This window comes from Pyrgilauda ruficollis, unplaced genomic scaffold (assembly GCF_017590135.1).
Source record: "Pyrgilauda ruficollis isolate IOZ18807 unplaced genomic scaffold, ASM1759013v1 scaffold42, whole genome shotgun sequence".
NCBI lineage: Eukaryota > Metazoa > Chordata > Aves > Passeriformes > Passeridae > Pyrgilauda > Pyrgilauda ruficollis.
This window is the reverse complement of record NW_024525712.1, coordinates 5,567,468-5,632,783: the sequence shown is the minus strand read 5'-3', so window position 1 is coordinate 5,632,783 and position 65,316 is coordinate 5,567,468. Positions and strand designations below refer to the sequence as shown.

Below are 65,316 nucleotides of genomic sequence, written 5' to 3'. Positions count from 1 at the left end.
ATCAGGAGTGCCTGGTACTATCCTATCACACAGTGAAGAAGCTGTCTTCCATAGTGACCACATTCAATCACCTTGAAAAATTGATTAGAGAGCACCCTTTTTAAACCAAGCTGTTTCTCTAGTGAAGACCCTTTCATTGCTCCCATACAAGTAAATTAAACTACATTAGGAAATGGTTGGGACTTGGGTTATGATTGCCCCTAAGGTAAATTTGTGAAAATTCTCTCTGATGTATTTTTGCCCCAGGCCAGTCAACAGTGTGCTGAAATGCCCCCAGGCATGGCTGAAGAATTAGCACAGGCCAGATGCTGTTTGCTACTGGCTATGCAAGTACACTCATCCGGATTTGGAGATCTCTCGTACTATGGATGAAATCTGTAGTGTTTCATGCACCTTTAATTCACTGCAGAAGCAGCTTCCTATTTCAGGGACTCCAGTACTCATATACAAGTTCCACCATATGGCATTGTTACCTTGTACCAGAGAAAGGCATCCATGTCTTCCATTCATGCCTTGTGAATAAGAAGTTCTTTAATTTGTGATGACTGTTGAAAAAGGAACTGGGTATCAAAATCCTGCAAAATTTCACAGTATAATCATGGTATGGACTTACAGCCCTTAATATTACAGTAACATAGATTTGTGTTTTGAGGGCATTAAGCAGTATAATGAAATAAGAACTCTTTTTGGGAGACATGTTGCCAGGGTGCTACAGATACAAAAGCCACTTCCCATGAAATGACATTTCGCTCAAGTGTTTATTACTCATTAACACAACTTTTATCATTTCTCAAGGGAGCTGTGATCCTCTCAGAAGGCAAACAATTCTGCTGTCAAATACCATTAATCTGAATTGTGCATAAATTTGTTTTTTTCTGTTGTTGAAGAAAGGGCTACCTTGTTCACCAGGGATCAACTGCATACCTGAAGAAACGAGGGGTACATTGTCAGAGAAAACTGACATAGATGGTTCTCTAACTGTGGTGCCTACAACTATATGCAAAAGCATCCTGCTGGTTTAGAGCAATGAGCTGATCTTCCAGACAAGATTACCCATCCCAGACTACCCGTACTTAAATGCCACCTACCATTACATACCCTGCAATAAGCGGCTGTGCAGAAAAGAAGCCAGGGGGGTGGTCATGGGTGGGGGATGCCCAGGCAGAGCTCGCCACTGCCTGCAGGAGAGCAGGGCTGGGAAGCTGGGCAGGAGCACAGGAAGGGCAACAGGTGGGGTAAGTGCTGCCGACAAGTCTGCAGGAGGAGTAATGAGAAGAGGGGAAGATGGGGTGGGGGGGGGGGGGGGGGGGGGGGGGGGGGGGGGGGGGGGGGGGGGGTGGTGTTTGGGAGCGGGGAAGGGGAAAAATATTGTTGTTCTTTCTGTAAATTCTTGGGTTTGTTCTGCTTCTCACAAAGAGCTGGTGTGACAGGGACTGGGACCCAAGGGTATTGTATGCAGGAGCCCTGAACTAAGTCAGGCCTAGGGGGTCAGGACCTTGTGGGGAAGGCTTTCTTTCTTCTTTCTTCTTCACTGCACACCCTTGTAAGTACTTTCAATTTTTAATTGCATTTTTTTGCTATGTTTTATTTCATTGCCAGGGTTGTTCAATTCCAGTACAGTTCATCTTCTTATGCCTTTTTCTGCAGAAATGAAAACTTGCTCCCTACAGTTTGGTTTTTTTAAAGTGTTTTTTTAAATGCTCAAGCACTTACAATACCAAACTCCAGTGCTCTCACACCAAACCAAGAACCTTCACTCCTTTATGCCTCACATTGTAAAAGCTTGCTCACAGTCTGCAGATCTCAAAAGTGGGTATGATGAACTTGTAGCAGAGTTACCAATTCCACATATTGGCAAAAAGTTTTTGTTTGTTTGTTTGTTTGGGTTTTTGTTATTATTTTCTCTTTATATCTCAGGGACACACATTATTTTGTCTTTCGAGAGGACTAACCTGAAAAGTCTGCTGAGAATCAGTGATAAATTATTCCTTTATATATTTTTCTTTCTCCTGAGTCTCAACTTCTCCAGATTCTCTTATCACACGTTTATTATCTATACAATTTATTTCCAAAGATACCACTTTATATTTGACTATATTAAAAAAGGGTTTTTTTTTTTTATTTGTTACTCTACAATGTTATCTATTATTAATTTTGCCTCAGTTTAGGTATGAAGACTTCAGTAAAAAATATAGTCTTTTGTTGTGTCTATCTGTGTGTGTGTGCGTGTGCGTGTGCGTGTGTGTGTGTGTGTGAGTATGTATATATATTTTTATGTGTGTTTACATACAAATACACATGTACTCTTCCCTGTGCCTTCACTTATTTGGTAACCTCAGCTTATTTTTCACAAAATATTGATTCTTATTAGTGCTCATTTAAATGTGATAGATTTCATGCATGCTATTAGCTACTATTTAATGCTGCAAGTTTATTAATTCTTATGTGCCTTTTGCATCTGGAGAAATAAGAAAGTTGTAGCATCTCCTGTTTGCTCAGTCTGAGAATTTTCTAAAATGTACTTCAGCTACAGAATACTTCAAACCCATCAGGGCGTTAAAAACAACAGTTCAAGATTTTTGGAAGCTTGACATGACGTCAAATAGCCAAGATGTTTTTATTACTCAGCCAGAAGACTCACTTGAACACTAAATATTCCAGAGAGTAGTGCTTTGTGACCTCTTAATATCAGTACTCATAAAGAATGTTTCATTTAACTTCTTCAGATCATTTACTTTCCTGATTTGTGACAGACTAATGGAAATTTGGAGATTAATTTGGAAGCATACTCATTTGCCTGAGTGAATATGAATTTGGATGAAACAGTTCAAGAGTAACTCATCAGGTTTAAAATGTGGTTTTCAATTAACAAAATGTGTTTATAATGTAGGATGTGTCTAGTGAACAGTCCATTTAATGAGCTGGTGGCCATCTTCGGATCATCAAACATCACTGGCTGTTTGTTTCCCTTTACTACCTCTTTTTCCAAACTTATAACTCCAACTCCAAATTTTTTTTTTACTGTGTTAATATCTGTCATTGCCTTTATCTTTGAATTGATAAAAACAAACAACTAAAAATTAAATAATAAAGTTGGAAAGTCAATGCCATGCCTGGGAAAATGCAGTGGCCGACCAGGCAGGTCACCAAAGCAGAACAGCAGAAAGCATTTAAGTGTGAGGAGGAATTCAAGCACTGCTCTCCAATTTATTGCAACATTTGAGTCCACAGAGGGGTTTCCACATCACAACCATCTGTAATGCCTCATTTTGGGCATGGTATACATCCTAAAAAAGCCCAGGCTTTTTGGTTTCAGACAGTGAAGAGAGAGAGTAGCACTCCTCAGAATGGGCTGTGCCGATACTGTCCTACTGAAATATCTGACACAGCTCATTAGAACAGCTGAGAACACACAACTACCATGAAATGCTCTTCATGATATAGCATTCACACTGATCTGCAGGGCAGATTCTCTCTCCATTATGACTCCCTACTCCTCTTCCTTCATAGATGTCACCACCTTTTCTTGAGCACTTTGGCTACATCGCCTTTTTTTCCTTTCAAATGATGGGTGCAAAATGCAAACATTGTCTCTGTCTGGATTTTCCCAGTAAGTTGGTTCTGAGAGGCAGGAGGTCAGAGTCATTGGTACAGATCCTAGTGCTATCAAAAGAACTTCTAAAGTGAGATATCCATTTGGCATAATTCCTACCATGGAAATATTTCACTACAAAAGCAGGACAGAAACATCTGCCATCCTTTGAGTATGGTAATGAATCACTGTCACTATTTGCACTTCCCAGTTTTCTCTCTAGAATTTTAAATTCTTTTGTGGATTTGTCACTAACCATGATAAGAGCCTCATTCACAGCAGGCTGAATACTCAAATTCATCTGTCATAATTTTATTAGGTGATCATTGTTTTTGTTTTGCTAAATACATTTCTGTTTTCTCCTAAATTACACAAGATCATGTCTGGTTAGTATTTGATCAGCTTTATGACTATATGACATATAGTGTATCTACTGATCATCCTTAAATTCAAGACATAGACTTCATAATACAAAATTTCAGTGGTCTCTGCAAGAGAGTGATGCATTGGAAGAAGGCAGAAAGTTCACCATTAAGCTTGCAATTAAAATTATCTGTCTGAAAGAGTCTGAGTTTGATCTGAAACTAGTGCTCTGTGAAGATGAAAGATTAATTTTGTCTCACTTTAAAAGGAAAAGCTTTTGTGATTCAAGCCACTGAATTTCAGACCTTCTATAGACATTAAAAATTGTTCATCTGCTCCACATCCTTTCACATAAATCATAATTTGTTCATTAGTTAAGGCAGAGTTTTCAAACAGTGAAATACAGGATTCACATGAATTCAGCCACAAGAAATTGAGTGGGCTTCTCTCTGCAGTTAAATTTGTCTTACATAGTTTGGTTCTGTAAGTTGGGTTACTCCAAAACAACAGAGCATCTCATGGATTCTACCTGTAATTAGATCTTAATGCTTGCTTGCATGTGATAAAACATCACTTTGGGTTTGAATCAACATTTTAACAAGACAATCTTACGTTCTATAGCTGTTACATGCCACCTACTTCTGAGAAAAATTGTTTATCTGAGAACATGATTTCAGCATCACTAAAATTAATATGTAATGATCAAATCCAACTCTGATCCAGCATGTCCAGATCCCTCTGCAGAGCCTTTCTATTCTCCAGCAGATCAACACTCCCACCCAAATTGGTTTGATCAGCAAACTGACTGAGGGCGCTTTCAATGCCCTTGTCAAATAATTGATAAAGGACTGGCCTCAACATTGAGCCCTGGGGAACCTCACTAGTGACTGGCCATCAGTTGGATGGGGCAGCATTCAGCACCATCCTCTGGGCCTGGTCACCCAGCCAGTCCTAAGAGCTATTTAGCATTATAATTTTTATTTGACAACAACAAACAAACAAAAACTCAAAAACTCAAAAAAAAAACAAAAACAAAAAACAAAAAAAAAACCCTCTCCACAAACAATAGTTAATGCTGGGAGAAGCCTTTAAAAAAAAGGATAAGAAAAATTCCAGCTATACTTAATTTGTGATTCAGGAGTCCCTGATGTAAATCTTGTACCTCATAGGCCTTAATATATTGTTTTTGAAAAATAAAATTTTGAAAACATTTAAATTAACTTATATGAATTTTTTTTACCATACACAAGCTGTTTCATGGTATAGCTTTGTGTTGTCTAAATAACAGTAGATTTTTGTTTGTTTTCAGCCTGTGTGAGCTTTAGTTCTCTGCTGGAATAGACAGTGAATGATTGTACCTATTCACCTTCTTCATCCCATTTCTGGCTTCAGACCTCTACAAGGTCTTCTTTATCTAAAGAGAGCAATAGAAAAACAAACCTTTCTAATAAAATTAAATTGATTCCAGAAAAAAAGTAAGTACTTAAAGTAAGTAGAAGTAATGGCATCATTGAAACCCAGCTAAATTGATCTTTCCCACTGAACTACTTTTCTTTCAATCTTTTCTTGCCTTTTTTGACTTGTGATATTTTGCTCAACATATTAAAAATGAGGCTTATGGCTGTTGCTTCTATGTTGTTAAGCTGGAACTTCAGCAAAATTCCTTCTCTTGAAGTATTGTGCAGTTATATGTACTTTCTGCCTCTTCTCTTGCAAGAGTGTTCTTCGAACTTTAAAAGCCAGAAGAGATTAGAAACTAATTTTTCTATTATAGATTAGACATCCATACTAACAGTGTCCTTCACGCTTTGCTAGACCCCAGGATTGTCACTAAATGCTACAAAATGGTGTAATCTGCTATCAAAAATAGCTCCTGCAGCAGCACAGATTTGTGCTGGAAATCTCTCATTCTAATCCAATGTTTGTAAGAACTGATGATGCCTCAGAGAGCCTGGCAGGGCTGCAGGCTGTTACAGTGCAAATGTAAGTTATTTGAGATTACAGAATTGTGTCTGTTTCCTGTATCAAACATCATCTGCAATTGCATAACATTTTGAGTATGAGTTAATTTTTCTAAATACCATAGTAGGTTTGCAGAAATTCATGTTTGTGACTAACCTGAAATTCTATTGCTTTGGGATATTTCATTGAACAGAATTTATCTTTTATTATCAACTCAGAGATTTATTTTATAGGTCTTTAACTTTTAAGAACATAGATACAGCATTGGTCTTCATGCACAGATTTAAATCTTGAGAATAGATCAAATTGAACAAGTCAATTTAAAAGTTAATAATATTAATATGGTTAACTAATAAGGTTCACTGCTGCTTTTCTCAAGAGTTTTGTTTAGCATAAAGACTGTTTTATACTTGTCTTGTACTCCATGTTTAGACCATCACTGACCTGTGCAGTTTCACTGCTGGGCATGAAGGATGAAACCCTTTCTGCAGGAAGGATGGCTTAAGACAGACAGAAAATCTGGAACAAAGGGGGCACATTCAGCAAGAGATTCACTGAAATTTTCTGCACCTACCTTGCCAATATGCAAATCTCAGATTAAAAAAAATTAAGGCTGTTCTTGAGCAGCTAATTTTTACCCTCTTAATTCTCTTTAATCAGATTTAGATAACAAGATTCTGAATGAGGTCCAGTAAGAATAGGAATTCAGCTGTGTCTGTCTGTGTGAGTCCAGTGTAATTAAGACTTTGCACAAGGTTTAGCTAAAACTGTATTTGTGCTCAGCGAGCAGTTAAATATTCATACTCAGAAAAACACAAAATAAATGTGGCCACTCCATTTCTTCATCATAGACCAATTTACTGTGTGTAAACATTTAAGGCCCACTGTTCACAAATGCTTTAACTGCAACCAATGAGCAAATGTTAAGAACTTCATTCAAGCAAATCTTGATGTAGGTATGCTCTTTTTGAACTAAATGGGGAAGCTTTGATTTTTGACTGTGAAACAGCAAAGAAAATTAAACCTTTTTTTCACTTTAAGGAGGTCTCTCATCTCTCAGAAATTAAACCTGTGGTACTTGTGAAGTATATGAAAAAATACAGTGTGAGCTTTTTATTCTATTAGGTGTTTGGAATGGATCTGCTTTTCTCAGTGCTTAGCTGTGCCTCAGAAGAAGCCAATCTCCCTTATACTTTCTTATGTAAGGAAACATAATCTTAAAAGATTTACAAATTGGAACAGGATAAAGAAGTATTGCAAGTTTGACTCCTTGCCTGCAATCTTAAACCCTCCAGCCCAGTAGCATAAGCCTACTTTTCCAATAGAGGTCTGTTCCCCTTTGCTCTGTGCTTACTTCTCAACCATGTCCACTCCTCTTTGCAGTGAACAGGTTATGGATGACATTCCCACACCGCTGTAACAGCATCCTGGAGTTAGTCCTCCAGTCAGTTCACGTGTTCCTAGGTTTCCTTTCACCACCATGTAGCACAGCCTCCAGCTCCAGGATGCTCCCTGCTCCCACTCCCTGCTCACCTTGTCCCCTCTGGCAGCGATCAAACTCTGATCTTTGGCTCCACCTTGTGACCTCCTGGCGTGACCAGCAAAGAGAGAGTGAGGGAATCCTCAATACTAATTCCAGGCCTGATCTTGACCTCCCTGCCTCTATAGAACAATGGAAAAAAACCCAGCCAAACAGATTCTTTAGGTCAAACTACTGACTTTAAAAGAAGCAGTAGGGCTGAAAAGCGTAACTAAAGAAAAATAGCAAGGCTCAGAGAAAAAGACTGCATAAAAAGTGCTGGAAGGAAGTTGGTGGGCAACCTGGGAATTAGCATCTGAATTCCATATAGTCATTTTGGTAAAGCGCAAACTATAGAATGCATAAACTGGACACAGAGTTGCTTTTTTGTCAAATAAATTTGGAAAAAAAAATAATGAAAAATACTTTTTTACTGCAACACATGGCAATTTTATATATATATATATATGTATGTGTGCATATATGAACTTATTATCCTTCTCATTTTCAGGAAAATAATTCTGGTGTAAGAACTGACGACACAATCATATTTTGGTTCCCAGCAGGAAAATATAAACAAGTCAAGTATTAACGTCAGTTTCTGCTTTGTGGGAATATAACTGTGGCCAAAAAGATTTTGAAATATTTTGCACTGCTAAAGCTTGAGTGAGTACCAGTGCATAAAGCTGATAGCATAAACTGGGCCCCTGGAAAGTACTTGGCTTTCATAATTCAGAACAGTTACTGCCATCGATAAAGTACAGAACTGTGGAAGATAATCTCCTCAGCAGACAAAAGGTCAGACAATAAAACTTTTGCTTGACATTTTCCAGAAGAAATTCATCATATTAACTCATGAAATGTAAAAGGAAGGGGTGTTTTCACATTGAATTTCTATGGGGAATATAGTTTCTCTGAATATTTAGACTTGATTTCTTTTTTAATTTTGATAGGATATGGAGCTAAAAATATTTCAAATCTTTCAATTTCCAGTCAATATAGTGCATGTGAAAAATGATACCTCTTGGAGAGTTTATATATTTGCAGTGCTGTAAGAACTGCCAGAGTACCAGTACTGAAATGGAGAATGCAGCTCACCTCAGCAGAGTGGGCATATTCACTGTGCTGCTTTGATACCACAGTTATCTGTGGATAGGAGCATAGGCTGGGGTCAGACTAATTGTTATTGGTTTGGCCACTTTATTATCTTATGTGCAATCACTAATTTACAATCAAATCAGTCTAGTGCACAGAGAAGTTCAAAATGAATGGGGGTAAAATGTTGATGAATTTCTAAAGTATAGGCTAAGTGTTGCTGATATTGTGATAATGTATTATGTTATAAAATAAAATTATGTGTATCATTGTGCTAGAAGCTTCTCAAAATGTAAAAGAATGTAAAACAAAATGTAAAAGAAAAGTAATAAATAAGGAAGAGAAAAGGAGAAAGTGAATTACTTTGAACTTCAAAAAAACAGTCAGAACATGGTTGGAAATCTAATTTTAAAGTAAAATTTGCCATATACAGAAAATTATTTATAGTCTGGTTTATAATTAGAAGATGAAGGTATATGTGTTTTCAACCGTTATCTCTTCTTTCTCGTAGATGAAAGTTTTCATTATTTTGGGATTTTCAGCAGTTATGGCCTTCACAGCTGTTTTCTTTTCTTTCCTTCAAATAGGGAAAGACACCATCTTCGGTAAGTAACAGTAAAAATACATGTTTTTTCTTATGTTGACTGTTAAGCTGAAAATACATGGACACTGCAGACAGTTTAGCAACAGCAGTATAGCTCAACCTCTTTTATGTGCAAAATACACTATCTATCCTCTCTCAGAATTATTCCATGGAGGTGTTCTTTTGAATTGTAGTTTCATAAACTCAGTAAGTAAAACTTTGTATGTGTAGCGTATCTCAATCACTGCTTTGACTAGGGGTGATTTTACTTTCTTAGTGGCATTCTTGTGTCAGAGGACACGTTGCCAAGCATGATTGCTGGATTTCTTTCCCCATCTGCTAATCATCCTGGGCTAGAGGCATAGGATGCCCAGGATGTCCCACCTGGCACCCTCCTACTGTCCCACAAAGGTGCTTCTCTCCTGTGGATCTGTTGGCTGCTGGCACCCTGAGGGTTTTAGAGCATCTCAGATTGCATTATTCCTTATGTCCAAATAATGTAATCTTGTATTTTTTACTAACATTTGCATCTGCTCGATTTAAATCAGTTAAATCTAATAAACTAGAAGAGTAGCAGATACCAGACTGAATTTTAAAAGATATCTGCAGAAACTGATTTTACATGAAATTAGGGCAGGGATAGTGTAGTACTGCATTTTATTTAAATTCTATGCTTTGTCTCACCCCTCCCAAATGTATGGTATGTTCTAAGCCTGTGGTCCTGCCCTGAACCATCCTGTACCTGTAATCCCATTGGCCCAAGTCTGATTCCGCGCCCACTTCAATTCCCCTCTTAAGCTGTGCTAGTGAGACCAGCCGACCTCTTATCCTTTCTCCTCTCTTAGCCTTTTCCCCCTCTCTTAGCCTTCCTTCCCTCTTGCCCCTTTGCTCCCCTAGGCTCCCCCTCCTTCCTCCCCCCCCCCAAAACGAACAACAACAAGATAGTAAAAAAACAGGATTTCAAGCCACCATCTCATATTATATAACTGTGTGCTTGATTCGTAAGTTTTGGTGATATGATTCCCTAGGAAAGTTTCCACCTGAAGTTAGTGCAGAATCACAAATAAAATAAAATTATATGCAAAAAACTTTAAATTAAAAACAAATTCCCAAGCCATTATTTCTTATGAGAAATCATTTTTTGTACCATCACTGCAAAACAGGAGATCAGGTTTTCTTTCCATACTGGATTCTTTACTTGGAGCTTCCACACAAACTGTTTGGAAAGAAGTGGTCTAAAGTGACCACATTATGTTATACGTTAGTTAATACAAAATAAATCCAAGAATAACAGAATGGTTTAGGTTGGAAAGGACCTTAAAGATCATCTAGGTCCACACCCTCTGCCATGTGTGGGGATGCCGTTCACTAGAACAGGCTGCTCAGGGCCTCATCCAATCTGGCCTTCATCACTTCCAGGAACGAGGGATCCACAACTTCTGCAGGCAACCACTTCCAGCGCCTCACCACACTCACAGTAAAGGATTTCTTCCTAACATCTAATCTAAACTTGCCCTCTGTCAGTTTAAAACCATTGGCTCTCATCCTATCATATGTGAAGACCCTGTCCCTCCTTTTTATATTCTTCCCTAAGGCACAGGAAAGCACCAATATATAAAATATATATGGACTAGGAATAAATATATGAAATGTTATAGTACAGTAAGTGTTCTTCTTTTTATAGTAAGTGTTCTTGATCTGATGAGACAGTACAAGATAATATTTATTACTCAAGAACCACATATTTGAACACACAGTATAGGTACCAAATTCATACTTCTTAGAAGAAAGAGAGACAATGGAATTTAAGTATAGCAAGTGGATATTCTCTTTTACATCAGAGTATGAATAAATATCACAGGATGAGAAATACTTCAAGCATGCTATATTTCTCAGAGCTAAGGCCCCTAAAAGTAATTTTAAAATATGCTATATTAAATTCTAAAAGATACTTATTGTATGGCTTGTAAAAATAAAACTTGTTTTTTAACATAGACACAAAAATGTTCTCAGAAGTAGTGGAAATCCAAATGATATCACCAAATGAATCATCTGAATATTTTATTATGCATAGGTGAAAAAGAGAAATAACTACTGCTATACTTAGATACTGAAAACTTTAGTAGAGTATAATTTAGCCTAGGAGAGATTACTCTTCATCACACATTTCTCTTCCTTGAGCTGAGTGCCCTATTCAAAAAATAGATTATAGAAATAGCACAGACTGTACTACAAATAAAACATGCTCCCCTAAGATTACACTGTACATAAATGATTAATGATTGTACACAAATGATTGTTATTATTTTTTATTATTTGTTTTCTAATAAAAAAATGGGCTATCTCACAAAATTCAGATCGAAATAAAGCAGTTGGACTTTAAACATGACTGGTTCTTTTATTATAAAGCAACATGTATACAAAACAGGGATAAGCTAAGCCTCATAATAGCATTATACAAAATAGCACAGCTGAAGTATTATTATGTTCACATGGATCTTTCCATCAAACATAGGTGAAGAAATGAGAATAGGGTTTTCATGAACTGGCCCAATCCCAGGTCTTACTTTTGCTTGAATATGGACTTGAATTTATGTGGCTCAGACCAGCTCATATTACCTGAGAGGGAGGGTCAGGTTTGTCCTATCAATCCAAGGACAGTTTGATGAAAAATACATATGAACCTAAGGAACACAGCTGCATACAGAGAACACAACCTGTTCCAGCTGGACCTATTATGTTTGGTCTTATATGACATGTTCATAACTGGATTTATACTTCAAGCAAGGAAATCTAAATCCCCAAGTCTTATAAATTATGGAAGGATTTATTTACCACATGTACCTTGCCTTTTAGAAAGCTCAGAAGCCACAACACAAATTTCAGGAATAAAATATGGAATGGCTTTAAAGGGCAAAAATTATACCTTAATATTAGAAACTTGTATATTTTCTAATTGTAAATATTTTAATAAATATGTTTTTTATTAACATATTTTTTTTTCTTTCTTTCTTTTTGTTTTTTTTCCCTGTTGAGAACAAATTGAAGATAACTGCATTACCAAGGCTATCCAGAAGGGTTCTAGTCTGGTGGATTATGCTGCACATTATGAAATTAAAAGGTAAAAAAAAGAAGTGAATAATGCATTCAGGAAAAAAGCTTTCATAACAAAAAAATTTGATGTTGAACTTTCTGTTTCTTTGAGAACCCGTATAATAAAAAAATCACTGCCCCCATTATCTTTGAGGGATCTGTCTAGAGGAAAGTTACCCTGCCCATGGCAGGGGGTTTGGAACTAGGGGATCTCTAAGGTTCCTTCCAATCCAAACCATTCTATGATTATGCCACTGATAACCTGATCCAATAGGACCTTGTGCATTATCACCATATAAGTTGCTCTTTTAAAATGTGGGACAAAATAAATTACACAAAAATAAATATGGATGTTTTTCTGAACTAAATAGCTCAAAAATCATACTTTTGTGGACCTATTTTTGAACACATTGATTATGTTTTTCCAGTGCACTGAGACAGGAACAACTCCTATGGCATCAGGAGCCAAAACCCTGTTGCCTTAAATTGGACTGTTAAAGTGGATTTCATATTTCCCCTTTCATCTACAACAGATGCAAAAAAAGATAAGGGAAAGGAAATAAAATATTTGTCTTGTACTGTGGATAGGCAACAAATGAGGGGAAAACTTGTTTGTGCTTGAGTTACCGTATGAGAATGAGTTCTTTCAATCATTTGGCTAAATTTCTGTGCAACAAAAAATTAAATTCTCTCCAAAATTTGGAACACATGCTCTGAGTTTTACAGGGTAAAATCCCCACACTCTTGCACAGACTTTCCCTAAAAACTTATCCCTGTGATTTGAAAATGAGTCATGATTTGCAGAGCTTTTTGAATGCTAACTGCTTATATGGACAGAACTTGTCAAGAACTGTTGCCCCTCTGCATGTAGAGACTGAGGTCACTCTCAGCTTTTAGTGATAGTATTTTGGTGGAAATCCTGAGGCATTTAAAATTTAAAAACTTAAGTTTCAAGCTTTCAGTGGCTCAACTGACTCATGTAATAGACGGAGATACTGATATTTATGTCTCACAAGATATTGTGGCAATTACTTGGTCAATATCTTAAACATGATAAAAGCTAAGAGATGCTAAAGATAAGTGCTTAACAATGATTATTTCAATTAGGAATTGAAATTTTATTAGGAATAAGACTGAGACCACTTACCCCAGACACCAGAATATTATGCTACCTTTGAAATACTATATATGTGGATATATAGACTTTAAAGAGAAATGGTGCTCAGAAGTCCTATTGATGATTAAGGAATGGTCTTGGGTAGTAAATGCTGCATGAAAGCAAAGCCTACACACAGCAGTGAGTTGGGAGACCTCTTTTGTGACTATCCAGCACAATGTCTTCCTCTTGGTGCTGCAGGCTCCGCTCACCCCAGAAGTTTCTTTCTCACAATAAAGACTTGCCACAAACTGAGCTCTTGTTGTATGTCCAACAGAAGAGCAGTTTCTCTTTTAGAATTTTCCTTGCAGAACAAGGTCACAAAACAGCCTTCTTCTTTGCTTTCCCAGTGTTCTCTTCAATCAAAATATACCTTAATACCTTAAATACCTTAAACTTACAACACATCCAGGACAGACAGTTTTATTGTTATGAATAACTTCCAAAAATGTATACATTGCAAAACCTTCTGTATTTATCTCAATTGTAGAAAGATCCATGGAAGTGGAATAGCAACGCCTACCTTACTGCTGGCTTTCTCAAAATTTCCTGAACAGGAGAGTCAAAAGATTTCCCAAGCAGCTGAACGAATGGAAATGACAATTCAGGTGCTGAAACAAAAAGTTTGCCAGAAGCACAAGCGTTCATTGCATCCAACTGGTAAATACAGTATATTGACATTGGCAAACCACCTTATTGATTTGTCGAATGCTGTCTTTTAGATTAAAGTTCAGTTAAGTTCACTTTTATTTTATTTTTCACTTTCTTTTGTTTTTGAAAACACCTCAGATAGGTTTAAATTTTTCTTTGCTGGAGTGTGGGTGGTGTTATTATAGTTGAGGAGAGCAGTATTGCAGTATTGGCACCCTGTGAACACATGATTGTGTATTTGTATTGCCTATAAATCAGCCTGCATATCCTCAGTGCTGCAAGCTTCTTGTTTGCAGTGAAATATCTATCTTCCCCAGCAGTTTGGGTTTAGTGCTTGATCTTGTATCACACTATGGCACTGGCATTGTCAAACACACTTCCTCTCAACATATGCATATCCCTCTTTTAAAAAAAATATGTTCTCATTTCCAAAACTAATTTTATAATGCACTGCTGTTGCACATTTATTTCCAATTTAACTGGGGTTTTTGATATCAGATGGGGAAAGGAAGAGAAAGTTCAATATTGTCTAAGTGAAATACTTGCTGTTAATTAGATATGAATTTCAAGATGTCTGTCTGGTGTCTGCAAGGCTCAAAATATCAGAACCATTGATTTTTTTCTCCCCACAATTTAATTCTGTCACTTACACAAAGTGTTCTGTCTTAGTATTAGAACATTTTTTTCCAAGATATAGAAGCATTAGAGTGCTGTAAACAAACATAAAGCACTCAGCACAGTTATTATTTTATTTCCTTGCAGAAATATTTGGCTTACTAAACTAATGGGGCATTTGTAAAACTAAAAATATACCTTTATCTATATGTCAGTGCATGTATTTATATACACACACATATATACAGATGCAATTATTTTTGTGCTGTGTGATTTCAAAAGAAGTTCAATTTCTAAACTGCAGAAGAAGTGCACAAAGTTCTTGTTAATTTTCAGAACTGAAACAACGTTAGCAGAATGTGAATAGATATTGTACAGTCTATGTGCCACAACAGAATAGTTTTACATGAGTTAAAGAACTAAATTGACTTTAAATAAAACATGTGAGACTCTACCCAGGTAGCTCATAACTGGGGAGCTGGACTCTGAATATAATTTTGAACCTGAATTAACATAGAAGTACAGCTCTATCCCCAAATTTGGCACGAGTTACTAGTACACAATGACAAGATTATGTAGCCAGTTTAACAACCTATTTTCCCTCTGCTCACCCTACTGCCTTGTACAGGTTCTAACTGCTCGGCAGAACATGTTTTGAGCTGATTTGGTTCTTGAACCTTTGCTCTTTGTTTTTGTGCCTTAATATTTTGGTTTGAACAATGGACTAAAGCAGCTTACTTCAGAGTTAAATGGGCAAAACAAATAGATATTGGGACTGGAGGGCATGCATTAGCCAGTGGGGAGACAAGGGCAAGAGTTATATGTTACTTCTACCCTCATCTTTCATCATGTGATGATTGTAGCTATTTTGAATGTCAAGGGTTCTCTGAGTTCAGGAAGGATATTCATAGAATCGTAGAAAAGTTTGAATTGGACAGAACCTTGGAGACCCTCGAATTCCAGACCCCTGCCATGGGCAGGGTCACCTTCCTCTAGACCAGGTTGCTCCTATTTCATGGGTACATCCACCTCCAACTGGCCACACATACTTCAATACCTGCAGAGGTGAGAATAGATGTAAGCTCCCTACAGCTTACGCAATAGTGTGGCTTTGTCCATCATCAGATGCTCACTGGGAGTCCCATCTTGGATTGTATCAGAAATATATTCATAACATGCTGTCTACTGGTATAAAGGGACTTGATTTTACCTAGCATTCAAATTCCAGCTAGTAATTCTGATTTTCTTCCACTCAACACTGAATTCTATAGTCAGCTGCAGGGTCTTTAAATTTCTGCATTTTTCCAGTCACACATTTTTCTTATTTGGCATATACTTTTGTCCTTGAATGGCATTTTTACACCTTTGTTTTAAACACAAAGACCAGGCAAGTAAAGGACTACAACACAGGAAAAGAAGGAAGCAGAAAACAGGTCAACCTCAGTTCTCAGCTATTGCTGGATCTCTTTCTTTTCATTATCTATGCATCAGCTAATAAAACCAGCTCTTCCTCTAAGTCCCTGACACAGCCTCTTGCAGCACTTCTCACTAAGTGCTCTTTCCAAGGAAGAGGGAGAAGTCTGTAGATGCAGCTGACAATAATGCCTTTTCTACTCTAGCAGCTAAATCCAATACAGAAAATTTCTTGTCTGGGTTCTTCCTTTCAGATCATTTATCAGCTGATCTGCTCACTATGATTGCTAATATTTCTGGATGCCTGCCTTATATGTTGCCACCAAAATGTCCAAATAATTGCTTAGCTAATAAATATCGACTCATCACTGGTGCCTGCAATAACAGGTATGTATGATAAAAATTGTGTCCTGAAAAATCCTTCCTTCTCATTCTTTAAACCCAAGAAGCTGTGTTTACTTTTTCCAAGGGGGACTGGTGTTAATCTGTTAATTTTGGCATCAGTGTGGCTGTAAATGAGGTGACTGTGAAAGTTCCCAGAGGAAGAACTCATCATTTAAACTTTGGTTCACTATTTCTTGTAAAGAGGCTTTCCCTCTGAAAACTTCTAGGATTATGTGAGGAACTTTATATTTTGGGAGAACTGATTTAGTAGATGCCTTCTTCTATATAAAATGAAAACTTAATTCTAACCCAGAATTTATTTTCGATTGAATTAGATAAAATTATAGAAAGCAGGAAAACAATATTACTTCCCAAGGAGAAATATTTTCGTATTTTCCCACAACTGTAAGAGTTAGCAAGCATGAATCTAAAAATTCTAGGTGTTATTTTTAATTTCGTATATTTGTTTGTACATGTTTAGTGGCTATTTTTTATAACTAGTATCTACTTTTTCCCTAATCTATTTGGCAATTTTTCTCCTGCAAAACCCCACATAATAGATGTGCCTATCTTTTCAGAACCCTCCAATGCAATGAGTGTAAAACTGAGAATGAGGGCCCTTTTAAGTACAAGGGTAAACAATATTTGTACTCTGCAGCCTCTGGATACACAGACCTAAGGTCACAAACTGAAAGGTAGACTGTAAGTTTACAGGTGAAGTGCTACAGAGATGAAAATAGAAGGCCATTATCATTGTACAGGTTAAGGTACTCTGCAATGTGGCGAATAAAAAGCAGTACAATTCTGCAGTTTTATTACTCACTGAGTCTGGTTTTATGAGATTAATCTGTTTTGCTACATCACAAGTCATTTGCAAGGAGCATGCCTGGTAGACTCTTTGCTGAAAGGACACAACTTGATATGCATCAGTGTTATAAATCTAACTATGTGGATATCCATAATTTCCCCCAGGCATGTTCAGAGTTGCTTTGAATCTGAGCTAGCAGCTAGTACAATATTTGCACTGACATCTCCATCAGAGCTTGAATACATTGGCCAAGATTTGTGCTGCTGAACACAGACACATGGATGAAGCTCTTAATTTACAGGAGTGGGTGTTTAGTCTTTCTCCCTAGAGATGGAGAGAGGCACTCTGCTATAGGTAAAGGTAAAAGACCTTTTTCTCTTCAGTGACTGATAATGCTAGGATGTGTACAGGCATTTCAGTCTGATATATCTAAAGCTGGGTAGGGTAAATATGATTCATTGAGTCTGGTCTGAAGTCACTCTGTTCTACTTTGTATATTTTTATGCTTGTACCACATCAGAACATAAACCCACCACTCATATTTGGTAGTATTTTAGACTCTTTGCTCTAAATGTCTGTAAAAGGTGTAAGGCAACAAAAAACCCTCCAAAACCAATGGCATTGAAACCAGTGAATCAGATCTTATCTGAGTCTAAAAATTTGTGAGCCTCATGAAATACCTCTAGTTCTACTGAAATACATCAGCCTAAAAATCCCGTAACACTATAATGTAAATAACATATTCTGTGATGTAAGCCAGCTTCAAGGATTCCAGACATTAAATGAAATACCAGCCTGTGCTTTTCTTTGCTTTACAGCTTCCACTTTCAGGCAGAAAATATGTCAAGACCTATGTTGCATTTGTACTTTGGTTCACTCTGTTTGAATATATAGATATACTGTAGATCACAAAATTCTGCATTTCATGAGTGAAATTTAGAAACAAAATTTTTAGTGGAATGAATTGTGTGTCCACAATAAAACTATTTTAAAATCTATTTAGAAGGGAGCAATGAAATGCTTTACAGATGTTCTGCTAAATCAGTTTGCACTTTTGGGAAAAATCAGATCAATTGCCAAGGATTTTTTCCTTAGCACTGAGATTGATTTGTTTTAGTTTGCACTTCCTAGAACAGAGGTGTAGTAGAATAGCATAAAGAGGAGCTTTTATGGAGAATATCAACATAATATCAGACATTCCCATCAGAGTTATTATTCACTTTTTCTGGTAAGAGATATTAAGAGATTTTAGTTTCCTTTCTGCCTAAACAAGCAAAATAAAATTGCATTATTTTAAAATTAAGAATAAGGAACAGAAGGAAAATCCATAGAGTTTTTTTTCCCATTTTTTAATCCCAACTAGATAGCATTGATTTGCGTATTTTTTAATGTCTTGTACAATGAGAAGAATTCAAGGGTGAAGGAATTACAGGAATTACTAAAGGAAGGGACTCTCACAGTGCAATTACCTTCACCTAATCTTAGCTTTCAGAGGTAGTTATGTGTCTACTGCAAGGCTGCATCTTTGGCTGCTCCTGGTAGTGAGAAATAGAATGGAATGACAGGATGGAATTACAGGAACTGTCTGTCCTTCTGGCTTGATGGACAAGTTGTTCCATGACTACCTTACTTTTGTACACCTAATATTTGGGGCAAATTTTATCTGGGAGGAATTTTATCTGCAGCATTTCATTGCTGTGTCATTAACCATTCTCTCAGGTAAGGACCTGAAGCTCAGTCTGGAGGTCCAGTACCAGCAGAGTTAGGAGTGTGTGTGGCTCACCTAGTGGAAAGAACGGGCAATCCTGACTGAGTCCATTGACTTCCAGAAGAAGGAATTGACATGAGATGAGATGAGATGAGATGAGATGTTTCCTTTAGATTAGCTGCTTCACCTCAATGCAAGCTAAGTGTATGACTAGCAGCAGGCTTATTTTCCAGAAGTGTCCCATGTTTCCAGAAGTTACACGCATGATAGCTCAGCACAACATAAAACATCACAAACTCCAATTATTAAGTTGCCATATGGCATTCCTTCCATCTACTTGAAACTAGGCAGAACATTCAAATAAGATTCAAAAGATAAAAATCTGGACAGTAAATGGCAGCTTAAGATTTCTGGTTGCTTCTCAGGCAGCCAAAACAAAATCCAATCAATCCAATACAATTCCAGTATTTCACAAGTAAATGAAAACTCCCACTTTCCATAAACTGAATATATAGTAATCAAATTTGACTACTTTATAAAGCTGTATGGTAGCAAAATCTCATTATTTCAGCTGCCTTTTTAACTCAAGCAAGATTCCAAGACATTAACATGTTTAATGCAATAATAAAAAGGCATGTGAGAGGGGTTTTACTAAAGTAGCATTCCAGTGATCTGCTAAAACACAAAAGCAATCAGGAGACAAATCACTGGTTAAGCAGTTACATTAACATTTCATTATTTTTAATTGAGTGAAATAGCACTACACTATGTGCAGTATTTTATGCAATTTCAATAAAGGCAAATCAACTGTAACTAATTTGAATGCTTTATTAAAGCATACTTCAACCTTCAAGTGTGAATTATTGTTGATAATTAAGTGCATTACAGCACCATATAGCTGGCAAATTGAGTCTCTTCAGTGTGCTAGAGATCAATGAAATATTAATGTAATTGTTTAGTATCCTGATAGACATGTAAATGTATGCTTTAACACTATGTATTTCTACCAACATTCCAGAAACATTTCTGGTTCTTTATGGCTTACTTTACAAGTTTAGTCAACTGAATACATTGCAAAAAAAAAATTTCTTCTTTTTAGTGTTGTTATGTATTTAAGAGTTATGAAATATATCGAACAGGACAAGTGAAAAACAACCAACAAAACCAAATCCTAAAATTTCTAATATTCATGATAGAGGGAAAATTAATTGGGTCAAACCCAAAACTCACTGACTATACTAATGGATAGAAATCACCAAGAATCATTTGCTGACCCTCAAATTAAATATGACCTGATTCCTGACACCCTCTTACTTTTACATGTTTAACTACACTTTTTTACTCCCCTTCCCCCTTCCAGGTAGGCTGGCTGTGGGATGGCAAACTGGGATGCAATGGTGCCAAGATGTGCTCAGGCAGGTGACATTCAGAGAAAAGCAAGTTGTTGTGAGGAAAAAATACACTGCAGTTAGTGCTGACAGCCTGGCAGCATAGTTCAGTGCCTGGGCTTGTGCACAGGCCCTCCCAAAGGTGGACCCAAGAAACTGGTATAGCTTCAACCAGAGGCAGCATTGCCACTGGATTCAGCTCCCATCTCCTCAGCCCTGGCTCCTTTGGTCTTGCTAAATTATTTCTTCTCTATGACTTGTGCACAATTTTCATTTAAGTTTTCTTCACCTTCACACTGAAGGGTTTCTTCACATTTTCCTAAGTTTTTATTTCCTCTCTGTTGCTCTAAACAAACATCTTTTTAAAGATGCTAGCAAAGGCTCTTGAGAGTGTATCTGACTTTATGGGGAATGAGGACACTATCAGAAACTCACCTTCACAGCAAATATTTAAAAAATGTCAAAAATTTACCAACTTAGATTACAAACATGAGTAAAATAGTAATAATTCATTACAATTTAAATTTTCATTATTTTCATTTTGAGTAAAATTAATATTGGCATACGTGAAGAAAAGTAGTTTACACAGTTTCAAAGATTGCTACAAAAGCATCTTATTATAATGGCATTTTGCTATGCGGCTGATGATTATTTCATATTATTTTATTAATAATACCATAGATTTTTCATATTTTATGAATAAAACCATTTCTATGAATAATGACCATTTTTATGGTCAGGTATTTTATTCAGATTTATTATATAAATATAATATAAATGGTATATATACATACATACATATATATATAAAGATTCAGAATATATTCAGAGGTTCTGCTGCTGCTGTTGCTTTTGAGGGATTTCTAATATTGTTTTTCTTCTCATAGGGAACATCCTAGATGGGGAGCATCCAACACAGCTTTGGCTAGATGGCTTCCAGCAGCCTATGAAGATGGCCTCAGCCAGCCTCGAGGATGGGATCCCAGCATCCAATACAATGGATTCCAGCTACCCTCGGTTAGGAAGTGTACCTCCAGATCACCTGAAACACTTACACTGGGCGATTATCTCACCTGCCACCACAGACCTCCATTTGCATCAGTAGAGGAAGTATCTGTGTAAAATACTGCAAAAGTATCTGTGGAGCTCAGTTAAGAAGTCAGGGGCTGTGCTAAAGCATAAGTTCAGCCACGTGGTGAGAGGTTTCCTGCCCCTGGCTGGGGTAAGCCCATGGAGCAGTGCAGGGGGCACTGACGTTCCTGAGGGGAAGCCCAGTACTCCAAAAAGTGCTGCAGGGGAGAGAGGCTGGACCGGAGCCAGCCAAATGCCTGGCCTGGCAGGCACCAGGCAGCCAGCAGACACAGGGTGATGATTGCTCAGGTACAGAAAAGGTGCACAGTGGACCTAATTCTGACCTCTCCATGATGAAATTGCAGATACGAGGGAGGCCTACAAGGATGCATGCTGCCATGGCAAGAGGCAATGGTCACAAGTTACTCCTGAGAAAATTTTGTCTTGAAACAAGAAATTAAATTTGTTGTGAGCACAATAAATGTTGGCAAAGGGTTTTGCTGGAATATGGATTCCAGCCTAGAGAACTTCTGGCATATCCCTCATGGGAAATACCCAAGATCTGTCTTCATGGGGCTCTTAATAACCTAATCCCTGCTTTCAATTTAAAGCTGCACGTTGTGGTCTCCAGAGTTTCCTTCTAGCCTAGATTTTCCAGAGATTTAATGATTTTTTGTTTTAATAATGGCACCTTTATTCAGGGAAGAAGGGGGAAAAGAAGGCTGGATGTTAACTAAACAGGTAAAAGGCATGTAAATGTGCTAGCATGTGTGTAGGTGTGTGCATGTATGCCATTCCTCATAGGCTAGCAAGCCTTAACTGAACAAGTATTGCTGTCAAACCATGACTTCATTAGTTAGCTAGTCTAACTTACTGATCTTAAAAAGTATTGCAATATTTATGGATTTTAGCACCTCATATACTTAAAAAATAGCAGACTTGCCAGAAAGGGAAATTTGAAAAAAGAACATTTGAACAGAGGACTGGGAGGAAAATTCCCCAATGCAGTGCACAATGATTTGGGTTGGATTTACAATTTGTGATTTGTCATCACTGCTTTGAAACCTGACTTTTAATGGACTCAAAGTCTTGTTATTTTAACCATTGTATGTTTAATAAGGATAATCAGGAGAATTTAGTGTTAATGTCACCAGCAACTCATGTTATTAATTAAATAACATTGTCTCTAAGTTGCACAATTTAGCACTCAGAGATGAAAACCTGACATTTACACAGGCAAATTTCCAGTAGATAGTACAAGCTGCCTTTTTCTAGATTCATTAAGGTACATGCTTGTAAAGCAAAACACTCTTAAAAAAGATTATATAACTGTACCGAATCTGATCATAAATGTCTGACCATCAGCAAGGTTCCCTGCTTTGTTTTGGAGTAAGATAGGGTAAAACTAATGTCATAAATGTTTTTTTTCTCATTTACATAATTGTTCTTTTTTGTCTTTTTAGCTATCTAACTATATTCTTTCAAAAGTAACATGAAAATATTGTGAAAGTAATAGATAAGTGTGAGGATTACTATAAAGCAGAAGGGTGATAAGAAAATTTTACTACCTTCAAGAAAGTGTTTGTGGCCACCAAAGCTATTAAAATGCTGATCTAAAGATTTGGATTCCTGATGAGCTGTAGGTAGCTTGCTCTCAACTATTTCAGTACAAATCCTGATGTTCCTAACAAGCCCCATGTTGCCTGTTGTCCTTACCAATTCTATTTAACTGAACCTGCCTTATACATTCATTATATAGCCCTTATATTTATTACAGGCTCTGTGAGTCGATTTTATGTGCTGCCCTTTCAGTTGCTTGACTTCCAAGGCAGCTGCTACTTGCCAGGGAATATTTTGCAGCATGAGGGAGGAATCTTTGAGCAATGATACCCTTAACATCTCCACAAACAGAGTGCTGATTTTGCCCTTATGGTTTTGCTTGGTTATTAATATGTAGCATAGATGTCTCTATGTGCTCCTCCTCAGAGCATCTGTATCTCTGTGCATCTTGCACAGAACTGCATCAGAAATATTTTTTTGGCTTCTCCTTGCCTGGGAAAAGGAAGTTGAACTTTCAGCTACCATGTGTTTGCAACCTACCTCATGTCCTGGGCTGCATAAGCTCCTTCATTCACATTCGGAGCTGCTCAGACTTTCTGAGTATCAACAGTGATTTGAGATTTCCCAGCAAATCCTTTTGTTTAAGGAGGGAAAACAGAACAAATACAAAGAAAACTTCTAGACAGTCCAAAATAGATGTGTGGTTTTCAAAATTCTCTGGAAAGGAACAGATTGAAGATACACTGCTCACTGGCAAGCAGATAGAAAAACTCAGCTGAAACATCCTTGAAACTGCTTGTGGCACCTTGGTCCTAGCTCCTGAACAGAAATAAGAACCTGGTAGAGGTTGGATTTTATATTGTTGTGTTTGGGGGTTTGGGGGTTTTTTGGAGTTTTTTTGTTGTTGGTGGTGGTTTTTTTTTGTTTGGTTTGGTTTTAGTCAAACCATTAGAAACACTCTACAACATAAAGTTGGGGAGGGGGAAGATAGATTTTATTACTGTTCCCCCTACTTTGCAGTGTTCTATCACTTCGTGAGAAGTAAAAACTGTTTGACACTCAAGGTAAACTGGTTCTCTTCTCAGGTTCGTGAAGTGACAAGAAAAATTATTCATGCACCTAATGAGGCTGTTACTGAAGACAGCCTGTATTCTGATATCATTATGGTATGGGGACAGTACATAGACCACGACATTGCATTCACACCCCAGAGCACAAGTAGAACTACCTTCCTAAGGGGGATGGAGTGCCAGATGACCTGCGAAAAACAAAATCCATGTTTTCCAATAAAGGTAAGATTCTAAGTTAAATTCTTCAAGAGAAATTCCAGGCTCTAAACAGGTGAGTAAAGTCAAGAAACATTAGAACAGATAGTGATAGAAAAATAAAAAACAGTACAACTATTAAATTAAACAGGCAGACCTTTCTCTTTTTTTTTTTTTTTTTTTTTTTTTGTAGAGATCATAAACTATAGTTAATTCACTTAATAAAAACATCCATTTTTTAACCTAAGGTTTATGTTGCAGAGAAACCTTAGTAGTCTCTCCTAATGTTATTGTTCTCATGCTTCAAGGTTTTGAGTTCCATTGGGGAATATAGCAAAGCAGTGATTTACATTTTCAGTTAGATAAAATGAAAGAATTTTAACATTACTCATTGAAAGCAAAGATACTTCCAGTTAATGCAAACTTTCAAAGAGAGCTATCTTTTCAATGTATGTATAAAAATGATCTCCAGGGAGCTGCTGAAACCTACATACATCACATCTTTGCTTGAGCAGATGGAAAAACATGAGTTCAAAGCTTGTTAGAGGGCTAGAAGAAACATAAATAGGTATAAATTTAGGATACTAAATTTTTGATCACTTAATTTAAAAGAATAGTCCTTCTTTCACTCAAAAAAATTGAGTAGCAAAGTAAAACCCTGTTTTTGTTTCTCAAAGCACAGCCTGTCCAACTCAGGCTACAGGAAAGCCCCATGCTCACCACAGCCTTTAGTGATGTTTAAGTCAGAGCAACCTAAATTGCTTTACTTAGTGTTGGAGCTTGATTATTGACCAGCTTCTCTATGTGGGGCTTCTATCAGAATAGAAAACCTTTTTTGCCTCAGCAAACTGTAGTTGATAAACATTCCACAGTCTCCTTTTGCTTTAAGTGCCTCATTCCTCTTTCATTAAATGTAGAGTTAAATATTTAGCTAACTGTAAAGAGAACCAATTCAGGTTGTGTTAAGTGATGGCTTGTCTTCCATATGGTGGGAGAATTCAAAATACAGGGAAGGTTAAGTGAAATTAATGAATGCCTACGATTTGACCACACACTGGTAAACCTAGTCCCTTTCACCCTGGAGATATGGGTGAGAGGGACTATTTTGAAAGTTTGCAAATATGTCTTGAGAGCATTCAGAAAGAACAGAGGCTTCTTAAAGAACCCCAGTCTTTCAGATAGTGAGCAACTGAGAGCACTGAGTAACCTGAATCAGCCACAACAGCCCTAATTACTGAGAGTATGCCATAGTTCTGACAAAAATCTCTAGTTTGCTGTGTTTCAAATTTCCATCTGGGGCAAGAAATTGGGTGTTGTTTTTTTTTTTTTTTTTTTTCTGTTTACGTTTTTAAATAATAGTTTTAGAAATATTCTCATTCCCAAAGTCTTACCAAGAGAGGCTAGGGCGGACACCCACTCCCTGACCAGTAGTGCTTTGTATGATGTGAAGACCGATCCATTTGAAACATATAACACAGTATATTGGCTCTGTTTTAAAAAGTCCATTTTTTGTAGCTATAAAACTGCAGAAGTCTTCAAAAGTCATTTGTGTTTACAATAAATTCTTTGAAATAGCATGACTAGTATTGATTTTTACATGCAAAACCCCCACATTTTTTTATTACTACGTGGATTTTTTGATTGAGAGGAGACTCATACTGTTTCCCATGAAATGAGGATCACAGGGACCACAGTGGTCGAATTACTGAACCCTGACTAATTCAAGTCTCGAAATCCCATCTACTTAAAAAAGGAGACAACATAAGGGATCTTTAAAAAAGACTCAAAGGCTAACATTATTCATGTGATAGAAGCATTCAGTGCAGAGGGATAAAAGGCGCACAGATTGCCATGGCATAGACTTGCAAGTGCATCCTTCGGTGCTCTAAACAAGGCACAGACTTTGGATTTCTGTCTTGGAGCTCTGATGAGGTTCAGAGAGCATATTTCAAGGATGCTCTTGAAAGCAAGTTATGTGAACATGTACTAAATCTCTCACTGAGTATTTAACACGTAGCTAAATCTAGCACTGGATACTCCTCCTACTCAGCAGTGTAGCCCAGCAGGAGGATGGCTCAAGGCTACCTTCGATGTAGCCACAATTGGCCATGGCAGGGGACATACAAAGAAATTCTGTCACAACCCTGAAAGTATTAGATAAGTTCCCCAGCTTGTGACCCCTTCACATGGTTACAGTCCCATGAATTTTTCAGCTCCATTTTGTTATTAACCTGTTATTCACAGCTTTGATGGACAGATGCAAAGATGGTTGTTCTTTTGCTTTTATTATATAAGTTCAGTATTTTGTGACTGTTTTTTCTGAAAGACAGAGAACAGAGTCTGTGTAAAAAAAAAAAATAAAAAGAAAGGGCTGTTGCAGTAAATGCAGTAAATCATGTGATCAGAGGAGCTAATTTTTGAACACTGAAACAAAATGCTATTACCCTCTAGAACTACTCTTCTTTCAGAATTATTAACTAAATAAATCTCCACATAGTAAATATTTGCAAAACTGCCACAGTCAGTTTTATACATTAATTTTTTGTATGAAGAAACTGTGGCTGGTTTCCAATGGCAGTGAAATCAATAGCATATTATACAACAATGTAGACATAGAGGTTGCAGTTTACACTCTTGCTGTTCCTACAAAAGCAGCACCCAAGAGAGAATCCACCCACAGGAAAGGACAACTGTGCCTGCAGCTGCACATCCTCTCTGGGGGTTTCAGCAGGGAGAGGAGGCTCCTGGCTGCACAGGTTGGGGAACCTGGCTAGAAAATATTCAGTCAGTGCATTCAATGAAGGATCAAAAGCTGCAATAGTGCATTGATATTAATAAGAAATGTAGGTAAATGATTCATAGGTTCCCAGAAACCATTGTGATTTTCTGTTCTGGACATTTTTATAATAAATGTTATAGAATTTCTCTCAGCAATTTTCACATAGAGCCTGTAACTTCTGGTAGAGCCTGAACATTCTTTTTGCTCTATATTTACAGGGTCCCTTAATGGGAAAAAAACCCCCAAACCCACTAGCTTTAGTTTACAGTTCTTTTAAAACAGCCTGTCATGCAGAACAGGGTTGTGGAGAAAACTTGTCATTCCTCAGATTATTATTTCAGGTTAGGGCTGAGACATAAAGAAGCATTACAGAGACTTTCTTAAGAGAGATACTGACTTAATTCAGTATTAATTACATTGCTGCCAGTGAGAAAGACATGACACATACTGTTAGCATGATGCTATCCAGAAAATCTTACAGTTTTACCTGAGTAAAAAAAAGGTGTAAAAGAAACAGAGTCACAGAAAATCGAGGTGATTTGGAAAAGGTGACATGTAACATGACAGGTTACTGTCTCAGCTACAAAGAGATCAGTCATCTGCACTCAACAACCACCAAAGTGAGTTCCTGCCTTTTTCTTCTGTTTCAGAAGCAGCAGCTTGCTGTCAGATGGGATCACAGACTCTTCTCCAAGTTGCATGTCCACAAATAACCATTAATATTTTCCTTTTTTTTCAAACTTTCAGAGACCATAAGCTAGGTTTTATTTTAAATCTACAGCAAAAAAACCCAAACATTTGCAAGGTCATTTCCCACAGGATGAATTCCCAATAAGCAAGACTTTTCTTTAACCGAAGTAACAGTTTAGAGATTGTGGTACACTTAAACAATTATTACCTTTCATTTTCCTTCACATAGAAGAATTTCACTATTACCAGGTTCACTATAACCATGCATATATAATAACCATTTAAGTTAACATGCAGCTATACAGGAAAACTATTGTGGCCAATCAGGGTTCTGTCGCAATTTTTTCCCCCTCTAGAATTATGTGACACCAAAAAAAAGAATCACGTGAATTTCAGTCATATGTTTTGAAAAAAAAATGTTACTCAGTACCCATTTCAGCAGAAAAGGGTCTCTTTTTTCACTCAGATTATTTTTAATGTCTCTAAATAATAATGTAAGGAACTTCTATTTTACACATTCAGCTGCTGGCTGCAAACTACTAATCCTATGAAAAGGGAAAGGACAGCATTATGCAGCTCTGCCAGTCCCTTAATGTTCATTACTGCTGTCTTTTCTCCACTAGGGACCTGAACGGATTGAACTGAAATTGCAGAGGCAGTTAACTAATGATTATGCAGTATGAACTTCATTTAGTGTTCATATGTTTTGCTGTGAGCCTCGCTGTTTAACAGCATAAAGGCATCTCCTACATTCTTTTCTCAGTGATATCTGAATTCTTCCTGGACTATCATCTCCTGATGACTAGAAGCAGGAGACACTCAAACACATACAGGGCTGTGACTGTCAAGTTCAGATATTTGTATTATGAAATTGAGCTGCCTGCTTACATTCCCAGCTAAAGGGAAAAAGAAGCCACACTAATAGCAAAAGACATAATAATGAATGCTAAATAGAAAACACAAGTCAGAGAAAATACTAGTTTCAAAAATCAGAGAAAAAAAATTACTTGTTTTCTTCAAACATAACCTATGTTGATTTGCTAAAACCTAAACAATGAAGAAATAATGGTAGAATTTATTTACCAAACAAAATTAAACCATTTCTTAATGTAAATGATTTGTTGGTATCAATCTCTACTGACATGAGCTCTTGGTAGTAAGAAAATTTTACTTGGTATAATAAGTGAGGTAAGTTAATAAATTTCATTCCAAAGTTGCTTTGTTACTGTTAACCCCAATTTAATGACTCTTTTATCTTTGCAGACTGATCTCTGTATTATTAGAAAAATGAAGAAGAAATTACATCACATATGCAGCATTCACTGTCCTCTGCCAAAGAGTTCTGAAAAATGAAAAGCAAGCAGATAGAATACAAATAAGGGTTAGCTCAGGTGTCTGTACAAAACATTTATTTTCTCTTAGTCAGATTTTTGAACCTCATTATTTGACCTCAGCGTCTCAACTGCGTAGGGTTCAAATCAATAAAGGACTGGGCAATCTTTCATTTAGCCAAGCCTATGTGCAGCCTTTGCTTTTTATAAAGATGGTCAGAATTCTATACTTGTAAGACAATTGTTGCAGCAAAATAATAATGTGGCAGAAGACTTGTGGGGCACTGGCAGAAAGCAGAATGAATATTTACGTCTGTCCTTTTTAGTTAGGAAACTGGATTAGAATTCAGTATTGAACCAAAGCTTTTACAGAGTTCTGCTGCAGACACTGAAACTCCTCATTATGTTTTTATGCACACAGGTAAACCTGCTGGTTCAGTTGCTCTTCAGTAGAACAGAATTTGACCAGATGTTCATGTCTTCACTCTGATACATTTTATGATGAATCTTCATTGTAAAGTCAGACTGATTTAGATGTAGATGTATTACATCAATAGCTTTTGATAGAGTAAATGTTTTGGGGTTTATTTGTCTCTGCTTAAAAAAAGATTCATCTTTTCCCTCCAGTCTAAAGAAAAACAATCTATACATATTTAGAATGTGTCACCCCAGTAGATGAGGTCTAAGCAATGAAAAAGTGAGAGAGTGAAGGTAAATATTTAGACAAGACTCAATTCAGCATCCACAGCTGTTCTCCTCACCTCAGAAAATACCCTTATTTTGTATGCAGGTAACCACCAATGATACATTATCTGCAGGGATGGATTGCCTGCCCTTCTACCGCTCATCTCCTGCATGCGGCACTGGTGATCATGCTATTCTCTTTGGAAATATATCTGCGCTAAATACAAGACAACAGATCAATGGATTAACTTCTTTCCTTGATGCCTCTACAGTCTATGGCAGTACTCCTGCTGTTGAAAACAAACTGAGGAATTTAACAAGCACAGAAGGCCTTCTTCGGGTAAACTTAAAGTATTATGATAACCATCGGGAATACCTGCCTTTTACAGACCAGATCCCATCCCCTTGTGCACAGGACTCAAGTGCAAGTGGAGGTGAGAGGGTGGAATGTTTTCTGGCTGGGGACAGCCGCTCCAGCGAGGTGACATCCCTGGCTGCCATGCACACGCTGTGGCTGAGGGAACACAACCGCCTGGCCCGAGCCCTCAAACGCATCAACGGCCACTGGAGTGCGGAGAGCGTCTACCAAGAGACACGCAAAATTGTTGGTGCTCTGCATCAGGTTAGCTGCTTCTTTGCTTATCTACACTTTGCAGTGAATATCTCACAACAGAACTCACAAAGCTTCAAACATGCTTCTGTGAGGGGCTTTTGAGATCACGCTACCTTTTCTTTCCCAACTATTTCCGTGCTTCAAATGCGGCATGCTTAAAATTTGTTTTGCTTTCCATATTCCTAAATGCAATGTCCCAGTGCTTAGTTTGTCTAGGCACCTTAGTGCTCTGATTTTCATGGCAGTTTCTACTCTGATACATATTTTTGCAGGCATCTCCAGTGTCAGTTTTGTCTATAAAAGAGGCCTTTTCAGATGCCTTTTTTTTTTTGGTAGGGGAAATTATTTTAAAGTAATATATGTCTCTGTATTTATATAATGTACAAAATCTTTCCTTTCTCACAGGTATATCATAAATAATAAATCCCCTTTGTAAAAATGCCAGTGAGGTTCTCAATGAAGTAGTAATGCAAAAACATCAGGGGCTACTGTTGACAGGAGATAGCAGGAGAAATAAGAGTGGGAAAATACAGAAAAGTCCATAAGGGTGTTTATACTAGACATGTTTTCTGACTCACACAATTTATTTTTTTTTTCAGTAACAAAGAAGACTTTTTTGAAGATAAATTGGGGAAGGATGCAATAAAACTTCACTTTTCTGATAAAACAATTTCCCTTTCTTCTGCCACAATCTTTAGACAGTGGAATAGAATACGAAGCATGTTTCCTTTAAGGAACCACCTACATTATCTAATGCATTGTTACTTGCACTCAAAGCCATAAAGCTTCTGAGAAGTAACATACTGCACTTAATCGTACTTAGTCAGTTCTTTTGAAATGTTTGGCATTTTGTTTGCTTAAACCAAGTCAGCTCCTCTGCCATAAATATACCATTTTCATTAAATGAATGGCACTGACAAGTCAGAATTGTTGCTAATACTTGTTAGAAGAAAATCCAAAAGCAGGCCTCTGTGCATTCATACCCTTCTCATTTGCATCCACAAACATAACAGCCTGAAAGAAACAGCTTTATGCAAGGCAATGCACTGCATGGATCAGCACTGCTCATTACCTCTGCTGGTATCACAGACTAATGAGATTTGCCTGTGGCTCATTAGAAATGTGTTTGCGTTATCTCTAACTGGTTTAGACATTCATTCAGGACAGATAATTGGAGTATCTCTATTAGTGTGGTATGTTAACTTGCACACTAATGACAGCGCTGGTTGAATTTACCTTGAGATTTCCACTATCAAGTTTTGTTTCAGTTGCTAGACATATCTAAAATTCTCTTTTTTTGGAAGGAATACTTTCAAGCATGAATCCTGCCTGTGGGTGTGTAATTATAGAGAATTGAATAAAAAACCTTTTCTTCTTTATAGAATAAAGAAGATGAAAAAAAAATCTATTTAGACCTTAGTTTTCCTCCTGGATGTTTTTTTGGTACCATAAATATCTCTAGTGGCAAGTACTTGATAATAGAAACTTGACAAAGTTAGCAAACATAACAATTGTCTGTTGATATCCTGCATAAAACAGATGTTTGTGTTTTTTGACTGCATTATAGAGTTTCACTGATAAGGAGTAGTAACTATCCTTTCTATTTCATGGGAATGACACATGCTTAACTCTATAAAGTATTAGTACTGCAGTATACAGTGCTAAAATTACATATTCTTATTTACCTCATGTTTTGTGCAAAAAAAACCATTTTTTCACTGTCATTTAATATTTGAAGAAAAAAATGTTCAATTATGCAACTGCTAGTCTTAACATTACTGTCTCATGCATAGGAAGTTTGCACACACCTATGCTGCTCTTTCTGGAGACAGTTTCCCCTGATGTGCCATTTGGATTATGAAAGATGGATTATTTAGCTCTAGTCAGATGGAGCAGGACTTCTGCAGATCAATCTGAATCCAATTCTCTTTGATTTATTACAGTACCAGAGAACCATCTCTGAATGAATGCAGTAGCTCCCACTTAATCCCAATTTTAGGTGACAGCTACCTTTAGTTTTCATTGTACATGTAGGTGTTCATTTCACTTCTTCCTACATCTGCTTGTGTTCTCTGAGCATCTTGCATGGTCCAAGGCATGGGTTGAAAGTGGGTGACTTCTGAGACTTACATACATTAACTGCTTGGATTAAATGTTTTTGTGAAATTAGATGATTAGATAGCCCCTCTCAGAATATGAAATTATAAAGAACAAATAGATAAACAATATATATTATAAAATGTCTTGAATAATGTCAGAATTCATGTTTATAAAGTGCATAGTTTAGATTATTAACAAAACTATAATAACGTGTTTATTTTTATTAAAAATTGAACTCTCGTAAGATCACCTTTTTATCAAAAGTTTAGGACTTCAACATCATCATCATCTGTAAATCCTTTAGTATTTTTAGCGAGAACTGGAAACTAACCATGCATAGCACTTTAATGAATTAAACATCATTGCTATATTTGATAGTTCTCTATTATTTCTGCAATCTTTTCCAAGTGCTGAAGCTTCATTTAATTGGCACTACACTATCTCAGTGAGATACTATTCCTTTGCAGTTACAGCTGGCCAATGGCAATGACATACTTTCGGGCTTCCTTATGCTTATGGTGGTTCACATATTTTCATATTCACTCTTCCAACCTTTTTTTGTTTTCCTGTTCCAACCATTGTGCCCCACTCACACCTACTTTGGGGTATACTTGTAGAGGCTTTTGAAAGGAAAATCTCCTGAACCCTATGACAAAGAATTTCTGGATCTTTTGCATCTAATTGATAATGATGTTTAGCTGAAATTCTGCCTTCTGAATGAGAAGAGTGTTGCCTTTAACAGTAACATCCTGTCTGACTTGCAGTATTCTAGTGTTTACAGGTCAGGATTCGGTTACTTTTTCTGTAAACAGTGCACATGGGATTCACAGTATGACGCAAAATCTATACAAAGCCTTTTCTGACACTCAGATGATGTTTCTATCGGGATACTTTTCAAATGATTGGCAGAATTGCTAAGAAAATAGTGTTTTATTTTCTGTGGTATGACTAAATGAATAGCATTTAAATGATCTTAATTTCTCAGTTAATATATGATTATATAGATTAAAAAGGTCATATTAAAACACCAAGCATATGGGCCTCTGCTTAAAACACAGTGCTCATTTGTCATGATTTTCCACTAAATTAAACTGTTGGAACAATGAGATAGCGGAAATATTGATGTTACTGATTAAAATTGTTTTCTTGATGAGGCTTCTGCAGAGTTTGGATGTGATGCAATGAGGTGATGAATGAAGCCTAAGAGGAGCCTGGATTACCACTAATCTCATAAATGTCACAGAGTTGAGACCATTCAGTACCTTGCAGGTTCAGACTCAGGATATCCACGCGCATTCCTCATATTCCTGCAAACACAAAAAAGTTAACTTTTTTTTTTAACAAATAGACTTAAAGTAGGCCAGAAATGATGGAGCCATTCATTATGCTAGTTTGTGATGTCTTTGCCATATAGTCACTTTCTGTCTGATTTTATTGACATATTTTGTAACAAGCTCATTCCTTTGTTTCCGCAAGAGAATCTCATTTATTGAAGGAACTCTCTACTGAAAAAAGTACTGTGCTGATTTATGAAAGCAAATAAACATTTTATATCATTATGTGAGAGAAGGGACTGCATGCAAAAGAATTTTAACAAAAATAATTTTGATGCTTGTCAGCTGTAAACATCTTCTTTAAAATTTATATATGTGTCAGTTGTAAGAACCTGTAATGAGCCTCACCTTGGCTTGACACAGACAAATTTGGCCATATGCAGAGACTACACAAATGCTAGGTGCCATTGCAGATGGGGTTCTTTAGCAGATTCCAGTCACAGTATTGTACGCTTCTGTATTAGTAACAACTTATCCTGTACTGTTTAAAACTCACCTCTACGTGATGGGGCCTCATTTAGCCTTTGGAAGTTTCCATCAAATAGATGCCTCTCCTAGCGGAGGGTAGGCAGGCATAAGACCCCTTTTTACCCTTAGCCTTTTAATTTTTGTGACTTGAAATGGCAACCCTTCTTTCCTTATCAAGGAAATTAGAAATGAAAATGTTGCCTCTGGAGCAAATGAAAAATCTGAGTTGCCCTTTCCTTCAGGGAGTCTGGCCTTCCTGAGCAGCTTAGCTTGGGATTTCATTTAAAATGAGCCAAAAAATTAGTCATACCAGGATTTTTGTATCCATGACTAACCTACTCCTCCATAAGGTCTTTGATTGTAAAAACCGTATCTAAAATTAGAACTGCTCTCTTGCAAAACCTTTGTGAATAAAGCAAAAGATTAGCTTTTCCAATGACAGTGTCAGTATTAATTTCTTGCAATAATTTCATTTGTTTCTTATGCTGCATTAAAGGAGCTGTAAAAGGGATTCTAACATACTGTCTTTTATATATTTTGTTTACTACACAACCTAACCTGAAAACCTAAACCTCTGCTTTCTGAGAAAAGTGATCAAATTGTGGAAAGGTTTGCTTGTCTGTGCTTGGTTCCTAAAATAAAAATACAAGTTTTTTATAAAGTCATTTTATGCCAGCTAGTTTTTCAATATGCACTATATCAAGTTCAAAACACATTTGTCTGTATATTTATTGCATATTATATTGAATCTATGAGGTATTTTATTGAGTTCATTATGCTTCATATTTATCTCATATTGCTTTATTAAGTTCAGCATAATCTTTAACCTATAATGCATTTTCATTTTATTTGGTACATTAGAATATTTTCCTTTTGTCATGATTACTCCTATCCTTTTCCTTCTTTCCTTTTGTCATTATTACTCCTGTGCTTTTCCATGCCACTGTAATACTATTACCTTATAAAAGCATTTGACAGAAGGTGTTTATCAGTCTTTTCATTTTTGAAGTGTATTTGTTAGAAGTCTATAAATTGATTTAAGTTTAGTACAAAATGTCTACAAGGGGATTTTGGGCACCAGTATTTTAAAGCCTCATCATTTCAAATAAAAATAAAATAGGATTTGTATCACAAACACATGTCTGAAAATAGCAACTGTTCAAATTAGAGAGCATTCTTGAAAGACATTATAGCTCTTCTTGCTTTCATTGCTATTTTTAAGGCCATTATAATTTACATTTTTTAATCTCAACACACCTCCTGTGAGCTGGATTACCCCTGTGGTTTGTAAATGGGCAGCACTGGTAATCTCTGCTCAGGTGTCTTTGGTGTAGCATATCTATGGCAAAGCCTAACAGGGCCTGACTGCTGCACTGTTCTGAGCTGCACCACCAGTTCTCTCTAGTCATTTGTCCCCTTGCTGCAAAAATAAGACTGATATTGTTTTCCAGGTAATACTTTTCTTACTTATGCCAAATTCTTGGGTATAGATGAATGAAGAAAAAAAGCATTTAGCACCTGGGTTTCATTAGTATTCATCTACAGAAAAGCTGAAATATGTTTCTTTTTCTTTTCTTTCAGATTATTACTTTAAGAGATTACATTCCCAAAATCATTGGTCCAGATGCTTTTAATCTGTATATTGGCCTTTATACAGGTTATGATCCCACAATGAATCCTACAGTTTCTAATGTATTTTCAACAGCTGCTTTTCGTTTTGGTCATGCAACAATCCAACCAGTAGTAAGGCGATTGAATGCACAGTATTTAGATGATCCTGAACTCCCAAATCTTCATTTGCATCAAGTTTTCTTTAGTCCTTGGAGACTCATTAAAGAAGGTATGATTTTATTTAAACTGCTTCTGTTGTTTTTTGGTCTTTTTCTTCCCAGAATACTGTAACTTTTTTCAAAGTTACTTATCCTGAATTAGGAATTGGAGAATTTATTTAATTAAATTATTTATTTAAGTTGTTGACTGGATTCCAGAGCACTAAAAAGAACTTCAATTATTATTCTCAATTAAATAGTTGACTGAATTGGAAAAACATTACTCTCCAGACTAAACCAGTCTGGTAGATTAGCAATATGAGGATGAGTGATGATGAAGACAGTTCTGGGATTTTTTTGTGTATGAATTTATTTACAGGTTGCTAATTCTTTTATACATTAAGAAGATGGAGCTCTTTCATACCACTATTACTTTTTCTTTAAAGGAGATTTTTGCATGTGTTTGAATGTAAAAACCTGTGTGGACAATGTTTTAAAAACATAGAAACATATATGTATTCACATTTGTTATGAAAGTTATAATGGCTTACATATATGTATAATGCCATAATTTATTTTTTTTTAAAGGAGGCTTGGATCCTTTAATAAGGGGTCTTCTAGCACATCCAGCAAAACTGCAGGTACAAGATCAACTGCTGAATGAGGAGTTAACAGAAAAACTGTTTGTGTTGTCCAATAATGGTTCACTTGATCTATCATCACTGAATTTACAACGCGGCCGTGATCATGGACTTCCAGGTCTATTGATTTTTCTTCCAACTGGTAACTGAAGTATAACTGCTTGTATTTGGGATGTAATCATAAGCTTTTAAATAATAATAGGTTTAGTAATCAGAAAAGTCACTTAAGTCTTTTAAAATGTACATTGCTAATATTCTTAACTTTGATGGAAAGTATATGACAGTTTTGAGATTAAAATAGTCTGGTAAATCTGGAATCTAGAGTCTAGAAGAACAGTGCAAGTGAGTGGATCTGGGTGTGCTTAGTGTAGGTACCTGAGGCTTGTTTTTGCTGGAACCAGCTCTGAGAAGTGGGACTTTCTGCCTGAAGCAGCCACTCCCCATCACCAGGCTGTTCCCAGCCTGTGGGATAGGTCAATTCAGGCACAGCCTCACCGGCTCCACCAACCACAGCAGGTGTTGACAGACGTCTTCAGGAGTGGTGTAGATGACTTAGTTAGGTACACTCTGCATTTGGAGAAATATTACATGTTTTTCACTGGTTTTTGCATTAGATTTTTTCCTCCAGTCAGCCCAGGGTAAGATTGAACTAACAGTCAAGGAGTTAATAGCCCATCAGTCCATGCTTAGAGAAAGTACCTGCTTAGAGAAAGACTGTTGGAGCTTAGTTCAGATCCTGCCATAATTTCTCTGATCAATTAAACCAATAATAGTAGACCTTTTTTATACATAACAGTCAATGACTATGATCAATGTTGTCAAAATCCAGTCCTTATAATTTTTTTAATTTCATATGTCATGCCTAACAGACAAATCTAATCTTCTTTTAAACATCATATTTGCAGGTTATAATGAATGGCGAGAATTCTGTGGTTTACCAAAACTGGAAACTCATATTGACCTGAATACAGTAATAACCAATCCCAACGTCACTGAAAAAATCATGGAATTGTACCACAGTCCTAACAATATTGATGTTTGGCTTGGCGGTCTCATGGAAGACTTTCTTCCAGGTGCTAGAACTGGTCCCCTGTTTGCATGTTTAATTGGAAAGCAAATGAAAGCACTAAGGGATGGTGACCGGTGAGTTTATTATGAGCCAAATGATGTGTAGAAACCCAGTAGCAATGGAGATTTTACAGCCACTTAAATATGCTTTAAAGAAATCATTCTCTACCCCTTACACATTTTTTTCTTAGCTTTGTTGGGTGAGCTTTTGATTATTCTTCTTTGGTTAGTACACAGTCTCAATTCCAGATGACATGGAATTTGTTTGTTTCTATGGTACTGAGGTGTCCAGCTGTGCACTCCTACTGAAAATGCAAGGTGCCACCAGAAGTTAATTGTGGCAGAGGCCAGTAACTCCTGCAGGGATGGATGTAGTACTGTGCAGGCTTTATTCTCCCTGAGGGCTGCACTGGGCTCAGGAGCTGGAAGAACCTCAATCTTTTATTTTGGCAACTGCAACAAAGTCAGAAGGGATAGGAAAAGGCTGTAATAAAGTCTTCATAGAGGGGATAATAAAAATACCACGTACATGACCTTATGTGAATTGGGACTGCAGAGTACTCCCAGAGTTACCTCACTGGACAGAGTATAGGATGTCAGTTCCACCAACCCTGCACAAGCGCCACCAGAACCTTGTGCCAGTACAAACCTTCATACCAGAAAATCAGGAGGAATGCAGCTTTAGGTCACAACAGGGTACAGAAGGTGTTTATATCTTGCTTCTGCTCGTGAAGCAATTATAAAACCAAACTTTTTTTATTTCTGTCATGTACTCGTGGCAGTAATTTTGGATCTCATGAGACAACTAATTTAAAACTGCTCACACCATGCTAGCAGGGATGTTTAAGTACATCTGGTCCTTACAATGACCTTTAAGCTCCTCTTATAAGTCACTGTTATGGAAAATAGCCTTTATAGAAATAATCATCCAAGGAAGAATTTAAATCTGAACTTTAAAAAATGTTAATTAATTAGCTCACAAGAAAAAGCTATGCTAATCATAAAGGTGATATTTTATTTGCAGAAACTGTATAGACAACAAACATTCTACTCATCTGTGGTAAAATATGGTTGAAATCCTCTGAATTGTACAGGCATACTTTTTCCTATCTGAGGAAGGATTATCTATGGAGGTCTTTTCAGCCTCCATCCTATTATTCAGTACCTTACACTGTTACTTAACATTCAGTGTCTTATAATGCTACCTGCCTTAAATAAACATAAGCCTAATTTAATACATTATCTCCAACTTGAAAAAAGAGAGTTCTAATAATGAAAGAATTCCACAGTTTCTGCCACAAAGTTTGTGGCCACAAAGAAACCCCCTAAGAGAAGTTAGAAGTATGTAACGAGATGTTATAGTTGTCACATAATAAGAACAGAAAAGTGTCTGGTCAGGTAGAGTGCAAGGTGTTACCTATAACTGCACCAGGGACACTACATACACTAGAAACCCCAATTGACAGATCTGTACTCAGGGATTTAAAAATAATTCTTCTAATGTACTCTTTAAGTTCAAATATCAGGACTACCTGGAATTGTCATCTGACTGAACTCTGAATTCTGATAGCCCGAAAAACTTTTTTTCAGTAAACTCATAAAAAATAAAAGGTTTTGTTCTTCCTATCTACTAAACTCAGGCACTGTCTTAACCACATCACCTGAAACAACTTGCTTCTGATCCATCAGTCTTCTTCCGCCTCTTCCTCTTCTGATTATTTTTCACAGTCTCAGGATTTGAAAAATTTGGGCAAAACTTCTGAAGTTTTGACATACTTTGCATAGGGATTTGGTTACCTGATACAGATAGAATTGAGTAAACCAAAATGTTTGTTAAAGTAAACACCTATCTGTTGCGTAGATTTAAAAAATCATTTTTCATTTAGGCCTGTAGATAAAACTGAATTTTGTGATGAAAGAAGCTCTAATGCACATGAAAGAGGACATAACAGGTGTAGGAGAACTGAGTGGAGAAGCCTTTGATGGTAACTGGTTATGGGAAAGTAACTGGTTATGGGAAGGGTTATGGGAAGGTTATGGGAAGGGACCTCAGAATCATCAGTGAGATTTCAGGATGCTCTGAGTAGTTTAGGAACAGTGTGCAGGTGAGGTGTAGGACGAAGACTCCTTTCTTTTTTTTCTCCTTCCAACCCCTCCATCTCTCCTGCATTTCAGTGCTGCTGAGATGTGGGACATTTGCTCCACCCCTGGTTCTGTACATTGCCTCCTCCTTCAATGTAGGGAAAGTGGGATGGGTTTTTTAACAAATCAGGCTTCTGAAGATAACTATTGGCCTACAAATATATCCTGTTTTCCAAAATTTCACATGCACTTACCTTACCCAGCAGGTATGATCCTGTTGGCAGCAGGATCTGATTTGCCCTAAAAAGCCACCCTAGGGCACACTGGCAGTCATCATCCTCCCCAGAACACAAAAACAGCTTCCCACAACATCAGACTTCCTATTTGTATGGTACCTTTACAAGCAACTCATAAAAATCTCCAAACGTTGCACACGTGCCAGGTTTGCATAGAGTCCACAGTCAATATTGCTGTTCTGTTTTAATCAGGAAAATGTAAACACAAACTCTCAGACTTTCTAGAAACCTCAGCCATGCACCCCCTGCATTATGGATCATAAGTCCCGTGTTAAACCTAGGTCAGTTTCTACAGTGTGACCACTCCAATACCCGTGCCTGACTATCCTCAGGCATGTTACCACCAATCCTGCCTAGTGTTTGGGAAAATTCTAACTGTCCTGGCCTGAGTACCACAGGGAACTCAGCATTGAAGCAGTACTTGTCACTGTTTAGTGTACTAATAGAGATGTTAAATCAAACTCTCCAGAAGTATTTTTGCCATTAATTACATGTCTTTATATACAAAATGTTTGTCTTTCCTTTTCTCCCCAGTGTTTTCTTTCCTTTTACCTTTTAATGTATGTATGTATGCATAAATATATATTTTATATAATGTCACCATTCAATAGATATACCTTTGTAGCACCAACTGGTTCCTCTGTTCTGACACCACACCCCTGATCTGACAAAAATAAGCAGGTCTTGTCTGTTCCAGACAGTCCTCTTTGCTTACTTTTTGTATGATCAAAAACATTATTACTGTCCAACCACTCAGTAAGGGCAAGCAGAATTCAAAAGCTTTGATATGGGGAAATCTATTATGGTCACTCCTCCAATTCTTCTGTAATTTATGCTTTAAACAATTTATGAGTGAACAGCACATATTAGTGTGCATAGGAGTAAGGGTCCAGTCCAATCAAGTCAGTCTCAAGTTTTTGTCTCAGGTTTGTAACTTTTTTTGTGGACCTGTTTAATCAATGAAAAGCAATTCTCTTGGCTTTAACACAAGACCCAAGTTGACCAGTACATCAGACTCACACTAGCCTTTCTATGACTGGTTCTGTATGGTCATGGTGTTTACTCATTATTATATTCACCTATTTTTGCTGTAATTCTTATTTTTGGTATTTTATATAAGGTACTGTGTAAGTAAGAATAACCAGCTCTTTGAATTTGATCTTTTCAGAAAAAGTTTATATTATTCTTTCCAGATTTTGGTGGGAAAATGACGATGTTTTCACAGAAGCTCAAAAGCAGGAACTCAAAAAACATTCACTGTCCCGCGTGATTTGTGACAATACAGGAATTACTGAAGTGCCAGCAGATGCCTTTCAACTTGGAAAGTTTCCACAGGATTTTAAGCATTGTAACAATATACCTGGGATGAATTTAGAAGCTTGGCAAGAATTTTATCAGGAAGGTAATCTGTAGTTACCAATCTTTTTGGAGGGGAGAGGAGGGGAGAAAAGGGGAGGGGAGGGGACAGTAAAGAGCAGTTGAAGTACTGACCTTGGTTCTGGCAGATCTTGAATTATTAATCTGAATGAGACCTTTAGTATTCTACCACTTAGAAGTGGGATCACAGAATCATAGAACATTTTGGCTTGGAAGGGATCTTTACAAGACATTTAGTTCAACTCATCTGCAATGACCAGGGACATATTCAGTTATATCAAATTGCTTAGAGCCCTGTGCAGTCTGAATCCAAATGTTTCCAGATAGGACATTCACCTCTCGGGGCAACTTGTGCCAGTGTTTGAGTACTCTTGTGTGGTAATCACATGTCCTCCGAACAGAGAGAGACATAATTCTCTCCCAGGACTTTCCTGGGAAGCTGTGAGAAAGCTTGGAGAAAGCAATTCTTATCTCCATTTGCTGCACCTGTTATTGTGCACATGTAGAATGTGTTATGGAGATTGTTTACCAAAGGGTGATTTCTTAATTGGACCCTGGTGATTTTGATTGATTGACTAATCAGGTCAAAGCTGTGTTGGACTGTCTGGCAAGGGCGATGGGTTTTTCAAATGGTAGAATATAGTATAGGATAGTATAGTGTAGTAACAGTAACCATGAAGAGATTAATCAGCCTTCTGCAATCATGGAGCCAAGGCTCATTATTCCCCTTTCAGGGGATCGCTGCTACAATGCTCTTGCAAAAAACTTGTTCCTTATATTTAATCTAAATCAACCCTCTTTTACTTTAAAAACATTACTCCTTGTCCTGTTGCAAGAGGTTCTGGTAAAAAATTTGTGCCAATCATTCTGAAAAGACTTGGTTAAATTGACAGACTGCAAAAAGGTCTCCCTGGAGCCTTTTCTTCTCCAGGCTGCAACAACAACAACAACAACCACCCCAACTCTCTCAGCCTCTCTCTTCAAAGGAAAGGTGCTCCAGAACCCTGATTAACTGTGTTGCCCTGTTCTGGACTTGATCCAACAGGTCCACGTCCTTCTTATGTTGTAGTGCTAGTTTTGTGAGGATTACAAGTCAAACCTGTGCTATCCCATATAAATTCTTTTCCAGAAGTGAACAATTAAAGTCTTGATCACATTAAAACATGAAAATTTTCACTGAAGTTAATGTTTATAGCAGTGATGGAGGATACCATCCATTTGCAAGTATAAGGGGGTGTCATAGTTTGACATGGGATGTCAAGCTTTTAATGTTTTGAAAGCCTGTAATACAGATTTTCTATTTGTAGATGAACTATGCGGAACACCAAAGAGTGTGGAAAATGGTGATTTTGTATACTGCTCAGAATCTGGAAAATCTACAGTGGCTTATACATGTCACTATGGATTTCAGTTACAAGGAGAAGAACAATTAACCTGCACAAGTAAAGGATGGAACTTTGAGGCTCCAGTTTGTATAGGTATCTATTATTATTAATTAATTTCTGGGTTTTATAACAGCTAAATTACACCATAGCTCATCAGATGTGAATTTACTCCTATGCCTTCTTGTAGTTATTATCCTGGGGTTATAGGTGTAATAACATAAAAATGTGAAATTCTCCCCAGAATTGCTATCTCAATTTCTACCCATCCTGATTCAGCAATCAAGTTGATGGTAGGAAAATGGCACCAAAAATTGCCCAATTAAGCAAAAAATCAAGTCTATTAAGAACCAGTGGGAGGGAGGGGGAGGAGAAAGTGAGGAAAAAGTCAGCAAATCAGGATTGTAAATGTCTTCCTCCTACACTGAATATAACAGCATGATAGAGTTGTCATTTTTCCAGCATTGTTTCAATGGATGCTCTAGATAAAAGTTGAACTCTGCACCACTAGGTCATATGTCATCCTAATAATTTTAGTAAAAGTGAAAAAAAACCCATTCTGTGAAGTGAATAAGTGACATTAAGGAAACTAATAATCACTTTGGGTCCAACCTCCTGATCCCAAATAGCTGTGGAAAGATTTGCCAGAAGTTAATTTTTTCTGCAGGTACAAAAGTAGAGCAGGTGAAAAATCAGTAAAAATACATGTTTCTGGCACATTTTCACAGGAACCGTTTTCTGTTATTTTAATAATTCTTTCATCTTCTCTTTTCTTTTTGCCTTTTACTGTTTAATAGAATAGGTTAGAACGAGAATGTGGCAAATATTTCAAGACTTTCACTCTTCATGCTATGAAGAATGAATTCTCTCTGTTCACATTTCAAATATATGTGTTTATAATAGGGGTGTAAGTACATATATATGTATATATGTATGCGTGCATGTGTGTGTATTCACACTCCTCTGCTTTATAAGAACATGAGAGAAAACTAAACCCCAAAAAAGCTGTATTTCAGAATATATTATGCATGGTGGTAAAATAATTTGAGGGCAAGTGGTGGAGCTCATCCACAATAAGGTCTGCTTATCAGTATTTCTGTGATAGCAGAATAGAAAGCTCTTCATTCTAATTGTATACCTGGAATGGAAAAAGTCAAATGAAATTTGCAGCTCTTTCCTTTATTCACATCCTATTTATCCACTGAATTCCTCCCACATAAATACCATATAAAGAAATAAAGCTGTTAAATGAATTATAATAAAACCTTTTCAATAGATTAATGTTCTGGCAGTGAATGGAATAAATAAGTTAAATGAGTGAATCATTCCTTGTCCTAGTTTCTTTTAATATGTTCAGTAATGTAAACGAAAGACTGTATATCTGGTATAGGAAAACAAGCTGCTGCATATATTAAAAAAGCAAAGCCTTTATTAAAGGAAAACCATCAAAACCCACTTATGCAGATGCTACTTGAGTTTTACAGTAGAAAGCACTTTGTTCCACGCATGTCTGTGCAATATGTTCCCATTCTTTTAAATATTCAGCAAATTAGGGATAAATCAAGCAATATAATGAGGAGGATAGAGCTTAGCATTTCTGCAGATGGTTTCAAAATTATATGCTGCTCTGGAAAAGACAGAGTGGCTTGCTGGCAAAAGCATAGGATTCTGAGAGCTGTTAATTCCCGCTTACTAACTTGGGCTTTGACTGAAATCATTTCTATTGATTCAGGAAGTCATTTAGTGCTAGAATATGCCACCTTCCTTTAGATTAAGTGATGTCCCACTCCCGATAGATAACTCTTTATTTTGATTTAGTGAACTACTGCTCTCTGAGCAGCAGGGTAGACTGGTCAGGTCTGACATGCACTATTTAGTGATGAAGATGATTTAGCTACTTAGCAGATAGCATGACTATGGATCTGCAGAAGTGGAAGAAGCACATTTGAATTACAGTGCAGGGAAATGTGTAGGTTTTCTTTCCTGGATGATGATTAAGGCAGTGAACATTAACTCAAAATTAAGTTTTGAAGGGAGTAATACTCAGAAATCTTCATCCTGAACAACAGATCCTTTTCCTGCTTCAAAGAATGTTATGAAAGTTATTGTTCTAAGTTTTAGATTTTTCCTCCATGTTATTCTTTTGACTGCCTTAATTGATAACTACTTTGGGAACAGCTGGTTTTTTGTACCAAAATTTGAGAGAATCAGGCTGATTCTATTTCCAAAGACGGAACGTGGTCTCAGTGACAATGCCAAACTAAGTCAGTAAATACTGGTCAGTTTCTAATACTGATTGAAAATAATTACTTATACTGAAGTAGCAGATCAAACATCATTGTAGAGAAGGAAAGGAATAAAACCAGAAAGAGAAGACACTGAAGACTTGACTACTTGTCCACATATGGGTTTGCAGTTTTTCAGAGGACCATTGGTCAGAGACATTAAACAAGCTGTCAGATATACAGAACCAATAGGAAAGTACCTAAAATCACACTGGACACCTACTTTTAGTCAACTGAATTTAGTCATGCAATTAAATGCCACATAGAAAGAAGAAAGGTGCAAAAATATGAAAAGACCCCTTTCTTTCTTTCAATGAGTACTTTCTCTCCTGCACTGCTGTTTCCTATTTCATCACATAAGCAGAAAGTGAAAGATCTTGAAAGGCCTCAAGAACAATATGCATATGTACTTTTTCCAGTGGATAATTGTTTATCTGCTCAACATTCTGCCAGGATATTGTCATTTTACAGAATTTATATAGCATCTTGAAAAAACCATCCTTGCAGTGATATCACAAATTATAGTTATAAATTTTGTAACCAAAGCTAACTGAAACCTGAAAATCTGACTCCTCAAAATCATGCCTAGAAGTGCACAGAACTGTGTCTGCAATATTATTTTCATTATGTCTACAGAGCACAGAATGAAAACATTTATAGAGGAAGTAAAATCTTAGGACATAACCACATGCAAGAAGAGCTCTCAAGTTCAGGGTTTGCATTTTTGAAAATTCAGCCAATTTCCATTTGTAGCTTTTGGGGGATTATGAAAGCAACCCTTTTTTTCATCATTTCCAGCTTTAAAACAAACAAAGAAACAAACAAAAAATCAAAACAAAACAACAACAACCCTCTAGTTTGTCCTTTAAAGAGTAACAATACAGATTTTTATCATTATCTGTCTCACTGAAAATGTACAATGCCTTTCATTTATGAATCCTTGTAAAAAGTGTTTATGAGAAATTAGTAATCCCTTTGTAATTTTTAATTATTATTGATCAGTGTGTACTCATTTTGCAGACATCAATGAATGTGAAAATGAAACTAATCCACCATGCCATCCTTCTGCTATATGCATTAACACTAAGGGCAGCTACAAATGTCTCCACACTGATCCCTACCAGCTGGCAGAAGATGGAAGAACATGCATTGGTAATGGCTGTGAACCTACTGTCCACTAAAATGTTCTCTGTTCTACTTTACAATGCTGTAAAAATTCATCAGATTACATTTTATTGAAGAGTTGTTAACATATGTGAAAAATCTCCACACAACCATGGGCATGAAGATACAGACAGATTCTGTAAATGAAGGTGTTGAATAAATAATTCTGATACATAAATAAGCTTTTCATTTCCATTCCTATTGCACATAAATCACTAAGTATTTACTGACAGTGCTTATGAGGAGGGAATCAAATTTGTCTCAGTTTCTCCTAGTCAGTATCTAAATTCAGCATCCAAATATTAACTAAGATCTATCTGACACATTCCAAAACTGTCAACCCTTTCAGAGCTGGCAGAAATTGTGTATTTTCTTGGCGTTTTCTACTTTTCAGCATGCATGGAAGCTATATGGTGGAAGTTTATGGGCAATACGAGTACAGTTGCCCTCTGAAGCTGGGCAATATCTGTCCAGAGAAACCTCCATGACAACCTACAATCCAAACTCAAATGAATGGGTATTTGCTTTATCTAAGTGCCCAAGGGAAGCACACAATGTTTAAACCACTCAGAGCTTGCAGATAGAGTGCTGTATGCCACAAAATCATAAGCACATTGAATCTCACTGATAGCACATGACTTTTTTCCTATTTCAGCAATTCCTTGGTTACGATGTGGGACTACACTGTCATTTATGATTAATTGTTCTAAGAAAACACAAGATGATAATTCCACAGAGAAAAAATACCTAGTTGCAAACAAACATCTCTTCAATTATATGAGGTATACCCAGTCAGTTTTTCAAGGTCACATGAGCAATCCAGCCAGTGAGAGCACTTTCTTCCAGTGACACCTTAAGCAAAGCCACATGACTTCATCAAAGGCCCAGGAATGAAGTACAATTGGAGACTGCACTAACCCAGAAGGAACACCAGTAGAAAAACTTCCCCAACAGGAGGTTGCCAGAATGGACCTCCCTCTCTCTTGCTGTAGAAAAAGAAAATGCAAATCTTCGTATAGAGGTAGCCATGCAGAGTTTCATCTGAATCAGAAAATAGAAAAAAAACCACCTTTTTTCTAGGTGTTTCTTAACTTTATTATATATTCCTTTATCCAATCAACCATGGTTACATTTTACTATTCCTCTAAATTCAGACACAAAAATCTGCTTTCAGATTAATACAAAGTGGTTAATTCACTGGTGTTGAATGCAAGATAACATGAGGACACTGCATTGGCATATGGCTGCTTTTGCAGTGGGTATGTGCTATGCACTTCCTGATCAGGAAGAAATAGATGGGTCTTTCTTCAAAACGGAAAGAATCTTTGTGTCCACAGACCCTGGCCCTAATAGGGAATTTTACCCACAGATGTAAGGACAGTACAGCAGGGCACATGCAATCTAGAAGATTTTTGGAGAGTATTGATAGCTTTCTGACAGAAGGTGATCAAGGAGGCAACAAAAAAAGGTGGTCTGTGGGACCTAGTGCTTAAAAATGGAATCACAGGAGGGTTGAGGTTGAAAGGCACTCCGGAAGTTCATCTTGCCCAATTCTGTTAAAGCAAGTCCACCTAAAGTCAGTTGTCCAGGACCATGTCTAGACAGCATTTGACTCTCTCCAAATGTAGAGACTCCATCACCTCTCTGGGTAAATAGTACCAGAGCTCACTTACCCTCCCACTCTCAGTTTCCTGATGACACCAACTGTATACCAGTTTGTGCCCATTGCCTCTTGTCCTGTTGCTGGGCACCACTGGAAAGAGCCCAGCTCCATCCTCTTTGCACCTTTCCTTCAGATATTTCTACAAATTGATAAGCTCCCCCCTGAGTCTTCACTTTGCAAGGCTAAGCTGTCCCAGAGCTCTCAGCCTCTTCTCATAGGAGAGATACTTTAGACCCCAGTTGTCTTTGTGCCCCTTTTCAGGACTCTTTCCAGTATGTTGATGTCTCTGGTGCACCCACCCAACTCCAGATGTTTCATCCAGAGCAGAGGGGAAGGACCCGCCTCTCTTGATCTGCTGGCAATGCTTTGCTTAACGCATGCTAGGATACCATCATCCACCTTTGCAGGAAGGGTACATTGCTGGCTCACCTTCAGCTTGGTGTCCACCAGCCCCACAGGTCCTTTTCTGCCAAGCCATTTTCCATGCAGGAGGTTGCATTTTCCCTGTTGAACTGTCAGCCCTTTTATCTCATCTGTAGAGGCCCCTGGGCAACCTGCTGCAGCTGATCCTGCTTGAACAGGGAAATTTGACTAGCTGACCTCAAAAGGTCACCTCCAACCTCATTAACTCTTTGATTCTAAGTTTAGGTAAAGAGAAAACAGGTTTTAGCAGTGTTTTGTATGGTTTCTCTGTAAACTATGGTTCTTAATGTACTAGTGTACATCTCTCACTTTCATTTCTCATATTTTTTGAATTGAGAAAAGAGTCAATTAGCTACTTGATAGTAGATTGCTTACAAAAATATTTGTATTAACAAGGGAAAGGAGAATGTTACAGCTGAGTGTATTCTAGTTTGTTTAATTTCCATATTAAAAAAAAATTACATAAAACAAGCCGTTTTTGTTTTTATTTCAGAAAATAAGTTTTTATCAAGGTCATTGAGTGGCTTAATTTGTTGGTCTATTTTTTTTTTTTTTTTGCATTTTTAAGGGCATCATTCATAAGGCCTAGCTAATTTAATCCTATGAAATGAGGTTTTGAGACTTGATGAAAAAAGGTAGTGAAACACTTTTCTAAACCAACATATTGGTGATAAGAGATGAGCAGCTGAAACTGAGTAGTAATAAGGATTTGGGAATCTGCAGTATAGAGTGATTTAAAATTATGAGAGCACTTCACATTATTATGAGCATTTCAGTCTTCAAAACTAAAAAGCTCTTATATATTTTGAAGAGCTCTAGTAATGCTAACTCTTCAATACTAAAAAACTATATAACCTTCAATCCTGTTTTTATTGATGGAATTCATCAGTAGGCTCAAGGCTTTTTTTTCTAAGTTTGGATAATGTCTTTGACTCAGATGGAAACTTGTACAGGATAACTTTATTCAGGAAGTGAATTTGTTGAATGGTCTCAAATCCAAGTTGCTTATCCCTTACCACTCTGGCCCATGGTTTGTGATACTTTTAGAAGTAAAGAAAAACAAGCCAAACAAACCCCAAAGAAAAACAAACAAAAAAAGCCAACAAAACCTGTAAAATTCCCAATTTTCCATCTATGTGTACTCTAATGACATTAAAAAGACTGTTATAATTTGAATACCTTCACTCTTGATCCACAATTATTTTACCTCTGCATAAAATAATTTACTCTCAAGATTCCTCATAGTCATGCAACCCAAAATATTATCATTGCCCTCTAATTTAAATTAACTTTAGTTCTTGTTTTGAGTTATATGACAGTGACAGATTGTAACCTTTGGATAAATGTTCTTAACTTTTTGCATGTTTTTACTGCCATGTCAAAGGAACATTAATCCTGAAAATGATTAATGTTCCTTTGATGGTTCCTTCCTTAAACTTTGATGGAATTATAATATTGGACCAACTTTCTTTGCTGTGCTGCAGAATGCTGTAAGAAGTGACTCATCACAGCAGGTGCTTTAGTCTGCAAAGTCAGTTGTACTCTCAGCACTGCACCCTGCAGGGCGGAGAAAGCCAGCTGGTTTGAGATGGCAGAAAACAAGACTTTTAACACTTTTATCAAAACTATAGGAAAAATATGGCTCATTTTGAGAAAAATTTACAACAGGACCTTTATATTCTGTGCTACTCACGTGCTTACAAAATTGATCATTTTGTATGCTTGATTTTGTATTTACCAGTGAATGGATATTGTTGTAAAGACTTAACTGAGAAACTGAGATAAATAGTGAGGCATATTCAGGGGTAGGTAAGGAGAATAGACTGAACAAAATAGTTCAGCACTTCAAATTAAATATGTACCAAACTCAAAACACAGTTTTATTCCATTAATGACGTGCAAAAGCAAAACAAAGTACTTGAATTAAAACAGAATAAGAGATAAGTTTTAGCAGCATTTTTTAGCAGCTATGATATTATTTTCTGACATATGCCCTTTAATTAGATTATTTCAATGAAAAATATAAAAACTCTATTATGGTTTCTGTGAGTGTTCATGGCAATTCCATTGTGCTTTTCAGCATACATAAGAAAAGTTTTTACATTTATAGTTACTTAAAAGCATTGACAATTAAAAGGCTAAGTTACAAGAGTAATCAGTTTTTAAATCTCTACAGCTTTTGGTGACAAACTAAGAAGGAATTACCATTCTCATTTTACTATTCCTGATTCTCACTCACAGCCTGCAAATGTTGGTGTACCTCCCTTCAAAAGTTTATCAGTCATATGATTATACCCTTTGGATACTAGAATTCAAGAAAAAATGGCAATCAGACCTCCCAGGCTGGAAGGTCATTTTTGTTTTGGATGGTTCTACATGGCATCGGAAGCACACACATCTGCCGGGCTGATGGCCGCCTGCCCACTCCCAAAACAGCAAACCAATTTTGCAAGGATACAGATGGCAGCTGAAGAGGCATGGCATGCCCGTCACTGCAGAGGCAAATTCCACCCTCCAGGAAAGTTTTGTTGCTCTATCACCGTGTGCCAATTTGTACTTTATCATGTTTTCCTCAGAAACACAAAGTGAAAAACGCAAAAGTTACTGTGGCGCTTGACACAGCAGAATACATTTGTTGCAATGGGCCACATGCTGGATCCCCAATTCCTGCACACAGTAAAGACAGCCAACCTCCAGCCAACTTGTTAGCCCAGGCTTAACTCAGAGGCAAACACTTCAAGAGAAACTCAACCACAAGCCTGAGAGCCTTGTCCAAACCACAGGGCTGAACTCATGCTGAAAAGCCAGTGGAAAGGCAAAGGTTTGTGTACTGACCATTTCCCCAGGAGGTGTTTGCTCTCTGTTCCGTGGTGCAGCCTCAGAACTGTGGTTTCAGACTCTGTGTCATTGCAGAGCAATGTCCAGGTGCCTGCACAATGCTTGGAAAGGTGTAGGCAGCCCATCCTCCATCAGAACTATCATGCTCTTCCCATTGTCCTTTTGGGTGTTTCACGCACCTGCTTGCTTATCGTACACATGACCTGTACGCTCTTTCTCTGACTTTATATCATAAAACTGTGGAGTCCTTATCCTGTATTTCCACTCATGGTTTCTTGAGGTTTCTATATTAACTGTAGTTAATAATTATTTTGCTGATTTGATTGCGGAATGACATTTGACCACAAGGGAAAGGATGAACATTATCATTGGAAGAACATAGGAAATGTTAATATTGGATGAGTGCCATGAAGGTACCAAGAGAGACTTCAGCCAATGCTCAAAATGAACTGCAGTTTTCTCAGTTATTTTTTTTCCAGTACTTATCTGTCATTCAGCTTGTCTGAGCACTACACAAGTGCACAGTTCCAGATCTTAGATAATTTTTGACATGACTGAAATAAGAGCCTTGTATTCCCTTTCCTTTTTGAGCTCTGAAAATAAAGAATAATGATTGGTACCACTCTCTGTACAGCCAATTAACAGTAAAGGTAAACAAGCACAGGCTGAGGTTAGGGCCCCACGACATGAGCTATAAATCAAAGGTAGTGACCCATTTGGGTCTTTAAAATCCCATGATCCTTTGTGTGAATGGAAAGACTTAGAGCTATGGATCAAAGTTTATTCCACAATGCTTCAGGGATTTTTTGACATTTTTCACTATGATGGCAAGTAACCAAGATGTCAGCTGGAAAGCATTTAAGAAACACTGACTTCTTTGACAAAGAAAAATACATCATCATATGTGACTTTTTTCTCTTTTACCATTTTCCAGTCCATGAGGAAATTTGCAGCATTTTTCTGTCTTCTATTATTAATTTTAGGAAAAATACAAAGCTCTGAACGTTGGGTCATTTTGCAGCCCGAATACCTCTAGCAATATCCTTAGATTTTTAACTCTACCATGTAAAAACTTATACTAGGGACTCTGATCTGCTGCAAATGGTCTCTGAATACCAAGTAGGTAGATTGTTGACCACCCCAAAAATTTGTGAGCTTTGAAAGTAGGGTTGGTGGCAAGATAGTCAAGTTGTTGCTGGCTACAAAGAGCATGCTGACTACATTTCTGAAAAATTGCTGATGTTAACTTGTACCTAACAAAGTCAAATGTGACTCTTCATAATAACTAAAATATAAGAAATATGTGACAATGACAAATTTAACCAGAAGGAATTTAAATAATTGTTATGTTTTGGAATTATGCTATTCATAATCAGCTCTGACCCATTTTGACTGTTTCTGAACTAACTTTCCCATTATAGTCCTTTGACATATTACTCAAACTCACTGAATGATGATATTTCACATGGAACACTGTAGAATTCTGCCATTTTCTTCCATGGGACAGAAATTCTTCCTTTGGGCTGCTCCCAAGTAAAACAGTACTGTTTTCTTTGACCTCTTTCTGAGCTGGTGATATCTGGCTTCTGTCTAGTGTGTACTACACTTCCAAAACAAAAGGAACCTCTCTGTTTAGTCGAGGTAAGTACCTTGGGAGTATTTAAGTGAGTTATTGTAGAGTGATCGTCTTGTGTTTTGTGGTATTTTTACACTTTTTCTTGCATTATTGCAAACTCTGGTGACAATTCTCCTTATGCTAAACACAAACTTAAATAAATATATATAACTTCAGTAGAAGAAACCTGGCAACAACAGGAAGAAGAAATTTAAGTGACTCATCTAAGGTGTCTCTTTCTCCACATAAACTTTAGAAATTTTCCTGCAGGAGACATGGCTATTGATTTCTCACAGTTGAAGACACACTGCATAAAACCAAAATCATAAGTAATTTGGTTTAAAATAAATGAGGGAAATGATGACACATGAAGCCACCTGAAGCCACTCATGCTTGTAAAAATTGTTCTGATGTTTTTCATAAATGGTGCAACGCCTGCTCTTCTTCCATTTTTGTATTAAATTACCAGAACCAAAACTTCCATATATATTTGTATATATATATATATATATATATATATATATATGGATGTATTCCATATGTATGCATGTATACCCATATGGATGTAACCTTTGAGATTTCAGTTGGTAAAATCTTTCTGTGATTCTGCTCTATTGATTTGCTTAATAAACACGTATTGAATTCTGGCAACATAATGTTGCATGTTATGATACAGTCTGCTATATGTTGTTATTTCATATGCCAGATAAAGTTGGAGAATGGTACTTACACCACTTGATTTTAGATTTCTGACTGTAGCTAAAGTCACTCCCTTTGTGGGGTTCTGGGGGAAATGGACTCTTTTGGGGTACAGCTCCTCCGGTACTCTACTGACTCACTTCAGTTGCCCACATGAGGATGAAGTCAATGCTCCAGAAGCTCACAGCACCACAAATCTAGACATATAATGCACAGATATCTACATTAAACTTAATGAGCTTTGCCAGGGCATGAGGGGGGCTGGAGGCTGCTTGAGGGTAGTTGCTGGAGATGCTGGAGGCTCCCTGGGCTGGCAGGGCAGGGGCACTCGGGCAGGGCATGTCCCACCTGCCGACCAAGAGCCAGGGGCACTGCGGCAGCCCCAGCCCAGGCACTGGGCACCTCGCTGGGGACTGGGATGGGACAAAGCTGGACTGAGACATAAGCCTATAAGTGAAGTTCATGTTTCACATCAACAGAGGACTGCCATGGGCATTACTGTGCAGCATCTGTAGCAGAGAGCAGCAGGGAAACAAGCAGGAGGGGCTCAGCTTGCAAGCAGGTCCCAAGCTAAAGAAATTTCAAAATGCATGCAAATGTAAGTACAAATTTTTTTGCTGAGAAAAATGTAGGGGTTTTGAAATCTTTATGCAATCCTCTTTATCTTGTCAATCTGAGGTTTCTCCCTGTTAAAATAAAGACTGCTTGATATTTAACAACTGAGGCATCTCCTGTGAAAGCTGTTTCTAGGTTATGCTAATTTGTGCTGCATCTTAAATATGTAGAAATTTTTGTTTAAGAGAATGTTTTATTTAATTAACTTGTCACTACAAAAATCTGATAGACAAGACTGAAATTTGTTTAACAAAATTAATAATTAATAATTACATGTCTACAAGGTATTTTTCTGTAGGCTCTAGAAACACTTTGGAGACTGCTAGCCCAATCTGAACTAGGAGTAGGACTCTTACTCACTATACTTCTAAGCAATTACAGCAATCTTTCCTTACTAAACAAGGTATGAATGAGTTTTGGGGTGGTTTTTTTTGGTTTTTTTTTTTTTGTTTTTTGTTTTTTTTTTAAGAAAAGGAAGCAACAAAAATTCTTCAGTTTTAATGGCAGAGCAGAATTAGATTTTCAGTACACTGGAAATTTAGAAGCAGCAACAAACAATACTTTGAAAAGTATTGCTGAGACATACTTACATTTTTACTAAGAATCCAAAAAATCTTTAGTAGTATTATTAAAAACAGGAAGAGTACTGTGACCATAAGGTAATGTTAACAAGCCTGAATTTACTTCTGCTTTCCTGTCCTGAATCAATTGTCTTTGTTTCACTTCTCTGCCCTCTTTCTCCTGAGTATGCTGTCTGCAGCATTCCTTCAATACAGTTCAACAGAGAAAAACCCCTTGCTTTAACACTGATGTATTGGAAACCTCTAGGCATTTACATTTTTTTTCATAAAGATTGCTCTCCTAATTTGCCTTTCATACAAGACAGGAATTTACACAAACTACTGGAATTTTCCATGCTTATTCCAAAGTGAAACTACATTTACTGTTGATCATTTCAACAGAAAATCTTAGTTCATTTTCATCAGGCAATATTTATAAAAGCACATAGGAGTCCAAGGGCTAGATCAAGTGCAGCAATCAAGGTCCTGAAACCTCAACTCCTGGCTGAAGGAAAACCTTGGTTCATTTTCATCAGGCAATATTTATAAAAGCACATAGGAGTCCAAGGGCTAGATCAAGTGCAGCAACCAAGCAGCCAAGCCCAGACAGTCCTGAAACCTCAATTCCTGGCTGAAGGAAAATGCATTTCTGCACCCATGATTTAAACCCTCCATTCTGACCCTGACATGAGTTTTCCTTCATAAATAGCTGGGATCTGTCTTTTCTTTTGCAAATGGACCCTTATCCCATAACAGCTTACAGGTCGGAGAAAACAAGATTTCACAGGGACTCTGCAGCTACATGCAACTCACCCCAGAAGACCAGGCCAGATGCTGTTAAAGTTGCACCATGGTGGACTGATATCCAGGGTTAGTGGTATTAGGAGGTCTTGATTTTGTATATAATTTTATTTCTGGTTTTATTAATATATGAGATTAATTGCTTATGTAACATTTTAATTTTTTTTCCCCCATAAGCTTGCTAAGCCTGGTAGGCTTTGTTAAATTGCCCTCCCTTTGCAGAAAAAAAAGCTGTGATAAGTGGACTCTTTATCAAAATAAATATTTTGGTGGTCCTGCAGGAAGTGCAGACTGCAACTCCATTAGGTGAGAGAAAAGGATCAATGTAATAACTCCTGCACTGATCTAATTTGCATGTTTGACCCATTTCTATGATCCCCATGGATAATAGCCAACCTGCTTCAGGAGAATTGTATAGATGATGAATTAACATTTGCTTATCAGCATTCTCTGATACTATTGTGTTGAATCCCTGCCTTAAATTCACACAGCATGGAGAGAAACACCACTGCCAAGAACTTATTCTGTACCTAATAATTATTCTGTGACTGTAGGTGCAGACATGTGAACAGGATTTAAATTCACCTTTTTTTTTTCTTTTTGGTTTTCCTTTTTTTCTTTCTTTTCCTAAATTGCTGCTGAGGATTCATTTTGATTTAAGAATGCTATCTGAACTGCTTAAATGTCCATAACAAGTAAAGCTATGTTTACCATATGGTAAGCCATATAATGGGGGTTTTATTGCTTGTTTTACAGTAAATTACTCTGAAAAGAGGAATGACTGCAAAGAGTTAAAACTGATCTGTTTCCTTGCCTGTGCACATATGGGTGTTTTCCTGTGTGTACACATGCTCTTTGGCAAAATACCTGTCAATTTGTTGGAGTAAGATGAAGAAAAGAGAAATCTGAAGGATTTTAGTAAAGTATTTTGAAAGCATCTTCTCTGCCCCACTTAACTGATATAAAAGAGTCAGAAACTCTTTTCAAGAGCTAAGACTGAAACCTGAACTATGCAGACAGCCACCAGCACTGACATTCAGCTCTCAGAAGCTTCACAGAATTACTCCACTTACTCTGTGCAATTTTCCTTTTTCTTTTAATGTTTGAAAGCTGATTTAAATAATATATTTCTTTTATTTCCAAATTTTGCTCAATAATTTCTTTAGGTTTTTCCTGAAATGACCCAGAAGATATGTTTTGATTCATGCTGAATTGCTCACTTTATTGGCTGTGTGAGAAGTTCAGCATGTTTCCTTCTTTTGTTTTAAACAGGACATATTCCGTTAGCACATCAGGTCTGTTGAACATATTCAACAGATGGAATTAATCTAGGTAGTAAATAGAAGCTAAAAAAACCATCATGATGATGAAGACATCTCAATCCACTATACTGGCTGATCCAGCCAAGATGGTCTAATGTCCACAAAATTAAAACATCATAAAAAATAATTCAGAAGTGAAATCCTACATCTGATCAAATTTTATCTACAGGGAGGATATTTACTTAATTACAGCAATACCTTAGTAGAAGGGTGGGCATATAAACATAGAATTATCCAGTTTCCAAATCCAGTATAGAAAATAGATACAGTTAACAGTGAAGTGTTTATATTAAGTCCTGCAGATGCACTGGGACTTTCTTACATGTTTTACCAATGATTTATTCATTAGTTTTGAGCAAATTATTGGGTTTTGTTTTTAATATACCTTTGAAAATAAGTAGAATATTTGAATCACTGCCAGAGGCAACCTGTCACATGCTAATAAAAAATAAAAATTAATCTCACCCAGGAACTTGACACCAAGTGAATTCTTCTTTCCTTCCACATGAGGTACCACAGAAAGGGGGATTACAAATAAGCCTTGGAGACTAGGGATGTCAACAGAACACTACATGCAAATTGGGGTATGAACCTGCTTGCAGACTGTTCTCTGAGCTGAATACTAAATTAAGCAGGGAGCTAGTGAATCTGTATGAGATTGAATTTAGCTTGTTTTGGACATTGTGGATTTTAGCACACCTATGAAAGGACAGATGACAACTGTGCTCTGAAAATATTAAGGGGCATGGACTTTGGGATGCAGAAAGTGGTTTTTTAAAACACAAGGTAAGAAAAGATGAATGGGTGCAGGAATCTATCAGCAAGTTGCAGAAAGAGCCATTGTTACAGAGTGAATGCTGAGAAAGGTGCACAAAAATTGCAAGTGGAGCTCATAGTTCATGGCATATATTGTATAACAGTAAAAGTTACTTTGAGAAAAAATAAAACCAAAAGGTAAAAGACAGAGAGAAAAAGAAAGACAAAACTCTCCTCAGTGGCCAGAAGGAAGAGAAGTGATGGAGGTTCCCAGGTAAGCAGCCACCCCAAGGCTCCTCTCCAGTGCAGCAGGGTTTCCCCATAGCACTCTTGCAGCAGAGACACGTGCTTTGTATTTGAAGCCTTGTTGATGGCTCCTGATGATGTGATCTTATCTCTGATGTGCTGTCTGGTTCTGCATCCTCACTGCTACACTCAGTATTAAGCATATTACTGATTCTCCAATTTACTCTGAAGACCCAAAAGAGGTGAAAATAGGTCAAGATTGTGTGCTTCTCCTGTCTGACAAAACTGCTTCCTTTGAGAGCCAACCACAGCCACATTACCAGTTTAGCAGGAGCAAGGCCACAAGAACAGATCATGGAGAGGAAAATCCAGGCTCAGGGCCCTGGGAGGACCCAAGTGGCTGGGGTGATGAGCACCCACCACTGCTGGGGGAAGGCAGGCTGCACATCTGCAAACAGGAGGCTCCAGTACAAAGGAGGCTATGTCATCCCAAGCACTGTGCAGCACTCTGCACGCACACAGCAAATTAGCACCGAGCATCGCCATTGTCTGAGGAGGCTGAAGAGAATGAAAATTCTCTTCTGAGCTATGAGTCATAAAACAATTTTGTTGTTGCAGCCATTAATCAGCATCAGCTCTCTAAAATTAGATACTTGGGATCCAAATCAGCAAAACATTTTATACATGTGCATGGAATTCAGGCAAAGCTTTAGATACAAACTTTAACTACTCTTTTCCTTGTCTTTAGGATCATCATAATCTACCTACCATGTAAAAATCTTAAAATGGCTTAGAAGACAGTGGAAAAATTCAGAAAGAAATTCACTATTTTGGGAGTATTCAGTGTCCAGATGCTTTTGAACTTTGTTTAGCAAAGAGCTTGCATAGTTTCTTCTTACTTTAAACACTTTAGAGTTTTAGTGTCCTTTATCATGATCATAATGATAATATTGTAAGATGGAGTGTGTTAAAATTTAATATGTGGGCACTTCCAGTGCTTCCAGTGCAGTAAATGAAAAGCAGTATAGTATTTGCTCTGGAAAATCCAAGATGTGCTTTTAGTTTCTTTGTGAACAAAGAGAAACAGCTTTATTCTTCTCTGACTCCAGACTAATCTTTAGTAAAAATAAAATGAAATAAAAATAAAACCCAACCAATTAAACACCCCCAAAAACTGAGATACTCTCTCAAACTCAGATATGTTAACTTCAGTACAGCAATAAATGCTTTATTCTTAGCCACTAACATATGCACTTGAAATGTATCTTCCTTGCTCTCTATTCATCCCAATTGCCACTTTTACATACTATATATTTAGAATCCTCAGAGATTCTGCAGTTTGGTAATCTTTGTCCAAAAAACAAATTATTAACCTACAAGAAATACTGATTAACAGTTTAAGAAATGCAGATTAAATTAATTAAATTTATACCAATGTATGGCAATATTTCATATTCTTTTCTGGTATTTATATCCTCAACGATCTCTGCACATGACTCATGATTAACACACTGTGTTTTGATTACAGCTATTGTTTTATGCAAGTTTGAAGGTGATTTTTGGCTTTCTTATGTGCACAGCTACATGCAAAAGTGTCTGTGAATTTTTTTTACATTTTTTATTAATTTGACTGTGTTTTCAGAATAGTAAACTCATTTTTATTGCTGTTTGTTGAGGTAATTTTAAACACAATCCCATTGCACTCTAATAAAACTTTCACAGAATTACAAAATGGGTCAGGTTAGAATGGACCACAGTGGGTCATCTGTGAGTTCTCTCCAACCCATCAAGGTCCTTCTGAAGGGCTGCACACCCCTCTGGGGTTCCCGCCTCTCCTCACAGGTTTGTGCTGCCGAGGAGGCATCTGCACATTCATCCAAGTCAGTGACAAATAAGTTTCAGTAAATTAAAAAATTCTCAGTCCAGTATTGAGCCTTGAGGGACAACATTAGGGACAAACTAGGCCTCCAAGTAGACCCTGATTACATCCTCCAGGACCTGCTGTTCAGCCAATTCTCAATTCACCTCATTGTCCACTTACCTGGTTCACACTTTCTGACTTTACTTATGATGATGTGTCAAAAGCCTTGTTTTTTCTATTTTAGTTACTTCTCCTTTTTGAGTTCTCTCTGGATTTTGAGGCACCAGTAGAATACATGTTTTTCATATTAAATACTCATTTGAAAGAAGACATGAGTAAAAATATATATTTTAAATGTTTTTGCATTTAATAACTGTAGAAGACAGTCAGACAATCTGTAATTTCATTTTTAAGACATTTATAGGCTTGTTTGTTGAATGCAGCAATCAGAAAATAACCAAAACCAGAGTGAATGCAAAATACTTTTCCTAAGGCTTATGAATTGTTACAAACATGAAAGCATGGAAATCAGGAAAAAACCCTATACTCTAATACCATCGAGACCAGTGATAAAGCAAGGATTTAGTTACAAAGACTGACAAAATATTTGAGCTGTGTCACCGCCAATGGATATCAAAATGTTTTAACTAGTCACACTGAGGCTTTCCCAACTTCACTGTGCCTTCACAGTTTTTCTTTCCTTTCTGTTGTCAAGTTCACATTGTGTTTTCAAAGGGATGGTTGAACGGTACCCTCTTTCTGCATTGTAAGACGTAACAGCAATGTACTGTGGTACAATGGATTTACTTTAAGGCATTATAAGATAACAGGGAACTTCTAATGAGCTCCATTTATCACTTGGAAGTGAAAAATTCACCCACACTATAACAGGGAGAGAAAATATTAAACTCTTGCTACAATACTGAAAAAAAAAAAAAAAAAAAAAGAAAACTCAATTGGTCTTGAACTCTTGTTTCTTGCAATAAAAAGAATCAATTACACGTTCTATATGGTCTATAATTTAAATGTAGAACCACAAATAAATACTCAGTTTAACTCCAAAAGTGTTGCTAGTTCTGCACAGCGCAACATAGAGAAAGTGTCTCACACTTCTGGATGTATCATTGAGGAGCCAACTTGGAAGTTCTTCCCTGACAAAAGCTACATAGGGTCTTGCAGATATGCCCATAGGCTTCTACAGATTTGTGAGCTTGCCACAAGACAGACAAATTGACATCTACTTCACATTACCCCCAGAAGGCACCATGCAATAGCAGGGCTGACATTGTTCATTATCAGCAATATTCATCACACGGACTACACATTCAGCAAATGTGCAGATGTTGTCAAATTAGGAATGACACCATATCAGATGGTATCATCTATAGCAGAATAAACACTGTCAAACCTGTAGGAAGCTAACAAGCAGATGCAGCTCCAGGACTGCTGCAGACAAGAGTGGTCAGTATAATGTGCGATTTTATCTTTGTACACAGGCTCCATCTGCATTAGGAAAGAAGGGCCAGGCTTGTGGTTTATATTTGTCCCACAGTCATCCATGTTTTGATCCATACCACTAAAAAATTTATCTTGTTGGAGCTTTGAGCATCATTTCCAGAACCCAGTGTGATTTGCTCCAAGATTGATCCAAGACTGACTTCTGAGATTAAGATATTAGCATGAAAAGCACAAACAAAGGAATCATTCTGAATTAGAGCTGAATTTATAAGGTGTACAGTGACTATGGCATAGGGCCACATATTGAGCACAGCAAGAAAACACTGAAGGCCATAAGCAATGCTGTACTGATTTGTGTGGAAGAAAAGATACAAGCATATAGCTAAGCAAGAAAAGCATAAACAAAAAGGACAAAAGTCACAATCTTCAAAATGTCATCCCTACTTGAATTTGCTGTCTTAATAATTTTTTTTGTTGTATCTGCTGCTCATTTTATGTAGCAAATATTTTCTTCTTATTATTTCAGCCTGATTTCCTCTACCTTCCTTTTGCAGATCTTTAGGATAAGAGGATATAAAATTCTGCCAGAAACAGGAAATTAAGAGTAAAACTATGCAGTACTATGAAGCTTTCTTAGAGATAGAAATAAGGGGAAGAGTTAGAAATCACTCCCACATTGCATTCCTGTCCTGGACTGAGTTGGTGCCGCTCAATTTTTCTATTTCCCTCTGTGTTGGTTTTACATGGCCTGGTTTTGGGTAGCAGGGGGGGGGGGGGGGAGGGGCCAGGCATGGAGGTGGGTTCTGTCAGAAGCTGCTAGCAGCTTCCACCATGTCCAGCAGAGCCAATCCCTGATGGCTCTGAAGATGGACATGCTGCTGGGAAAAGCTGGGCCAATGAGAGAGGTTGGTAATGCCTCTGGGATAACAAAGTTAAGACGAAAATCAAAACTAAGTGGGCACACACAGTTTTTCTTTTAGTCAGAGAAGAGGAGGAGGTGAGAACATGTGAGGGAAAACAATATGGAAACACCAAGGTCAGTGCAGAAGGAGGGGCAGGAGGTGCTCCAGGCTCCAGAGCTGAGATTCCTCTGCAGGCCATGGTGAGACCATGCTGAGGCAGCTGTGTCCCTGCAACCCATGGAGATCCACGGAGAATGCAAAGATCCACCCTCAGCTCATGGGGGAGGTGCCCATGCTGGAGAGGATGCCTGGAGGAGGCTGTGATCCAGTGGAAGACCTGGTGGAGGGAGAGAGCCCTTGGTTCCAGGCTGGAGCAGCCTGTCCTTGGAGGACTGCACCCTGGGAAAGAGTGACCCACGCTGCAGCAGTTTTGGGACTGTGTGCCCATGGGAGGGACTGACATTGCAGCAGTTTTGGCAGGACTGCTGCTCATGAGATTTGGAGCCACACAGGAGAAATTCAAGGAGAACTGTCTCCCCTGAGAGGGACCCCACAGTGAAGCAGGGGAAGGCTCTCTCACAGAGCAGTGGAAGAAGACCTTGGATGATGAATGATCAAACCCCCATGCCCTGTCTCCCACACTGTCAGTGTGAAGGAGAGAGAGGTTGGGGAGAAAAGAGGTGGTTTAAGGGCTTATTTTACTTCTCATTATCCTCTTCTGACTCTGTTAGTAAGCTGAGCCTGTTTTGCCTTTGAAGTGTTTTCTCTCAGTCCTTATCTGAACTCATGAGCCCTTCATTAATATTTTTTCTCTCCTCTGCCCAGCTGTGGCACAGAAGGGAGAGCCAGTGGCTTTTGTGGGTGCTGGGCACTTGGCCAATGTCAAACCACAACACCTCTCTCCCACATTTGTATGAGAATCAGGACGTCCCACAGTGTTTATGCTGAAATCCACCTCAAGTTCACAACTACCTCCTGCCTCTATTTCCTCACCACCTCTTCTAGCTTTGACAATATCAACACTGAGGACATATATATCCCTGGTGTACTGGTAAGCAAAAGAGTAAATTTAAAATTTAAAAAATTTTGCAGCCACTAGAAATTCTGCTCTTGGTCTCAATGAGACTGAGATATCTGCCTGAATAAGAAACAAATGCTGACCTGTTGGTTCTAATAATCCTTTTAATAATTAATCCGTTGTTGTTTTCTTAAAGAAACTTTAAGTTGTAACACAATTTCCAGTTCACTGTGTCACATGGGCACTGCAAACAGGCAATCTTAACACTGATAGTGTAAAGGTGATTTAATACTTGTTTATTAAGCCAACACAGTTTATCACTGATATTTGCAAAGCATTACCTTGGTAGAAATTAAGTCTAGATTTCCATGAGTCACATAAAACAGGTTTCTGTCATGAATGGTCCTTGGCCTCCTCTGTACATATTTAATCACCAGAGACATACCGATTTAGGCTTACTTGGTTTATAGCCACATGTCATTGGAGTAGCACCCAGTGTTGGGAATCAAATTTTCTGACCAAAGACAGCTTGAGTGAGAAATCACTAGTTTGCAACTCCTGACAGACTAATTCCTATGTATGGGACTCCATAATAATTTGTCTATATTGATCCTGACTATGCAGTGTGAATTGCTAATCTTAAACCCTGGAAATCCCTGTATTGTGTTCTATTTAGCTGTGTAAATGTGTTTACCATTTGTTGCATAGCTTTAACAGTGATGGTTGTTCTGCATGGTTTCAGGCAATAGTATTGGGGAAAAAGAATAAAGAGGGATTCTAGAGATGATACATCTGTGATCAGATGTACCAGCTCTACCAAAATTTTCAGGCAGCATTACAGATGAGTACTACAACTGCTTGTCTCAGTTATGTGAGTTGTTTTCATTGAGTAGCTAATCTTCAGTATCAGTGTGAAGTGTTGCAACTTTTAAGAAATATCTTTATATGATTACCATATTAATAATTTTTTGTATGCAATTGCCATTGATTTTGGCAACATCTTGGGGAAACTTCTATGGAAGCTTAATTTGTAAATATTCTCATAAATCATTATATTTGCTTAAGTAGTCAGGAAAAGCAATCACCAGTATAATTTTCTACCATCCTCCATGGCATGGAGACAATTTTTCCTTCATCAAGAAGAAATACTGAGGGAAGAAGGAATTAAGACAGCAGCAACAATGACCGTTTGGAGTGTGGTTGTGAATGTCTGTGACAACTGTGAAAGCTTTAGAGACAAACTAAAAAACAGAAACAATGAGGAGGTTTTCAAATATTTCCAGTGATTTCAGACATGTGCCATGCAAAGTCTGCCCTAAACAATGAGATAGACAGTGATTTAGACTCCAGATATTTTTGTGAATGAACTTGATCATGTCACAGCAGTTGAAAATACTGAAAATAAAAAAGAAAGGGGAGAAGAAGAAGGAGTACAGAAGCGGGGAGGATGGTATAAAAAATTTGCATTGCTACAAATTGTAGCAATATTGGAATAAAAAGCAAAAGTTGATGGCTTTTAGCTAAATGAATGGCACATGAAGCGGGAAAGAAAGAAAAGTAATTCACGCAAGAAAAATTGCTAGCATTGTTGGAAATAAGCTGAGTCAGGGATGTTAATCTATATGCCATTTCTGTTTAATTTTCAAAGCAAAACCTACCTGCCACTGTAATTTATCCAGCTCTGTAATATCATGAAGTCATAAAATCATTCAGGCTGGAAGGGAACTCACCCTGACTGTACTGCAGCCTTCTGCTCAAAACAGTCTACACCAAGTTCAGACTAGGTTTCTGAGGTCTTTGGCCAGGTGGGTCTGTAAAACCTGCAAGGAAGGGAGTTATGGAACCTCTCTGGGCAGCTTGTTCCTGTTTTGCATACTGACTTGTTGTTCCACTCACCACAGAGTTCAGCAGAAAGCCTGGCTCCGTGTTCTCTGTAACTACCATGCAGGTGTTGCAAGGCTGTTGTCAGGTTCTCCTGAGGCTGTCTCTGCTCCAGGCTGCACCGTTCCATCTCCCTCAATCTCTTCTCTCAGGGCAAGTGCTCCCATCCCCTAAGTATGTTGGTTCCCTCCAATGAACTCATTCCACTTTATGTTGGAGTCTCTCCTGGACAGAGTAGACTAGAAATTATTTAACAAGTGCCGAGGGAAGGAGAGAAATCCCTTCACCCTTAGCACAGCTCAGGACGCTGTTCATTGTTGCTGGTGCCAGGGCTCAGTGCTGGCTCAGGCTCAGCTCACTGCCCACAAA

General features: G+C 37.4%; 1 protein-coding gene across 1 annotated transcript; it reads left to right on the top strand.

Annotated features, from left to right (window-relative positions):
- Nucleotides 1–9,042: 9,042 nt before the first annotated feature.
- TPO (thyroid peroxidase) lies at nt 9,043–46,306 on the top strand. Its single transcript, XM_041477900.1, has 13 exons — nt 9,043–9,136; nt 12,151–12,235; nt 13,854–14,023; nt 16,297–16,429; nt 21,218–21,347; nt 24,047–24,253; nt 29,817–30,332; nt 35,807–36,065; nt 36,583–36,753; nt 37,541–37,778; nt 41,275–41,483; nt 42,766–42,936; nt 46,146–46,306. The coding sequence occupies exons 1-13, from the start codon at nt 9,043–9,045 to the stop codon at nt 46,304–46,306; spliced, it is 2,544 nt and encodes an 847-aa protein (XP_041333834.1).
- Nucleotides 46,307–65,316: the final 19,010 nt, after the last annotated feature.

Bases quoted from the DNA above. Each gene is read 5' to 3' on its own strand.
- TPO (XM_041477900.1), top strand. From the start codon at position 9,043: ATGAAAGTTTTCATTATTTTGGGATTTTCAGCAGTTATGGCCTTCACA. The intron at 9,137-12,150 runs GTAAGTAACAGT...TTCCCTGTTGAG, and splicing joins AGGGAAAGACACCATCTTCG to AACAAATTGAAGATAACTGC. The intron at 41,484-42,765 runs GTAATCTGTAGT...TTCTATTTGTAG, and splicing joins GCAAGAATTTTATCAGGAAG to ATGAACTATGCGGAACACCA.